The sequence below is a fragment of the Pituophis catenifer genome, unplaced genomic scaffold (genome assembly GCF_029215685.1).
Source record: "Pituophis catenifer annectens isolate HBS135680 unplaced genomic scaffold, rPitCat1.0.hap2 SCAF_3, whole genome shotgun sequence".
Taxonomy (NCBI): domain Eukaryota; kingdom Metazoa; phylum Chordata; class Lepidosauria; order Squamata; family Colubridae; genus Pituophis; species Pituophis catenifer.
This window is the reverse complement of record NW_027256883.1, coordinates 163,375,697-163,447,785: the sequence shown is the minus strand read 5'-3', so window position 1 is coordinate 163,447,785 and position 72,089 is coordinate 163,375,697. Positions and strand designations below refer to the sequence as shown.

At 38.8% G+C, this 72,089-nt stretch overlaps 3 protein-coding genes and 1 non-coding gene across 4 annotated transcripts; 2 read left to right on the top strand and 2 right to left on the bottom strand.

Annotated features, from left to right (window-relative positions):
• Positions 1-18,614: 18,614 nt before the first annotated feature.
• Positions 18,615-19,754, bottom strand: GPR25 (G protein-coupled receptor 25). The gene has a single exon (XM_070939684.1). It carries the CDS (start codon positions 19,752-19,754, stop codon positions 18,615-18,617), a length of 1,140 nt encoding a protein of 379 aa, XP_070795785.1.
• Positions 19,755-32,101: 12,347 nt separating this feature from the next.
• TMEM167B (transmembrane protein 167B) lies at positions 32,102-35,177 on the top strand. The gene is made up of 3 exons (XM_070939683.1): positions 32,102-32,190; positions 32,444-32,575; positions 33,949-35,177. Exons 1-3 carry the CDS (start codon positions 32,181-32,183, stop codon positions 34,029-34,031), a joined length of 225 nt encoding a protein of 74 aa, XP_070795784.1. The 5' UTR covers positions 32,102-32,180; the 3' UTR covers positions 34,032-35,177.
• Positions 35,178-40,437: 5,260 nt separating this feature from the next.
• Positions 40,438-40,785, top strand: LOC139316089 (small Cajal body-specific RNA 2). Its single transcript, XR_011600339.1, has one exon. It is a non-coding gene; the product is annotated as a small Cajal body-specific RNA 2 (non-coding RNA).
• A 4,674-nt stretch (positions 40,786-45,459) lies between these two features.
• Positions 45,460-50,175, bottom strand: CFAP276 (cilia and flagella associated protein 276). The gene is made up of 5 exons (XM_070939681.1): positions 50,098-50,175; positions 48,670-48,786; positions 46,865-46,980; positions 46,061-46,188; positions 45,460-45,579 (listed from the first exon to the last, which is right to left on the bottom strand). The coding sequence occupies exons 1-5, from the start codon at positions 50,173-50,175 to the stop codon at positions 45,509-45,511; spliced, it is 510 nt and encodes a 169-aa protein (XP_070795782.1). The 3' UTR covers positions 45,460-45,508.
• Between the last annotated feature and the right edge of the window lie 21,914 nt (positions 50,176-72,089).

Here is a 72,089-nt window from a genome sequence, read left to right as displayed (position 1 = left end):
AACCAAGCTTGGAGAACACCAAGAATTCAACCCTGTACATATATTCTCTTCTATTGAAATAGAGCTGTTTTAGGACTAACTTCTCACATCTCCTCCCCCCCCAACTCCCCTCTTCCCTTCCACTGCAGCAGTCCAGAGGCTCACCCAGCTAATTCTTCTTGCTCAGGTCTGCAAGGCATCCCCTCCCCTCCTCAGTTACCCAACATGTCCCTTGTCCCCAACCAGTAAATTCTGCCATCTAGCTAGCAACAAGTGACTCAAGCCAGCAGCTGTGTCAGCTCTTCCTTTACTCTCTCCCTCCTTCCTTTCTTGTTGCTCTTCATATTGGGGCCCTGTGCTTGGCCTACTATGCAAAGCTGCAAACTGAGGATGAGGATTCAGATTGTCCAGGAAGAGCTACATAAAAGACGTAATTCCTTGAAGGCATAGTGTCCTTCTGATCTTTATGCTCAGCTCTGTTAGCTCTTTTGCACACATTCATGACCATGGTAGGCATGAGGCAAGATGTGGGCACAGAAAAGGAAGCCCAGCAGTGTTCTCTACACCTCTGGGCCCCAAGGCAGCTGCCTCCTATTTTTACAAGGCACTGGTTTGTTTTTAAATCTCCCTGACAAAACTATTCAAAACAATCTTCTTGTAATTCTAATGTGAAATGAGACAGTACAGAAGTAGGCAATTGTAGAAACAGGTAAAAGAACCCACAGACACTTCTGGAAAGTTGTTGGCGAGGGAGTAGCTCCCATTTTTAGTTTGGTGTGCTTTTTGAAGCCTTATTTACAGAACAAGTAACTAGATCTCCCAATCTGGATTTATTTTTTGCACTTGGAATGAATGGATTAAGATATTGCATGAGACAGAATTCCAAATGCACCCACTGTTTCATGAATTGGCTTTCAAAAACTCCAATTCTTTCAATACTAAATATTGTTCCCGTGTGAAAAGCCAAAGCAATTGGATGATTCCACTAAAAGACAGATTCCACCTGACTACCAATCAAATAATGCTTTCCACAAAAATTCAGCAGCCCTCCCTACAAAGCCAGTTGGCTAAAGGTCACATTTTCCATTGTTTTGTTCAAATAGTTTATGTGTTGGGGGTGAGCTATTAAAATGTGTGTGTTCTCTTCTTTATAAATTGCAGTCTGGAATGGCAATAGGAAGAGCGAAACAGCTAGAGGGCAAACAGTTTTGTCACTATTGTTTTAAAGATGAACGCCACTTCTGCTGGGGGGGGGCAGGCTGAGAGATGCTGATTGCTATGAGATGAAATGATCTGTGAGCAAGTCCATGTATCTATTTTATTCCCCTTCCTTTCTAAAAACAGACTATTCTCATAGCAAATTTGCAAGCAGTGCTGTGTTATTTGCAACCCTATGAGTTGAGAGCTGTTTACTGTAAAAAAAAAGTCCTGAGACAGTTAGATTCCATTCTAATAAATTCATTACAATAGTGTAGATTCTGCAGAACTGCATTTTTTGCCTACTGACCTACTTAATCTTTAGTTTGGTAGATGTTGAACAATGACACTTATAAATTTAATTCAGAAGATTGGGTGGCTTGGAATAATAGAAGTTATAATCCAATATGTCTGTGAAGCAGATGTAAAACACCTGGTTACTTAACAAGAGATGAAATACTGTAATAGACTGATGGTTGTTAGCAATCCTAGCAAAAATACAGACAGGAGCCATATGGCCACACCAAGAGACTACAGAAAACCTTAACTCTTTTGCGCCATCTAGTGGTTGCTTGAATTTTTACAACATTTTTATGATACATCCATTTTAGCAAATCTAAAAAGTTTTTTCTAATTGCCCTAACCTATGGACATATCCCAGAAAGCAGAAACCCTTTCTAGCTGCTATGTCTTCATCACATATCTGCCCCACATTCTGAAGTTGGTCAAAAATTTTCGAATATTACTGCATAGCGGTCTAGTGGTGAAGATGCTGGCCTCCCACTCGGAAAGTTTAGAGTTCAGTCCTAGGAAGCAGATGTTTCTTCCCTAGGGCACAAAGAAAAAATATCTGCTGCAAACTCCCCATGGGGAGGGCATCCAACCAGTAAACACTCAGCTCCATCTAGTCACCTCGAGGCACTGCAGGATTGATAAAAAGGGAGTTTTTGTAGTATTTTCCCATTAGGCCAGCTTAGATCTGCATGTGGTTACAGATGGAAACAATTGGTCGTTTCACAGCCAATTTGAGCACTGAGACTTGGTCATGTGGCTTGAGTCAGCCCTTCTTCCACTTACAGGATGCTATGGACATGTCATGTTCCCTTTCCAAACCTTGAGGGCAGGGGTGAAATGCTCCCGGTTCGGACCAGATAGCCCGATCTGGAGCGATGGTGGCGGGTGGTTCGGAGAACCGGTAGCAAAAATCCCTGCCCACCCTCCCATGCCCAGCTGAGCCGCGCGATCATCAGAGGCTCTTTGGCCTGAAAAATACTTTTAAAAGTTAAAAAAAAAAGCCTCTGATGATCGTGCGGCTCAGCTGGGATCGTCAGAGGCTTTTAAAAACATTTTTTTTCTACAACCTCTTCAGCCGAAAAAATGCTTTTAAAAGCCTCTGACGATCCCAGCTGAGTTGCCTGGTCATTAGAGGCTTTTAAAAGCATTTTTAAACAACCTCTTCGGCCGAAGAGGTTGTAGAAAAAATGCTTTTAAAAGTAAAAAAAAAAAAAAAAAAAGTTGGCCACGCCCACCCAGTCACATTATCCACCCCACCAAGCCACGCCCACAGAACCGGTAGTAACAAATTTTACATTTCACCACTGCTTGAGGGTCCTCTGAAGTATCATTCTGGATTTGCTATGCAGTAGTACAGGACCATATTGTTATGGTATATTATAGACACTTTTCTAAACTGCATTTTCCATTTTTGCACCACAATATGAAAATGTCACCTTCAATTTATGTGTGTGCTATTCAGTCCAGTTTCCATCTAGGATGGAAACTTCTCAGACCATGAGATGGAGATGTGTAACTCTGTGGCTGCATTCCAGGACATTTAGGTGCCACAATGGACATTTGTGTGTATGGGGGTAGTATTCTTACACACCTACACAAGAATAGTAAGTTTCCTATTGTCTGTGCCATAGTTAGTCTAATTCTTGAAAACTATAAAGATATCTTCTCTGGCATGTTCTTCGGCTTGCCTTCCCAGTGAGCCCCCATGTAGTCTTCAATGTGGGCTCATGGGCACCTTCCAGCAGATAATTCATTTTGCATGTGAAAATTGAATCTAGGCTTGAGAAGGGGACCACTAGGTACTGAGAGGCTTCCCTTGTATACTATCTGAAGCAAACGAGCTCCTACTCATGCCCTTGTCACCTCCCGGCTGGACTATTGTAATGCTCTCTACATGGGGCTCCCCTTGAAGAGCACTCGGAGGCTCCAGCTGGTCCAGAATGCGGCCGCGCGGGTGGTTATGGGCGCACCTCGTTGTGCCCGCGTGACACCCCTCCTGCGCGAGCTGCACTGGCTCCCAGTGGTCTTCCGGGTGCGATTCAAGGTATTGGTTACCACCTTTAAAGCGCTCCATGGCACAGGACCCAGGTACCTTCGAGACCGTCTTCTGCCACCAATAGCCTCCCACCGACCAGTCCGTTCCCACAGAGAGGGTCTCCTCAGGGTGCCATCAGCCAAGTTATGTCGGCTGGCGACACCCAGGGGGAGGGCCTTCTCTGTGGGAGCCCCAACCCTGTGGAATGAACTGCCCCCGGAAATACGTAAGATCTCCGACCTCCGGGTGTTCCGCTGCGCACTGAAGACCCTGTTGTTCCGCCAGGCAGGGCTGTCAATATAATAATTTTAAATTGGGGTATTTTAATTTTTGGGGTTTTAAATCGGCCAAATCTATTTAATTATTTTAATTTTTAATTATTGTTGTGTCTTGTGTTTTTAAATTGGCTGTACACCGCCCTGAGTCCTTCGGGAGAAGGGCGGTATAGAAATAAAATAATAATAATAATAATAATTATTATTATTATTATTATTATTATTATTATTATTATTATTATTATTATTATAGGGTAATTATTAGCAGGAAAAAAATGGCACAGTGAACGATGCCTGTGTCCAGTGCATGCAAGAGTACAGATTTCCTGATTTCCAATTCTCTGATATTAAAAGTATAGGAAGCAGAGCGCAACACACACACGTTATATAAGAATGATTTCCTTGAAGAAGTAGATTGTTGGCTGCTGACGGAATGAAATGCAGGTAGGCTTTGCCTACACTCAGCCAACTGTCAAACTAAATTCTGTCACTTTGCATATCCTACTGTAATCTAATTTGTTGAACTCTTCAGCCTTATGTTTTATCTTCAAAGCACATGCACATACTTCAAAACACATGGAATGACTAGAGAAATTGAAAAGGACTGAAAAGACAGTTGAGAGTGTGCTTGCAAAAGATGGCTGAGAGTGTGCTTGCGGATTCATTTGTGTTTTTGATAATGAGTCAAGGAGTGTCCGCATAACAGCCAGGGCATATCACAATTCTGCATAATAGAGACACTGTCATGCAGTGTATGGTTGGGATAGTCTTGCATGTCCATAACACCACAAATTATTGGAAGGGTATCAACACAGAGATGGCACTCGTGGTAAGGGAGGCGAAAGATACACATTGCAGAATATTAAACCAGAAAAGGACATATGGCCTCTCATTCAGGGGTGAAATCCAGCAGGTTCTAATAGGTTCTGGAGAACCAGTAGCAGAAATTTTGAGTAGTTCGGAGAACCGGCAAATACCACCTTTGGCTGGCCCCAGAGTGGGGTGGGAATGGAGATTTTGCAATATCCTTCCCCCCGGAGTGGAAGGAATGGAGATTTTGAGGTATCCTTCCCCCAGGAGTGGGGTGGGAATGGAGATTTTGCACTATCCTTCCCCTGCCATGCCCACCAAGCCATGCCCACAGAACCGGTAGGGAAAAAAAATGGATTTTACCCCTGCTCTCATTACACAGTATATGAAAATCCCCTGTAGTACTTCTCAAACATAGAGAATCCATAACCACAAAGATTTCAAATGCCATAACCCCCATAATTGAGAGTATTGAGCCCAAGATAAGTCTATAGCGGTCATAACTGCAGAACCACGCCTCATTGCTTTGAAAAAGTAACCAGAGGACACCAACACGTGTACATCAATATGCAGCGCAACGTGCTGTGAAATCTGTACCATGCCCAGAAGTTCTGAAATTTCTCTGGGCTTCCCTTCCAACATCTTTTCATTTGAGAGCAGACTCCCAGTTCACATTGGACCCACATTCACATCTTTGTACTTTGTACATCACCTTCTATATGGGTAGAGTGTGCTTCCCTTCTTAAGTGAAACCGGATAGTGGTTTCACATAGTGATTTAACCTGTTCTGCACTGATTCATTTGATTTAAGTTCACGTGAAGCAATTTCAAACAATAGTTTATAATATAAACCACATTTTCCTGGTCCCAAAATCATGGATTGCCCATGAACAAATCACATTACATCTGAGATCCAGGGAGCTGTCTACTCTATTTGTTAATTCAAAAGTGTTGGGATCTTCATCTCTGGAGATTTGAAGAAGAGCCTGGGTAGCCATTTTGGGGGGATTGTTTAAATGGTCTTCCTGCACATTGCATAGGGTTGAATTAAATTATTTTATGTTCTCATCTAACTCCATGATTTTATGACTTTAAGAAGAAACGATCCCAAAGCTAATTCCGTGCAGAATACCCTTATTTCTCTTGAAGTTTTGTGAGTGACCCAAAGGAAGATTTTATAGCTGCCTGACCCAATATGCTTCCAGACTTGGGCAGTTTACCTATCAACTCTTCTTTTCTATGTAAGACATTTCATATATATGCTACCATTTTTCCAACTCTCATAAAGCAGCTAAGAAACCTAAGTTGACAGGGGAATTCCTCTATCTTCTTTCTCACTGCAGCTTTTGCATTTCATGCAAAGGTTAATCAGAGGATCAAGAGATCTTTTTAAAAGGCCTCTAATCTAGAGCACAAGGTTGAAATGAGGGGAATGGCAGGTGATAGTATCAGAAGAAAACAGCTTGCAGGATGAATCTACAGTAAAGTCAATTTGGAGGCATAATAGTTACAAGCCATAGTTTGAATCAAGAATGCCCATCTGTGTGCCAAAAAGAGAAGTGAGCAGAGGGACAGAAGGAAGCTGAAAAATTAAAACTGAATATGGAGATAAAAATCAGAGAAGGAAAGAGAGATACTGGAAATATTTGTAGCTAGATTAAGTCAGCAGAACCACTGTCTGCATGCAGGCAATATTTCCAGAGAAAGAACAGGAAACTTCTCAAATTTTTTCCTATCCTGCAGACTCAAGGACACAAGAAAAAATTGAATGCAATTGATTCCAACATCCATGGACCATTTTTTCAGATACTGTGTTACCTGCTGTTATTATTATTATTATTATTCTCTTTTATTCATTAAAAATGAAACTCAGTCAACTGGACATTTAAAAATGTGTCACAAATACCATTGACTGGTGCTAATGGTTGATACGGGTTGCTGCCAGCGTCCTAGGTATCAACCAAGTACCTTCTTAAAATATATGATGTTCCAAGTAGCACAGTTTTTTGCAGTTCCATTGGTGTTATTGCAGGAAGCTGCAATTTCTTGAAGTGTTTTGTGAAATTCTTGGACATGGTACCAAGTGCCCCGATGACAATGGGTATTACTGTGACATGTTTCATCCATAGCCGTGTAGTTTCTATGGCCAGGTCGAGATATTTCATGATTTTTTCCAGTTCTTTTTCTTCGACTCTGGCATCTCCTGGTACCGCAATGTCAATAAATTGTATGTTTTGGTTTTCGACAACTGTGGTATCTGACGTGTTGTGTTCCAAGTGACGATCTGTCTGTATTCGAAAGTCCCACAAGATCTTCACCTTCTCATTTTCTATAACTTTTTCCACTTTATGTTCCCATGACTTTTTGGATACTTTTTGGATAAGTTGTATTTTTTACATAATGACCAGTGGATTAATTTAGCAACTCGGTTGTGTCTAGCTTTGTAATCAGTTTGTGCGATTTTGCTGCATTCACATATTAAATGTGAAAGTTTCAACTTTATTGTTGCAAAGTTGGCAGTATTATTATTATTATTATTATTATTATTATTATTATTATTATTATTATTATTATTATTATTATTATTATTATAGCACAATGATGAGTAGAACTTATCTAACTGTAAAAAAAGACCTGGCAGAACTTTAGAAATTCCATACCATACAGTAGTAGCTATGTCTTAGTTTTACTGCTGAAATGTGTGAACTCTAGCAAGTATCTACTGTATGTTTCTGAACACTTTTTAGAGATTTGTACCAGCCACCTCCAGTAAGTCTTAAAGTCTGGTTCAGTTTCATCAGCAAACGTGTAAATTTGCAACTGAATTGCCCTCTGAGCGTCATTGGCCATGTTTCCTGTCATGCAGAAGGTCTTTTCCCTTACAGCAATAATTATAGTTAGTGATTAAGAATCAGGGTATATGTCTAGTTTGCCCTGTCTGTGTACCCCATGAGAAAATGCTCTGGTAGTGCCCACATTGTGCATGATATGAATCAGAGACTGAATGTTAACTTGTGCTAAGCTGACCACATCCTCTGTGAACGGTTGTCAGACGATGCAGTTGGCAGAGTGGCTCTTGGGTCATCCAAGTAATACTTGCATTAATGAATCTGCTCAAAAATTATAGGCTGAGAAGAATCTGTCTATTTATTCTCCAATATAACTCTCCAATCTGTCTGTTGATAACATTCTGTAACTTCTCCATGCTAACGATGGAGAACCAGAGAAAAAAGGATCACCTGTCTTAACTTGGAGATGGTGAGTTTCTTATTACTTTTTAAAAGATTCTCCTGGTTATATGTTCCAGTTAGAATTATTATATCATTTAAAACTTATTCTTAAGATTAGTACGATCCATCATCGTTCCAAGAAGTCAGTACGATTAAAGCCAATATGTTGAGCAGTGTATAATTGTTCACAAATAATGATTTTGGGAGAAGTCCATATTTAAAGAGAAAAAGTACATTTAAAGTCATGGATTAGACTTAAATTGTGTCCAGATATATAATTGTTTCTGCATCAACATAATGAAAACTCAACCCTCATATCTAAAAAAAGGTTAAATACCAAACCTATCTTTGGGGCACTATTTCCTTACCTGGTGTTTTCCTGGTCTGTGGGGGATTCAGTTCCCTATATATTTGGAATAGAATAGAATAGAATAGAATTTTTTATTGGTCAGGTGTGATTGGACACACAAGGAATTTGTCTTGGTGCATATGCTCTCAGTGTACATAAAAGAGGCAGCATATTGAGAGAAGCTATTTAAGGAGGAAGAAATGTCTTTATAATTTACAAAGCCTTTCCTATTATTATTTTTTTAATAATTGTTGCTATGTGATCTGAGATGCTATGGGTGTCTATGGAGGAGCAAGAGGGGACAAGTGATGGAACTTGGGTCACAACACAAGCTCCACTCTTGTGTACACCTATATGACATAGTATTGATGATGCTATCCATTTTGTCATGTTGGAGTCTTGGTGATTCTATGGGCCAGGTCTCTCCACATCTTCCGATCTTGTACTACTTCTTTTGAGTTTTTCAGTGCTCTGGCTCGTGTCAGCTTTTATGATGTCCAGCCACCGTGTTCTTTGATATGCTGGTTTCCTTTTACCGCTAACTCTTCCAAACATAATTTCTTTCTCCAATGAATTCTCTCATATGACATGGCCAAAATGAGTGAGGGACGGTTTCGTGATTTTGCCTTCTCTGTATGACATAATTCAAATACAACAGGGGTGCAGCTTGAAAAATAACATGTGAAGTCATAGTTAAGAACGGACACCTATGTAAGGAACTGCTTATGGGCAATTCCATCACCTGTAAGAGATACAATTCTTGAGATGTTTAATGTTCTCCAATCCCCATTATCTTGCCAAAAATTATATCTAATTTTCTTTATCTTGGCTCTGAACATATAATCTGTGCTCTTGGGAAATAGTAGCTTGAAAACTCACCTGTATTATTAAAAATATTTGATTAGTCTAGTAAAGCTCTCTCTGAAAATGTTTAGTCACAATGTATAGGTTTTTAGAACTGAAGCAGAAGCAAATGTTCAAAATGGGCACCATACAGTACTGCAACAAACTAAAAGAATCTTCTTGCTAGACATCGATTAACTGGTATTTATTCATGAATTTACTTTAAATTAGATGGTCTGAAATCTGATCTAGCTCAATATCTAGCTTTTTCCAACAATGCTAGACACAAGTTTCAAGAAAGCCATTACATTATTTTTTTCTTGATTTACAAGAATAATCAGTCCAGACCAACAAAATTATAAAAAATGTTACAATTAAGCATTAACAGAATATATTAAAATATAAATATATTATTCAAATTAACAAAGTTACTAGGCTACTAAGCCTCAATTAGTATGGCGATGGAGTAGAACCCAGTGGCTCTTCTAGAGATCTAAGAGGACATTTAGCTAAAAGAAGAAATTTTCTTCATCTGAACAACCTTAACTGTGAGTTAAGAGAATTTATTAGTCAACTCAGAAAGCCATACCATATTAAAGAAAGACAGATCAAAATCTCATGGAGAATTGATTCTACTTCCCATTTGGTATATACACCTGGCTGGGTGTCTGTAGGCAAAGCTACTACCTATCTGTGGGATTATCGCTGAACCTCTCCAAGACAGAATTCCCCTTAAACAGAATGATATCAAGGTGCTCACAAGAAGGCACAAGACATACCATGATATACATGATATGTCATGTATAACATGATATCATTGCACAAATTATATGTAAGTCATTTGTGTCATGATGCAACTGACACATTATCTAATGAATGCCATTTATGTCATATTTTTGTGACTTTGATTAGAGCCCTATGTCATCCAGTGATGGGTAGCGCAGTGCCTCTCTCAGTAATTGGGTTCCCTGCTCTTACATTAGGAAATTTTTCCATTTTCCATTCTATATTAGCTTCTACCTTGTATAATAGCTTCTACCTTCCTGAAACATAAAGTTCTTTTTCAGCATTTTGGGACAATAGAGAACATTTCTTGGCCTTCTATGTGGTAGTCTAGCTGTTTGGAGAGTTTTATCCTAAAGCAGGGGTGTCAAACTCAATGCCAGCAGGCCAAATCCAGCCCAGAGGGTGCTTAGATCTGGCTTGTGGGGCTGCCCTGGAAACAGCAAAGAACTGGCCCAGGATGCCTCTGCCAGGGAAAAACGGAGCTTGGGAGGGCCCAGCTGCAATGGCCTCCTGCAACCCTCTGCCAACAAAAACAGAGCTTGGGAGGGCTACACACGGCCCTCCCAAGCTCTGTTTTCCCTGGCACAGCACTTGAGCCTCCACAGGCACTCCCGACATGAGGGACGTCGAGCTGGCCACACCCAACCTAGCCACACCCCCGAGGTCAAACACCACTCTGATGCGGTCCTCAATGAAATCGAATTTGACAGCCCTGTCCTATTACATTCCCTCCTGTTACTCACAATTTGTAAGAGGGATCAGCATATGGTCTAATTTATACTGTCACTAGGTGGCACTCAATGCTAATACTCTGGGTGTTGTTGCATGTATTTTAACATGGCATTTATTTTTAAAAATTAACACACACATATTTAGCGAACCAGCTAGAATAATTGTCAACATTGGGTTTTACTAGATCTAAAACTAAAGGCCATTTCAGTTCTAAGAAATATATATTATACCGACCCACATTAAATGCAACATTTTATTTCACATACATTAAATCAAAGATAACAGTCTGGTGGCACCTTCAGGTCATCTGCAGTGGGAGGACGATCAAACAAGTCATGATATTATACAACTATACAACAAAAACCTTGGCAAAAAGAGTGAAGCTTTGTTTGTGTGATTGCAGCTGCCATATTAACTTTTTAAATTGTTCCTTGGAAGGCTATTTGTCTCTAATTTATAAATATTTGCATGTGGTTTGTGAAGTGACTCTATTAAGAAACAGTTTTAAATTATTAATACATCAGTCCAGCATTAAAATCTTACGATAATCTCTATGACTGTCCTCGGTTAAAATTTCTCTTTCTGAACACCCTCTGGGGTGGCATAGGCTGGTTGACCATCTTCAAAAGAGTAAAGGGTAGGGGGCTACTCTGATCTCAGGGCTCAAGCTATTCCAGAGTGAGGGGGGCTACCACAGAGAACTCATTCTCAAGGAGCCAGATTCTTGATCTGTCTAGGGTTAGATATCTGTGCATTCTTTCTCAATGTGCATAGACAGGAAGATATCATTGCTTCCTGGATTGCAGCAATTTTCAGAATATATACCGTGTTTCCCTAAAAATAAGACCCTGTCTTATATTTTTTTTGAACCCTGAAATAAGCGCTTGGCCTTATTGCCATGCGCTCAAAAGCCCAATTGGGCTTATTATCAGGGGATGTCTTATTTGGGGGGGAAACAGGGTAATGGGAACTGGAAGGAACTCTTAGAATTAGATATTACATTACTACAAGCAAGGGAATTTTTAATTAATAAAGACTGGTCCTTGCTGGCATTAGTTGAATACGGCCACTCTAGGGAAATCCATTATGAATTTGAAACAGCATGCAAAGCTAATATTTGCCTAATAACTGCAGTTAGTTTTTCAAGTGTTCAGGGTTATTCATTTCAGAAATTGTTGCTGCTAGTTCTCTGTTTCAAGTTCTCAGTCTTTTGGTTGTTCTCAGATTTAATACACTTCAGATCAGTTCAACCTTGGCATCTCTTGGACTGCCATCCACCCTGGCAGTCATTTAAGATAGAGAACTTTGTCTCTGATGGCAAATAACATTTTTTTCTTCCTAGCGTTTTACCTATAAATGCAATGTTCACTTTTTTCAGATTAACCAAGTGTTGGCTCTATTGATTATGACAGGAATTGATTGACCAGATTGTAGCACGACCCTGATATTGTGGGCTAAGACACAGTGACAGGCCCAAAGTCATCCAGCTGGCTTTCATGTCTAAGACCTTACATTCTCCTGATTTAACCACTAGACCAGATTGATGACAAATAACCCTCAAAGAGCCTGATAGTACAGCGGACTAAAGCACTGTTATTAACATCTGCTGCTTGCAATTACTGCAAGTTCAAATCTCACCAGGCTCAAGGCTGACTCAGCCTTCCATCCTTTCAAAGGTCGGTAAAATGAGGACCCAGATTGTGGGGGCAATAAACTGACTTTGTATAAATATACAAAAGTATGAAGGCTATTGCTTAACACATTGTAAGCCACCCTGAGTCTCCGGAGAAGGGCGGCATATAAATTAAAGCAAAAAAAAAAATGGGGGGAAGACCTTTCAGGAACATTCTGCAAAAGAATGCACAGCATAATTTTGACAGGTTTTTTTCTCATTATATTATATAATTTCTTAGCTATATTCCTTTTGGAATTCTGACATTTTATTACTTGGACAATCCTTAACAAATGGCACATCTTTTGAGCCAGATTTTGCACTTTAAATTTGGAAATTATTTGCAATAAAGCCACAAAGAATCTCCAAAATGAACAAATTTACACAGAAACTCAGCTGACTGTAGCCTGCTTATATGAGAAGTATCTCCAAACATATTTTCTATGTTAAACCCCTGGAATTTGCTGCAACAGATTAGTATGATTAGCTTAGTTAAAGTTCTGGAATACATAGATAAATAAATCTGAGTGATATATATCTATAACTATGGGATGAGTGAACGTGAGATTGTAGGGAATTTACTGTTTTAAGATTAATGTTTCAATTTATAGTGGGGAGGGGGGGAATAGCTATCATACAGATACCAGAATGGAGACTTTTTATTTCTTATTCCTCAAGAATATAGTTTTTCATTCATTCCTCTCTCTCTCTCTCTCTCTCTCTCTCCGAATATATGACTTAATGTCATATTTTCATTTTGGAGTTTTTCCTTTCTTTGTTCTTTACTGTTTTTACCCTTTTTTTTATTTTATTTTTATTTTAATTTGATTTATATGCCGCCCTTCTCCGAAGACTCAGGGCGGCTTACAATGTGCTCAGCACATTTTGAAACTTTACGGGCGGGAGAGCGGGGAAACCCACAAAGTTGCACTTCAAGCTTGCAAGTAAAGTAAATTAAAATCAGTGCTCCTTGCTTCGGAATAAACGTTGCTAGGGAATAAACGTTGTTAGCACTCTGAACTTTGAGGCAGGAGCAATTTTGGCGCCAATGCCTAGGGCGCCTCGATAGACGGGGGATACTGGACACCGTTTCCCTCTCTTCAGTCAGCTATCTTCCTTGTTGGATCCGCCGATATCCTCCCGCCCTAGAACTGCACGTGTCGCACTCACGGACGCGCTAGCTACTCCCTATTTTTGCGCAACTTTCGCAAAACTTTCCGGGATGAGATGCGGACCTGTCGGAGCCGGGGCCAATCTGGCGCCAGAGACTGGAGTGAGGGATGGTGGGGAGACGCCTCTGCTGGAGTAGAATTCAACCTTTATATCAAGCCCATATGAAAATACCTTGCAGACGACCGATGCTTTGATAGCTCTTTTTGGTTAAGCGAAGCAGCTATTGCACTGCCGTGATGAAAGGACTGCGGCTTCTTAGATTCAGAAGTGTTTTTCCCCCTTCGATTCATCTTTATAGCAAAACTGGTTTTCTTCGATTTGAATCCCCCCCTCCCCGCCTTTCCAAATCTCTAGGCTTTCCTTCCTGCTGGCTGGGAGTCCTGGGAATCGTTGTTTCAAGACGTCGGGAGGGTTTCCCGTTAGGAAAAATGAACGCTCGAATCTAAAGTGCATTTATGAAGTTAGGAATTTCGTCTCACCACGGTTTAATCTTCTGAAGAACAAATTAAAATATCGCGGATATTAAATGCGTGCTGCTTTGGAGGTGGTGGATTTTTTTTAAAGCAGCCTGTATATATTTTAAATAAATTAATACATCTTAAGCAAAGTTCAGGCTTTCTTCCTAAGAAACGGTTCTGTCAAGCAACTTCTACTGAGCTTCAGATTGATTTAGGTTCAGAGCAATTCTCTGAATTAATTAAATTATATAAATATTGACTACTGTATTGGTCATGATACAAGAATAATCTCTTATTGACTTTTTGACTGCTATAATTTCAGAGTATCTGGAAACCACAAATTAAATATTTTTAGTCACCCTGTCACCCAATTTCCTTTAAAATAACACTGAAAATTGATTCCAAGTATATACTTTTCCGAAACTTTCATCAAATAACCTGCAAATAATATTCAATAAATAGCAGAATTACTTTAAGAAAAAACTCCTGCTCCCTTGCATCATATTTTCTTTTTAATTTTATACTTGCAGAATTAATAGTTTCAAGTTCCCCTAATCATTTATCAGTAGTATTCTATTCTAATTAATTCTATTGAATATCTCGGAACGCGTTCTCTAAAACTTGTAATGTATTTCTTCCCTATATAAAGTCCTAGAATATTTAATATTATTAAGTAACAATTACAATATTTATGTCTTTGCATTGGTTATTGAAACTTCACAAGCTAAGGCAAGTAAAACAAATTTCCAGAATACTTGCCAAAATGTTGAATTACTCGTATAAGATATGACAATAAACTAGCATAGGCATCTAAATTTGTTAAAATATCACTAAGCTATAAAAATCGTTTATAATCAAAACCTACCAGAGTAGTAATGGGACTATCATTAGATTGCCTAATAAAATTGCTAAGGGTTCCAAGACTCAGGATTTAAAAAAAAAAATACCAAAAGGCAGTAGAGAAAATGAGAGCTAGTTTGGTCTAGCGGTTAAAGCATCAAACTAAAAACCAGGAGACTGTGAATTCATAGTCCTTGACTATGAAGACCAGCTGGATGACTTTGGGCCAATCTCTCTCAACCCAACTCACCTCACAGGTGTTGTGAAGTAAATAAGAGAAGGAAGATGTGTGGGATATATTCATCAGGTTGAGTTACTTGTAAAAATAATAAAGGCGGGATACAAATAAAATTAAAAAATGGAAGATACTATGCTTCCGAAATTAATCAGTTTGTCATAACTCATGCACAGGAATGTTAAGAGTAAATGCCCATGCATTTAATAACACTGAATGGAAACCCATATCTCTTCATAACTTGCCAAAGAAAATTAATTTGGATCAATTATGTCTTATTTCTGCATAATTATAGGACAAAAATAATAATCTGCATTGTTGTAATATCATCTTTCTGCAACCTAAGAATAATAAAGAGAATATGATAAAAGGTTTTTTAGTTGTTTGCAGTGTTCTGTGAAATCCAGAAAAATCAAACTAGAAATCAGAGTGTGTGTATGGGATTCATGATCTCTGTGAGAAAAAGAAAAGTTGATGACTCTCCTTTTATCTCAATAAAAAGTTGAAACTGCTACGTTTTCCCTATAAGTGTAAAGGGAACAGAGCTGTTATTAATTCTCCATTAATCTTTCACTGCTCTTTCCTGCTCACAAAATATCCCACATATTCCACTAATCAGCAAGCTGGCTGGGACCATAGAAAGGCAGATGCAAGGGCCACAGAGAGTCACATAGGATTTAACAAATAATCTTACTGTGTCCTCTCAAATTATGGTTTCTTTAGATCAGGGGTGTCAAACTCAAGATCTGGGTGCCAGATCCAGCCTGCAGGGTGCCTAGATCTGGCCCGCAGGGCCGCCCTGGAAACAGCAAAGGACTGGCTCGTGGTGCCTCTGCCAGAGAAAACAGAGTTCGAGAGGGCAGCATGCAGCTCCCCTGAGCTCCATTTTTGCTGGCAGCGGGTTGCAGGAGGCAGTCACAGCCGAAAACGGAGCTCGGGAACCTGTTTTCGCTGGCAGAGTGCTCAGGCCACCACAGGCGCCCCCGACACAAGTTATGTTGAACTGGCCACGGCCACCCAGGCCACACCCACCCCGGCTCCCCAAGGTCAAACACAACCCTGATGCAGCCCTCAATGAAATCAAGTTTGACATCCCTGCTTTAGATCATTACTAGTCAGTAATGAAAATGGGGGGGGGAACCCATTTTGATTAAATGTCAATAGATCTTCTCCTTTCCCAGAATAAAATGGGTCTTCTCCTTTCCCAATAGTAAGTCCAAAGGTTTCTTCATACGATATTGGTTTGGTAATTTGTTACCAAACAATTAGATGAGATACAATACTTTCTATATAGTCTGTACAGTATAGCCCTCACTCCAAATTTATTCACATCTCTCCCATGTTGGCATGTGATTTTCTTTACCTTACACTTTTACAGATACCTTTCTGTACCTTGATGTCAAGATAAATGTGCTGCTGCTGAAGTTTCTGCTGCTGCTGAAAATAATGTAGTAAATTCAGACATGCTTATGAAAGTCTTGACTCTGTATAATCTCTAGAATATCAACTAGAATTAGAACTAGAACTAAAATTAGGCATTCTCTATTTCACATTTAGGGCAACTGTGTCTGGGAGTAGCACATCTTAGCCAAGACCATCTACAGTACTAATTATTTAAATGTTATGTACACTGTTATCTATTGGAGGGGGGGGGGTTCAACTAAGATACAATTTCACCTGTTTCAGTGACAAAGCTTTCTTAATGATGGCATCACAATTACAATATATTTTTCCTGTTTTCTCAGAGTAATATGGATTGCAAAAATTAAGAGATGGTAAATCATTTCAGTTAGGATTGGATACTGATTAAGTCTGAGGATTCAAATGACTGGAACAAAACACCCCGTTCTCAACTCTGGCAATTTTTCAGATGTATGGACTTCAACTCACAGAATTCCCCAGACAGTTATGTCTACATCTGAAAGTTGTCAAGATTTAGAAACGTGCTAATGTCTAATAAATAATAAATAAATAAAGTCTAATAATCTGCTAATAATGCAGCATGTCTCTCAAATTCTGGGATAGACAAAGGGAAAAAAGAAAACAGGAAAAATCGTTCCAAAAGAATTGGAAAAGATTTCTATAACAATTTCTATTTATTTTTTTAAAGGGCTACTCCCCATTATTTCAGTTTTTCTTGTATCTTGAAATAAATCCAGTGTTATGATGCAAGTGACTGATATTCGATTAGGATTGGGGAGATTTCCACTGAGTCATGAGCCTCACTGAGTGACCTGAGGCAATCACATAATCTGTTTCATTCATACAGTTGTGAAAATATAAGGGTGTGTGTGTGCTGAGTTTCTTGGAGAAAGAATGTGATATAAATGTAGCAAATTAGTGTATTCCAGATGTTTTGGGTTATAAAATTCATAACTTCAAACCATTTGGCTATATTGGTAAAAACATGAAAATTCCAGTTAGGAATAAGTACAGAGCAACAGATTGCCTATTATTTCTTTGTAAATAATCAAAGTGTGACTGAAAAAAAGCATGATATAATGTTTCCTAAGGTCCAGGGGTGGATGAAAGCCAACTGATATCCTAGGTACAACTCAGCAATGATGCCACTTGGCCTTTCCATTACTTAACTGACAAGATATTTAGACACAATAAGTGCTGAAAACTAAAATTGAGTGTGACAGTGAAAGAGTTAAGGGCATGAGTGGGGAAATCTCTGTGGTGCCTCTTCCTTTGGTGCACTAAACCCAGGTAATTTGGCTATGGGTTCTTAGTAGAGTAAGATTTCAACTAGGTACATTTGGAACTCATGACTCACAATTCATGTTATTTCTCAATACCAAACAAACAATGCAAATAAAGAAAAAGAAACCAATAGTTTCAAAAGCTGATGTGAGATCTGAATATTGATAGCAATAATTAAAGTTGACACATTCATTGAAAGTTTTGCATTCAAATCTTTCCAAACAATTTCCATTGTTTTAATGAATAAAAATCAGACCAGAGTTTTGTAATTAAAAATTTAATCAAAATCAAGAAAATTTACAGTAATTTAAACATTGGAACCACTTTCCCCCACAGAAATATACATCTTCAACAGCTTGAGACAGGAAGACAACAGTTTCAATTATATATTCATCCTTAATTAAATATACAAAACTTGGTTTTATTATGGATTGTGGTAGTTTTGTTTACATGGCTTATTGTGTTAAAGAATACTTGTTATCAAAAGATACTCACCCATCATTTCTTTTTATAACCATTTAAGCACATTTTCAATCATCAATCAATAGTCAAGTTGCAAAAGCTACCAGAATATCTAAATAAAAAGCTAAGGCAGGCAGGTAAGTTTATGACTAAACATACAGTCAAATCATCTACTCTCTAGCAAAGGATATTATAAATACTATTACAAATCACTCCTATTCATATATGAAATATCTCTTGGTAGTTGAAGAAGCTCTTATAAATCTGTGCAAGTGTTAAATCTGCATTTTTATCCTACAGACCAAGGGAAAATTTATATAAACAGAATTTTATTTTATAAATGTATAGAGTATATGTAATGCATCATAAAAAATTCATTTGACATTGTATGAGAAACCACAAAGTTTAAAAAAATCAGAAATTTTAAAAACAACATTTTTTCTTATCAAGAAAACCAATCCTCTAAGTCATCTCCCTCCTCTCTCTTCCATAACTAACCTGGCTCAACAATTCTACTGTATGGTCTCAACAATAGCAACTATATCTGCCTTTTAGAGGCATATAAATCAGTCCCGCTGTTAACTGGAACAGTTGTAGCTGGTATGAATCTCTTTTTGCTGCCAAACAGAAGGCTTGATTCTGTAGATGAAAAGAACAATGCTGAGCTTTGGGCATTTTCCTTTGGGCGACAAAGACCTAGGAAATTCTTCAATACCTTCTGCCGGAATTGCTGGTCCATAAAGGCATAGATGATAGGATTAATGCAGCTGTTGGTGAAAGCCAGACAAGCACTGATAATAACTCCCCTCCTGAGAGCTTTCAATGCATCACAAGAGAACTCGATGTTCTGTATCACACCGTAATAGGTGATGACAGCTGTGAAGGTATTGAAGGGTAACCAACAGCAGATGAATGCCCCAATGATGACAAAGATGATTTTAAGGGCATGGTTTGTTTTCCTGCCTGGGTTGACATGACTCTTGAGCATGGAGAAGATAGAGCAGTAGCAGAATAAGATTACACCCAAGGGTAGCAAGAAAGTCAAACAAAGTACCGTGAAAATATAGATGACAGAAGGGTCTTCATCCTGGCATGCAAACCTGTCTCCCACAGGGATCAGCTTTCTGTAGAGCAAAGATGGTATTCCTAAGAGAAAGGAAAACACCCAGATGCAACTGCAGGTAATGTTGGTATTTCTCTTGGTCCCGAGAGATCTGGAATCCCAGTGCTTATTCATCACAAGGAAGCGTTCCACACTCATGCCCATCAGGAACAAGATGCTTGAGCAACGGTTCACAGAAATAGCATAGCTGCTAAATTTGCAAAGCTCTTCACCAAACCACCAAGAATCAGATGCTTCTGTCAAAGCCCAGAAAGGCAAAGTACATACAAAGACAAGGTCTGCAATGGCCAGGTTAAGGACGAACTTGTCCACAAGCCTCTGGTTGCCTCGTTTCTGCACCATCACCAGGATCACAAACAGGTTCCCAAAGAAGCCAATGAAGAAAATCATGAAGTAGATGACAGAGATAAAGATAGAGGCAAATGGCAACTTTTCCATAAAGCAGAAGTCGTCATTGGTAAATTCTAAACCAAAAACGTCTACAGTGGATGATTCCAAGTCTCTGCTCCAATTTTTGGTCATGGCCAAGTCAGTTACCAACTCAACAAACTTCATTTTCTATCAAAGATTCAGCAAAGAATTTTCCGCTTACAGTTGCAAGAGCTAGCCAAAGCACATATGCTCTATATTTGGCTGGGTGGTATTTAAATAAAGCAGTGGTTTGCTTGTTTTTAAGCACCTGTGGTAACTTCCTCTTGTTTTTATGAAAAAATTGATGCCAAGTACTAGATAGAAGTCCTGAAACTCTATAACAATAAAGAAAACACTTAGTAATACAATTTGGTATGGCTGAGTAGCTACATTCTTGGTACAGTATATTGTAAAAGTTAGAGCAGGTAGTTATTTGCAAGCTGCTTTTCTCGTTGGATAGTTCTCTTTCATAGAATGCTTTGCTCAAATTGGAATTACAAGTCTTAAAATTTCAGCCAACATGGGAATAGTCATAAAATTATTGGTCATGATAGATTATTAAGGAATGTTTTCTCTTTTTTCCAAAGTTGTTTTTTCTCAATGGGCAAAATTAAGTCGTTGCTTTCAGGGAGTGTAGAGAGACTGGTAGCATCCTCATCTTGCATGACAAAGTTGTGAGGTCCACAATGGCCAATTCCACATTCCTTAAGCTAATTTGTTGCATTCAAATGAGATAAAATATGCTATCCTTTCATCATGTCAATTTAAGTTAAAATTGCAGTCCCATCTACTTTTGTAAGAATAGGAGAAATGCCATCTTGTTCTTCATCTCAGCTACTGAGTGCCTTGAGACTTCCTTGTCTTTCACACTTAAGTCTTCAGACCATTAAACTGCAAATATTGTTACAATTACCAAGCAGTGGTTCCTTCCACACCAATCCAAAGTAGTTTATGTTTAAAAATTCTATTGAGGTATATGTGAATAAATATTTTTTAGCAAATTATGCTAGAAAACAACGACAGCAGAAGCCAAATTATACATTTTACGAATGAAAAAAGAAATGCACGTCAAGACAGTAGAGGACATTTAAATATATAATATAAAGTATGATACAGAAAGCACTTGATTCAGAAATTGAATAAAAACACTTAATAAAAGATGGCTATTTTCCTCCTTTCTCTCAGTTCCAGCCCAAATTGAATTCAAACTTCTAACCAGGCTAGCATCTATTTCTTTGCCTAACATCAAAAAACAAGTTGTCTTCTGCTGAGGTAATTCTCAGGGCATGCAAAGAATAAGATGTGGCCAAATCATCAGTTTTATAAATTGTGAACACTAGACAATCAGAAAGGCTGAACTAAGAAACACTGATCATGAATTTGCAGTTGTTATTTTAGGCACATTATGTCAAGGCAAGTGTCACTGGAGAATGCTGATGCTTGAAAAAAATAAAAGTAAAACAAAAAAGTGGTGGATAAAAGATAAGGTGGCAAGATATTATCACTAATGACTTATCAGTTTTGTAAATACTTTACTTTACCTTACTGATGGGGGGGAGCACAAAAATACAAAAAAATGACCACAGAAGCTAAGATAAGATGGCAAGGAGATATGCACAGGGCAAGAGTGACCCTGTGTTTCAGCTGGAAAAAGATAGCAAGTCATGAGGTAACCGGCATTGAAAAGTTCTAGCTTGCACATTGAGAATCAAATGACACAATTTTGTCTGGGACTGGGACACAATTTTCTTGTCAAAATGTGTCAAGTACCAAATCTGACAAGTTTCAAAGCAGTCGAGTACCAGGGTATGACTATATTGCCTATTTGTAGTTATGCTAATAATTGCTTTAATCTGGCATGAATCTGTCTATAGATGAAAAACAATAAAGGAAACTATTCTTAAGTAACTTCAGATTTCATTCTTGGTTCTTCTAACATTGATTAACTGAAAGCAACAACAAACTATCTTCTTAGAGCCTTGGTGGCGCAGCAGACTAAAGTGCTGTTAAGTAGCACCAGCTGCCTGCTATTACTGCAAGTTCAAATCTCACCAGGCTCAAGGTTGACTCAGCCTTCCATCCTTTCGAGGTAGGTAAAATGAGGACCCAGATTGTGGGGCCAATAAGCTGACTTTGTACAAAAAAGAACGCCGCTTAGGGGGGGCCGAAAGCCCTACTAAGCAGATATATACAAAAGTATGAAGGCTATTGCTTAACGCATTGTAAGCCACCCTGAGTCTCTGGAGAAGGACAACATATAAATCGAACCAATGAACAAACAAACAAACAAACAAACAGAGATACTGAAATGCAATCCCAGCTGTTGCCTGCTCCTTTGCCAGTTCCTTAAGATAGTTATTCTGATATAATGCTACACTCCAGAATCTTCAGTGCTCCAGAATGATGGAATAGGAGAATTTGAAGATCATACAGCTCTATCCTTGCTGGCAGCAGAAATGGTAGATGTTGCCTGTTTTTAGAACAGCTAAGGAAACTTTTGCAGTTTTCTAAAATCTATTCACATTTGGATAAATAATTAAAACTTAAAATTCATTCATACGAACAGGAAAGGTGAATAATTATAACATACATTTATAGGAAATATAAAACAAGTTTAAAAAGTAAAGATACAATAGTTTATAAATACTAAAAAGTTGTAAGTCTCTGTAAAATATATAGGGAAATATAGAAAAATATGGAGATAAGATAGACAGCTATACCTCTAATAAGATATATATAGAGATGTAGATTCTAACAGAGGCAGTCATTATTATTATTATTATTATTATTATTATTATTATTATTATTATTTATTAGTTTGATTTATATGCCGCCCTTCTCCGAAGACTCAGGGTGGCTTACAATGCTTTTAAGCAATAGCCTTCATACTTTTGAATATACCTGCTTAGTAGGGCTTTTGGCCCCCCCCAAGCGGTGTTCTATTTTATACAAAGACAGCTTATTGCCCCCACAAACCGGGTCCTCATTTTACCTACCTCGGAAGGATGGAAAGCTGAGTCAACCTTGAGCCTGGTGAGAATTGAACTCGCAGTAATTGCAGGCAGCTGGCAGCTAAATACTACTTTAACAGTAGTTTAGTCTACTGCACCACCAGGCTCCTTATTCTGTTTTTTATTCACAGATTAGAAAGTCTCATGTTTAAATTTTCATCTACTAATTATAGTTTGCATTAACATCTAATCTAGACTCAGATCTGGTAAGTTGACGAAAACCAAATCCTTATTGTTTTATTCCACAAATAGGAAGAAAGGAAATGAGAGCATAAGAATCTCTTAAAATTAGGGCAATCTTCCATGCAATCTACCACATGTTTGGGGACACCTACCAGAATTCCCAACCAGCATGGACATTGAAGCTGAAGTTCACACATAAGGAGAATGTCATGGTTAGGAAGAGCTGCCTTAGGACAGTGTTTCTCAATTTCAACAACTAAGATGTAGGTACTTCAGCTCCCAAAATTCCCCAGCCAGCCATGATAGCTAGAGATTTGGGAGTTGAAGTCCATACATTTTAATGTCACTGAGATCGAGAAACACTGTCTTAGGATATGGTCCATTGGCATATTAGGATAAGTCTACCTTTGCTCTATCAAGGGACTATATTCTCATTTCCTTTCTGAGAAATTGCAGGAACTGCAATAGCTGTAAATGTTCTTACTGGGCATTTTGTTTGCTGTTCAAATGCTATTGAGATGACAAAACATTATTGTAAATGTTTTCAAAGGGACTTCTGTAGCATTTTAATTTAACATTACTGTGCACAAAATGAAATCCTTAAGAAATGGGCAGTCTGATCCAACAGATTCATTTTGGCTGCTGAGACATACAAAGTAAGTATGTTATTAAATTAATTACATTTAATTAATTACAGCCCACAGGACCTAAACGTCCATTTGGTGGAGATAGTTCTGCTCAAATTGCACGTGAGTAGTAGTTGTGAGTCAAATGAAACCCACTTTGCCATCTCTCCTTTCATGAAACATGTCCAGTCTACTTTGTCCACTTCCCTGTTTATGCTGTGATCATTCCCTTTTTGGCCATCCCTGCAAGATTGACAGGGTTCCTTGGTAGCACAGTAGACTATGAACCCCAATGGGCTCCCCAGCGGTGTGCTCTTCCTCTATTCCATTTCTTTATATTTCTGTTTTCTCCCAAGGAACTACCACTCCTCCTGGCTCCTTGGTTGTCTGTCTCTTCTGAAGACACAGGACTGAACTCACCCTGCCAGTTGTTGTGTGTTCAGTGACTGAGGCAGCAGGCCAATCCAAGCGCAAAGAGATGGTATCCTGCAATCCCAGATGAGTTCCCAAATTGTTGCCCATAAAACCCAGATGCCTGGAGTTGGAAAGAACCTAGTTCTTAAATTTGAGAAACACCCAATACTATTGCAAGTGGGTTTGTTTGCTCCCTCCCAAACAAACCACAATTAATTCATGCAAAGCAAAAGGCATTTTATTTAAAGCCCTATATGGCTCAGGCCCAGGCTATCTTCGAGACCGCCTTCTACCACATAGCTCCCAGCGACTGGTAAGATCCCACAGAGTCAGTCTCCTCCGGGTCCTGTCAGCTAAACAATGTCGGCTAGCGGGCCCTCAGGGGAGGGCCTTCTCTGTGGCTGCCCCGGCTCTCTGGAACCAATTATCTCCTGAGGTCCAGACCGCCCCCACCCTATTGGCCTTCCGCAAAGCGGTGAAGACCTGGCTCTTCCGGCAGGCCTGGGGCCGTTGATCTCGTTATAATGATCTTGCGAGACCCGGCCACAAATTGGAGTGCATGTGTTTTAACGTTTTTAAAGTTTTTAATGTTTTTAATGTTTTAATGTTTTTCTTTTTAACATTTTTTATGGGATTGTTCGCAATGTTTTATTCTTTGTTGTAAGCCGCCCAAAGTCCCTTGGGAGATGGGCGGCATAGAAATATATGACAAAAATAATAATAAATAATAAAAATAAATAAGGGGAGAAATCAAGTCTTTATATAGGGTGCAGAAATAAATGATGCATAGATTTGATATATGTAATGCAGCAGCAACAAATCAAACAATAAAGGCATTAGATTTGAAGAAAGAAAGGCACCCTTAAAATTTCTTGCATCTCCTCTTTTTCAAACTGCCCTTGCTTGTTTACACTTGTAACACTCAAGGCCTTCAAAACACATTGTTGATTGATGGCCCCTGAAAGGGCTATTTTTTGCAGAACAAAGGAAATGGTTTTGGCTCAAAGGAAAACCTAAAACTCAAGGTAACATTACTTGTTATGTGGTTCTTTTTTAGGGCATTGAAACAGTACACTAAGTGGAGACTAAACTCTGAGAAGAATAGTTACAAAGATGTACTTCTGATAAGTATTTTTTTAAAAACCCACTGAAGCTGTAAACAGCCTCGTACCCCAAAAGATTGCAGTAAGCCTAGGAAATAAGGAAACTGGTGCAAACTGGTCATCATGAAAAGCAAAGAAATAACCTAGGCACTAGAAATATGGGTATCCAGTATTTGCAATTACCTTGTCCTGGAAAGTAGAAATGACCTTGAGAGACAGGAGGAAGAGCCACTATCAAGATAGCAAACAGGTGAGTCCAGGGCAGAACTGGACACATCTGAACAGGGCAGAGAAAGTGTCTCAGACAAGACTTTTCCTAGTTCTCACAAAAATGAACGGAGGCAGGGGAGAAGCATATTCAGACTTTCAAGATTCTGTTGCTATAGCCATATAATAAAAGTAATATTGGCCTGCAAGACTTTGGTTTCTTAATCTGATCTATTTCAAAGGGTGGACATAGCCAGAGGAGGAAAAATATAAGGGAAAAAGTTTGGGGAAATAAAATAAGTGGATCACAGGCTGACATAAGTGGCTTATTTAAGTGACTTCTTGGTAGATTCTGCAAGTAAAACTGAATTGGGATTTAAATGTAACCATTAACTTTGAATATGCTAACTCTAAAGATAACATCACGGCAAGACAATTTTTGTCCTAACTTAATCCTAACTTCAGCGCACTCAAAATACCCCATATGATAAATTGAAGGCTATAACTAAGCATAAAAACACTACAATTAAGCATCAGTTTCAAGGAAGATTAAACATGACTCTTCATACTGTCTAATAAATAAATATAGAAATACTTATTTAACCTGAAACTCAGTTCTCCATCTCCATATGATAAATCAAGCACCACTTGTTATGCAGAAAAGTAACTTCCACTTCTGGCCATTACATAACTATAGCTATTAATATCAAGGAATTCCAACCCAAAACGTACTTTGTCCAAAACCAGCATTGTATACAGTGTATCTAATTCTCACCACAGCACTCACAACTGTGGGGGCTAGAACCACGTTATTTTTTTATCAATAGTTTATCATAGGGTGTAGAGAGAGTGATAGTTTATAATAGGGTGTAGAGAGAGTGCTGGATAAGAATTTGAATAAATATTTTTATTGTCCTTAAGGAAAAGGTAACTACAATGAGATAATTCATTATTTCACAATAAAGCTTCCAAATGTTAAAGACATTACTGTATTAAACAATGCTATAGAATAATACAATGCTTGTTAGTTCTTTTAAACTAACAAATACTTTACCTGGCTAATTGTGAGTTAAAGGACCAAAAAATTGGTTCCACCTTGTGCATACATAATAAAGTCATATCAAAAATTTATCAGAAATTATTCTGTCTAAACTGTGTTTGGGATAATTATGAATTGTCTTGCAGCAACTAACAAAAATTATCAATTCTTTACAGTTTTTTTGTTTCCTCGAATGCTAATAATAAAGCTAAAAAAACATCTAGTGCAATACCTTGATTGGTATTTCCTTCTTTGAATGAAAACTATGAATTATTTTTTTTTTTAAAAATCATCATATATCTAAATAAGTTCCAATTTGATTAAATTCTCAGTATCACTTGAGGCTAGTCCCTGGCATTATTAAACTGTTTTCTAGGTGTTATTAAATACCCTTAAGTAATTGCCTTTGTGAACTTTCTCTAATTTGGGGGAGAAGTTTAGTTCTTTATTTTTTTAATAATATTTATTCTTAGTCTTTTAATAGCTATATTTAGGTAAAGCTATTAAAAACTTTGCTTACAGTATGCCTAAGGATATACTGTATTAAATATATGCTTTGATTACACCCATCCTGTGAAGCTAGATTAGCTCCTGTTAACCTCAAGGGCATAGACCACTCCCTAAACCATAATACCATTTATTGCCGGTTGAGCAGAGAGAATGTATGAGCAGCCTGCTCTAATAAGGAAGTCCCAAATTACTCAAACATGTGATGTCATCAATTTATAATTTGCACTAAATCAAATAATACGTTATTTGAACTCACATTAATCATAACCTTCTGAACCCTTGTCTAAATGTTGGTGTTTTCCTGGGAGATTTTTTTTTTTAAAAAAATCTCTTTCTTCTCCAGTGTAGAATTCCAAGAACCACTGTGTAAATCAGTATTTAAATCAGTTTGTTTTTCTTACATTCAATCATGTTCAACTCTTGGAGTCTGCCTAAACAAGTCCATGCAGTTTTCTTGGCAAGATTTTCAAAAGCGGTTTGCCATTGCATTTCCCTGGGCAGAGAGAGAAATGGCTATCCCAAGGTCAGAGCTCCTACCAAAGCAATTGTCAGATAAGGAGGGCTTCACCCTGGGCCAAGAAAATAATATGATAAAACATCCCAAACAAGCACCTCCTTAGTTCACACTAAGATAAAGTGAGGGAGAAGGACGCACACCCAGACCTGCAAGATTCTGTTACTATAGCTGTTACAATAAAAGTAATCCTAACCTATTTGGCATTGGTTCTCTTAGTCTGGTCTACCTTACTGGGCTGACTATATAAAGGGATAAAGGAAGCAAAGCTCTAATAGTGTACAGAGTAAGGAAGATAACCTTGATGGAGATACGCAGGAACTGTTTCCTAGGCAAAAGGGGCTGAAACATTTTTTAAGTCCGAAACAACAGGATAACATTTGGAAGTAACACAGGTACATGCCTTCTTATTTCATTGGAATATAAGGAGAAGGAGGGATAGCACAGAGTTGCAAGATTTTTTATAGTAGCCAGCCTCAGTAAAAGTAATTTTAGTCTTTCTGCGGAGTTGATTTCCTGATCTGTTTTACCGAGTGAGACTGACAAATGCTGAAGGCAAAGGCTGGGAGAGAAATATCTGAGTGGAAAATGCCTAGTGATCAAAGGAGAAAGGGGTATGCCTATATCTGAAACATATATCTGACTTGGTTTTTAAAATAATAACACTAAATATCCTGAGATAGGTCTTGGGTAGTGTTGGGATATGGGGGGCGGGGGAAGTGTCACATTTTTACGGTATTATTAATGACCAACTTGAGCCTGACTCTCTCATGGATGGGAGGATGAGTAAAGATAAAGTTGTAGGAACAAAGTAGGAAATTGGTGTAATTGGGTTATTACTGGGCCATGTTAAGAGGTAACTCAAGATTGATTCAGCCTTCCATCCTTCTGAGGTAGGTAAAATGAGGACCTGGTTTGTGGGGGGCAATAAGCTGACTTTGTATAAAATAGAAAACCGCTTGGGGGTGGGGGCAAAAGCCCTACTAAGCAGGTATATACAAAAGTATGAAGGCTATTGCTTAAAAGCATTGGAAGCCGCCCTGAGTCTCCAGAGAAGGGCGGCATATAAATCAAACTAATAAATAAATAAATAAATAAATAAATAAATAAATAAATAAATAAATAAATAAATAAATAAATAAATAAATAAATAAATAAAAACAAGTCCTAGGACATAAAGCAGCAAATAGTGCATGGTATCTCTCATTTATATCATGAAAATTCCAAGAAGTAATCTAGTTTGCTCTTTCTGTCATTAAAACACCATATTCTTTCATTCTTTAATCTTTCCTCAATAGGGCATCCTCCAGATGTTTGTTGCAACTACAACTTTCTTCTTTCTCTACAAATTGTTGCCTTGTATTTTAATATTTTCTAAGTCAGAAATGGAGGCTCAAGACTGCCATCTGATGGTACAATTGTTTTTACTGTACATATTATACTCAACCAGATGAAATATTTTTTTATTATTGATTTGTCATTTATCTTGCTGTAGGGTTACTCTGGGCAGCTTACAATAATAAAAAGGAAGAAAACGAAAGGAGCCTAAACAGAAGTAAAATAATAGAGCCTATAAAATAAACAATGAAAAGGGAACTTTAAAACTTGCGGACTTCAACAAGCATGGCTGGCTGAGGAATTCTGGGAGCTGAATTCGGACCACAGGTCTTAAAAAGTTGCCCAATTTGGAGACCCCTGCCACAGAACATTTCATTTGTAAGAATTTGAAGACTTATAGAGTTCAGTTAATGGTTTTTAAATTTTGTTTTATGTACTTTTTTGTGACATGTAGGAGTCGTTTTGAAATTTGTGTGTGTGTGTGTTTGCATGTGTGTACATGCATGCACATTTTGATGTAAATAAAAATAAATAAATACATATTTTATTACCCAGCAACACATTTATAGATGCATTAAAATTCTAAACTTCATCAAAATACTTAGAAGAACATAAATAAGGATAACTTAGGTTAGTCAGGGAGGTCAATGAGGGCCTGGATCAATTTTACTTATAGCACTGTAAAAATGTACTGTTCAATTTAGCATTAGAGCATAATACTTCGTTATTTTTAAAAATAAAAATAAAAAAGAACAGCAAAGTTCAGTTCTGTAAATGTTTTGCTGTTGTTTTTCTTTGATTATTGGAATTTTTGTATACTCTTCTCTTCTTATTCTTTTTCCTTGGTTACTTTCAGCCATATTCTTTGACAATGATGGACTGCATCACCACTCTACAATAAGGTGATGTCTTCTCATCCATCTCAGAGGCACAAGATAGTGCTGGAGTAAAGCATCACAGTATCATAGCTAAATACAATGCAATTTGTATATACCTATATAGATCACAGAAAAATGTTTAAAGGCTTTTTGATATGAATGCAAAATAGCTACATGCCTCTCTAAGCAGCAATTCTGTACAGGTAATAGCCACCCTTTTCTGAAGAATACATTAAGTTTACTGCCAATGACAATAGGCAAATTCTTAAGAAAACAGAACTCAGAAAATTAGTCAAAACTCTATTTTTACCTCTGTGCCCATCAAATTTGACTACTGGTTGCCAGAGATATGGAAGAAACTCATGTAACACCCAGGGTCTGCCTCGCAAAGCAGAGGACAGGCTTGAGATGGTCATGTTCCTTTCCTTGAAGGCAGTTTTCCTGAAAATGCCCATGAATGATCTCGTAACTAGGGGGGAAGAGGTATGCTGGCAGTTTCATACAGCAACCACTTTGCCACAGCAGAGAACCCCACAAGTCGGGCTCTTGCCAGCATAAGTTAGGTTTTTTTAAAGGCACTGTTAAAGCACAACAGGAAAGCACGATTGCAATCTGCCTCTGCTCCATGATAAAAGTCAGCCAGGTGTAATGTTGTCAGTTCAAACCTTCTCAATTTGACTGTGTAGATTGCCTGTGGTTAGTAGCTCATCCAGAAAAACCCCTGGTATAAGGCTTGGTTCTCAGACTAATTTAAGATTCAGATCAATTTATTATTTGCCATCAAGTTGTTTTCAGCTCCTACCAACCACGTAGATTTTCTCCATAGCAATTTAGCCATAACCTGTTCTCTCAAGTGCTTTAAGTGATTGTGAGGTACTATCTATTCTCTTTCATCTTTCAAAACACTTGCTATTTTTGGCTCAGGTATCCTCAGTTTTGGATCCTTCTCTAGGAATCTGCCACGCTCCAGGATTCTCTGTAGGGCTCAAAACCCAGCTTGGCTTTGTTAGTAAGTCTATTTTTGTAGCATTTTCAACTTCAGCTTTTTCTCACCTTTAGTGTGAATTGTTTCACAGTTGCTTGAGCATATCATCTTATCTAAACCTAGCACTTCCCTTGTCTTAAGGAAGAGTATTCATTTTGTTTTGATTACTGCAGTGTCTTAGAAGACACTGGGAGCCTCCAATTTGCTCATGAGTGCTGAGCAACCTTATATTCACAGGTTTTTAACACTATGGATGTTCCCACTATGGATTGAACTCCTTGTTCAATCTGGCCACCTTAGATGTCTTGGTTGCCATTCACAGCAGTTATTACAAGGCATATCAAATCATTTCTAACATGAAGCAATCCCAATACATACGGTTGTAATTCCTAATCCAATGTAGAAACGATTGCATAGAGAAGTGATGAGCTCCTCTTTATTGGATGTGTTCCAAGAAAATATGGAGAGACGGCTGTTATGGAAGTTTGAATTTGTGCATGCAGGAAGACATTGAATTCTATAGTATATAGCCCAACTAGCACCTCCGAATTCATATTCTTTTTAAAGTCTCCACAGCTTCAATTATTTGAAAACAATGGTTTATCTTTTTTTAAAAAAAAATTTTTTATTTTAAAACAAAAACAAAACATAAAACCATCATCATTCCAAACAATTACAGACAGTGAGTCTAATGATTAATATTCTCTTGTGCATAAATCCATTTCTAAAATACCAAATTATAACAGAAACTTATATCCTTTATAGAAAAAAAACTTCAGATATTTTATCTTTACATCAACCCCATATTTCTTAACAATGGTTTATCTTTTGTTCATCTTGCTTTATAGGATCACGCAGTGCAAATCCATATCTAGGGGGCTCACTATGCAATTCTAGGCTAGTCAGTAGACTGCAAGCAGGCAGAAGAGAAAAATCTGGATATTAATAAATAATAAATAGATAAGTAAACAAACTTTAGTTCCTATGAGTTGCTTCAAGGAAACGAGGACGCTGTTTCAACTTTCAATTTTGATGTGAAAATTGAGCCTCGGTGGTGCAGCGGACTAAAGTGCTGTTAAGTGTTAACTTAGCTGCCAGCTACCTGCATTAGTGCAAGTTCGAATCTCACCAGGCTCAAGGCTGACTCAGCCTTCCATCCTTTCGAGGTAGGTAAATTGAGGACCCGGATTGTGGAGGCAATAAGCCAACTTTGTATAGAACAACACCGCTTAGGAGGGGGCCGAAGGCCCTAATAAGCAGGTATATACAAAAAAGTATGCAGGCTATTGCTATAATGCATTGTAAGCCGCCCTGAGTCTACGGCGAAGGGCGGCATATAAATTGGACTAATAAATGAAGTAATAAATAAATTTGGCAGTGGATACGCCGCTCCCAAATCATTACAACCATTGACTGAGAATAGTCATATGTATCCCCGGCCTACGAGCCGAAGTTACCACTTTTATTTTAATAAAAGACAAAACATTACTTCCAAAACGAACAAGAAACCCGATCCACAGATTTAAAACAAAAAACCAAAAAACTTGCGATGGGTCGCCCGACCGACCGATCAGTTCTATCGGCCTTCGTTTGTTGCTGCCTGAAACGACGAGCCGTTCTAGGACTCTTCGGCGATCAAGAACGCTTGGCCTATCTATCTGAGCTCGATTAGCCTCAGTTGGCGGTTCCGGTGCCGCGCTGGCCGTTCGTTCCTCCTGGAGATGCAGTGACGAGTTCGCCTTTGGCTGGTGGGGCGGCCGTCATGGCTAATGGTGGGCAGCCGGTTCTCTCCCCTCGAAACCTTCTCCTGGCTGTTCTCTCGGGTCAATGTTGGGCATTCCCCGCTCGCCGGCCCACCCGAGTACTTATGCTCCCGGGAGTGGGGCGGTTCTCCCGTGTCAGGGTCCCCAGACCTCCGTGGGTCAGTCCCCCTTTTCATGCTTCCTACCACCCCCCCCCCCAGTCCCCGAAAGCAAGAACGATCCACGCCACCGGCACCGACTTTCTTTTCCCTGTTCTTCGCAGTGTATTCCCTGGACGGGCTCTTGGTCTTCGGCTTGCTCTTCGTTTGCACCTGCGCCTATTTCCGGAAGGTGCCTCGCCTGAAAACCTGGCTTCTGTCGGAGAAGAGGGGCGTCTGGGGGGTATTTTACAAAGGTAGGAATCTCGCACCGAGCGCTAAGGACCGACACGGTAAAAGCAGAGGGGAAAACTTCAGACAAGCAGGAGTAAGACCTGTCGGAGAAGCTTTGAGTAATAGCAGAAGTCAAGCTGATTGCACCTTCGGCAGGAAAGACAATTTAAGGGTTTCTAAACTTTTTTTTTTTTTTTGCCATCGCACTTCCCTTTAGTATATAAACTTAGCATATAAATCTCCGTTTTAAAAAAAACTCGAATACAAATGAGCAATGAAAACAGTACAATAAAACTTTGGAATAGGTCAGGGGTGGGCAACTGTGGCCCTTTTACAACCTGTGGACTTTTTACAACCTGTGGAGTTCAACTCCCAGAATTCCTGAGACAGCCAAGCTGGAGTTGAAGTCCACAGGTAAAAGGGCCACAGTTGCCCACCCCTGGAATAGCGTATAAAACCTCCGTTAAAAAAAAATCCAAATACAAATGAGCAATGAAAACAATACAATAAAACTTTGGAATAGGTCAGGGGTGGGCAACTGTGGCTCTTTTACAACCTGTGGACTTCAACTCCCAGAATTCCTGAGACAGGTTGGCTGTCTCAGGAATTCTGGGAGTTGAAGTCCACAGGTTGTAAAAGGGCCACAGTTGCCCACCCCTGGAATAGGTGGATTTTATTGTGACAATGAACACAACTCAAAGGTTCTTCCCCGCCCCCACTTTCCCTGAGACACTTTCTGAACTTCCCCAAGGAAGTTTGGGAAACCTTGGGTTAGATGGAAGGTAGCTTGGTGTGTAAATCGGACTTGGGTGGATAGAAGTTAATTAAGCATCTGCTATATGTTCCCCTTGTGATTTAGCTTTAAATCTCTTTACATTTATTTGATAAAGTAAGGGTGTTGACACTTTGAGAGGATTGGAAATCATCTCAAAGTTGCTTATATAAAGCAAACGGTTCATTCAGCTTTAGCCTTGGTATAGCATATATATATTGAGACCAGTGGGTTTAATCATGTTTAACCTTATGTTACTCACAAAGGTGGTAGGACAATGTGCTGGTGAATATCACTTTTCACTGGTTGACAAGATCAGCAAGTTGGGTAGAGGTAGACTTCTATTGTAGTGGTCTCTGCTGTGGCTCAAAAGTGCTGGCAGTGTTATAGAAGGATTCTATGCCAGTGATAACAAATTGAGAAACCTTAAAGGGATTCTGTGAGCAGTATGCAGAAAACTGGCTTGAAATGTTGGGTCAAAAGATTTGAAGTTAGCGAGGCTGGCAGTGCACTCTGTGTGCATTGCAAGAAAGCATTTTTATTTTTCTTCATTGTCGAAGAATTATATGAAATAACATGTACTTATTATTGTTTGAATAATAAATGGTCTTTGATGTTTTTCAGCGGCAGTCATTGGTACCAGACTTCATTCAGCAGTGGCAATATCCTGTATTGTCATGGCTTTTTATGTCCTCTTTGTAAAATGAATCCCAGTGCTTCAGATGGACAACTGTTTAAATGAAGACACTATGCTCTTTTGCTTCAGAGGACTGTACCTCCTAGCAGAATTCACAAGAACCTATACAGATGGCAAGAAGAAATTCTTCTGTGGCCACGTCTTGCTTGAGACCAAGGGAATGTTGTTTAGATAGAACGTCTAAGAGAGTTTCAACAAAAATCAAAAGAATGTTTTATGTGCAGATTATTAAAATTAATATTAGTCTATACAAGAGAAATATCACAGGTTTGTGACAAGTAGAAATGAGTGATGCTTTTTCCAGAGTTTGATATAACATGGAAGTGGAAAGGTTACTCTAGTGTTTCTTTTGTCCCCAAAATGTAGTAGCATTGAAAGGCTGTAATTTTTTTTCTTTGATTACTATACTTAACCCAAACTCATTATAACAGGAATAACTGAAGATGAGAAACTAGCCAATGATAGAACAAAACATTTATGGATTGTGGAATTCTTGAAGAATTGAAACATAAAGGAAACAAAATACAATTTGGTGATGTTCACTTATCTTTTGCTATAATTAAAATTGCTGAGTATGGTTAAAATGTCATGTTATTTTGTAGAACCTAGTTTGCAAGTAAGAATTAAAAGAACTTAAAATATGATATGGTATTGGAGAAAACGGGGGGCATATGCTGTTACATAAGACGTGAGTTGCTAACATGTTTAAATTACATATAAAGATAACATGTATATTTTGAGACGTGTACATACTTAAGAGATTTGTTCTAGTCTTTATTTTTATTATACTTTTAAATTTTCCTCATTCCACTCCTCCTTTTGATAGTAATCTCCTATCACCATGTGCTTGAAGTGTAGGAGATTCTCTTCTAAAATAGGAGTATTACTGTAAAAGAGCATGTTTGACTTGTCTGTTTAACGTTTATAATGTTGTAAGCATCTGGCTGATTCACAAATAGTTTCAACATTGGCCCTAAACAATTTTAATCCATTGTTTTATATATCAGTTCAACCTGAGAAAGCCAAGTTTCTTTTTCAACATTGTAATTTTGTCACAGTACTAATTACATATTTATAAATCAGCAAGAACACTAAAGCCATAATTTGGCCTTTGGTATTCCAGCAATATGTGTTTGAATAAATCTGCCTTTTTTTATCTTCCCTGTACTTCCTATCTGATATATTATTTGAACCCTTCTCTTTTTTTTTCCTGTGTGATTTCTTGCTGTTAGAAACTATAGAAATAAAAAATTTGACAGTTTGATGTAGAAATGGGAAGACAAAAATAAGGTGCTACTTAGTAGCGGGTTATTACTTTCAGCATTTCAGCATTTAGAGGATTTTACTTCAAGGCATGTCTCCAATGGAAATGTTAGATTTCTTTTAACAAATTGCATAAATGGTTGACCACATTAATGATACAAGTTAGCAATCAGTAAAGCAACTTTTTAAAAAGCTTCTTGTCTATTTGAAGATATTTTTATGTTTGCTATGAAAGCTAATTATCTAGACAGTGATTGGAAGGAAGTATTATAATCTTAATGGTTTTCTGGAAAAAAAATCTATTAGAGATATTCCGTTTTTGATTATTTGTAATTTAGGGAACCTTTCTACAGGTACTTTACCAATACATAATTCTGGGAAACCATAATGCTGTCAAAGATCAATGCTAGGATTATTCCATTAATGAAGATAAATATCAGACTCTAAAAGATACAATTTATTCTTCACTGCTTTTGTCAAATTTTTAAGAGGACATGAAGGAATGCTGACAAGCATTTCGATACAATGTAATGATATATATCCATTTTCCCTGATGGGATTATATGAAAATCTGTGCCATGCATAAGAAATGGCTTTGTTTTAGCTCTATAATTCAAAATGCTCTTATTTAAAAAATTTTTAACCATTGGAAGTGAACTTGCTTGATCCACTAAATCTTCTCTTCATTTCCTTTCTTCACCTAAAGCTGATGACCAAGTTTTGTAGTGAAGTATTTAGGTTTTTTCATCTTTATATTAAACATTTTAAAAGAATATGAACAATTAATAAAAGACATATGAAAAGAATATAAAGATATTTAATAAACTATCTGAAATATCATGAATACTATTTTTAAATATATTAGTTGCCCATAAAGCGATGAAATATATCATTTTTAAAGGAAAAACTAAAATTGCTATTATTGGTTAACAAAATAAAACACTCCTTGGAAAAATAGTATATAATTAGATCAACATTAGAGATCAAATTTCTCAGAAAATTGAAATGTAGACTTTAGTGTAGAAAAAATTGAGGTGTAGTACAGATCTATGAAAAATGGTTTCCAGTTAGAAATTGAATTCTGCATCAAGATGTACTCTTTAAAAATGAAATTACTTTGGACATCAAGGTATATTCCTATAACTTGACAGCCATTCTTCCAAGGAAGGACTCAAACATCCTTTTCAGTAAAAAACATATACTTTTTCTGCAGGTAACATATATACAACTAGTTCTGTATCTTTAGATGGAATATGCAACTTGGTAAAATTCAATAAAAATATTGCAGGTTACAAAAGGGATTAAACTTTAAACATATGTTTCATTCTAATATAAATTATTTTCCAAAAAGGTTGATCATATAAGAAAAATGATCAAACTCATTACATTTCAAAAACATTTCAGAAAATATATACGAGTTGCAAAGCATCCAAATTTTGATCACTTGACACGGGATGCTGCAATAGCTATATGAAAAAGCCATAAGCCACTTTTTTCAGTGCTGTTGTAACTTCAAACTGCCACTAAGCAAGTTGAATACCTGTATTCCCTCTTGTTCCTGAAGTTATTTTTGTGTTATTTATCTGAAAGGACTAATCAGGTAAACTAGATCCTTGTAAGAATCTGAAAAGATTTTAAGTCTTGCAACCTGAGCAAATTGTTACTTTTCCACTGGACAAATATTTTGGCTTCCTTTGTATTAAAAAAACAAAGCAAAGAGGGAAAAACCTGGACTTTTTCTCTGTATTTATCCCAAATATTAAATGCCTGTACTTATTATTGTAGGGTCTCTTTTAAATTGGATAGTGAGATGGGCAGCCTAGAAATTTAATAAATAGTTTAGTTATATTTGTATCAATTCATACACATATGGAAGCCATCTGGAAATGCAGTGAAGCAATGAAGCATTAGAACACCTAATACTGATAACACCCAATTCCAATGGAGTTTAATTAATTAGTCATTTAGTGAGAATTGCTCTGTAATTGGTTTATTTAGTTGCAAATGAACTTTCTGCTTATAATTCTTCAATTCTTTCTTCACTTACTGTATCTGCAACTTCTTTCCATACCTGTTGTGAATATGAGACTGCACAAAAGGAATAAAAATGTAGCTGGTATAATATTGTCAAGAAAAATGTGAAGCTTTAATTGCAATTCTAACATTTTACTAAGCAGTCAGGATTACTTTCTGCTTGCTTCTGTTGAATTCTTCCACATAATTCATTAATAAATTAAAATGACTGTTTATAGTAATTTCAACACTCCCAAAACAAAAACAAAGATGGAGTTGTATGTTCTTTATAACCAATATATTCACACTTGAAAACTTAAATTTGTTTCCATTTTAAAGTAGTTGCCCTTCCTATGTATGGTTAATCTATAATTTTCATCAAATTGCAGATGATGAGACTAAGTTTTTAAAAATCTTATAACATTTTCACTCTCATTGAAGGAGCCAACATCAATATTGGCTATTCACTAGCAGTAATATAATCTGGCAATTTTATCCTTTTATCTGGAGGTAAGGGGAAAAATCCATTTGTAAAAGAATGTAAATATATTCTTAGAAACATGTATAATACTGTACCTATAACAAAGGTAGTTAATGTTTTTTATTTTTTTTAAATAATCTTTATTCATCTTTTTTATTTTAAAATCACATTTCCATTTTTACAGCGTTCAGTTATCAGTATCAATTCTAATTACATATTTTTCATTTACGCCTTCCTACCTTTAAAAAACCTGCACTTGAATAGTTAGTTATCTTGGTATTGAAGCTAAATACTTTGTAGAGTTCTAATTGTTTGGATGACTACATCTAAGATATAGGAACTCTGGTATTCTAAGAAAGATAGAGAAATACTCAGTTTTTATGACAGATAGAAAGTCCACATTCATAGGATTGCATTATCATCAACCAGGCTCCTTATTTTTCCAGATTTTTCAGGGTCTATGAAAATCAGTACGAATGCTTGTGTTCTCATAGGATTAACAGTATATGCTTTTTTTTCGAGAGGCAAATGGACTTTCTTGTTTTTCTTTGAAGACATTTCGCTTCTCATCCAAGAAGCTTCTTCAGCTCTGACTGGATGGTGGGGAATGGAAGGATTTATACTCCTTGCAGACAGCTGGTCATTTGCATCCTTTTAGAGTGTCCTTGACGCCACTTGGAGGTTTATCTGTGTCCTCAGGGTCACCTGAGTAGTGCAAATGGGTGTAGAGCCTTCTTGGAACTGTTGAAAGGACTGTGTTGTAGATTGGAGATGATGTTGTATCCCTCCCCCTCTGTTGAGAGGGTTGTTCAATTTTGACATCTGCAGAATATTTTCTGCCCTGTGTCCCTTCACCGTTGAACACAGGTGAAGGCTGTTAAGGATGAGTCTGTGTTGTCTGGAATGAGCTCCCCCCGGAGATACGGAGGATCCCGGATCTTCCGCCGCGCTCTAAAGACCTTTTTATTTCACCAGGCAGGCCTGGCCTAACTTTCTCCCTCTTTTTAAACAATTTTTAAACAATTTTAATATTTTAATATTTTCAATATCTTTTAATTTTCAAAGTTTAAATCCGTTTTAAATTGATTGGGGTTTTAATCTGTCTGGGCCAAATTATTTAATTCGATTTTAGTTCTGTTTTTTAAATTTTGTATGTATGTATTTTATTGTTGGCTGTTCACCGCCCTGAGTCCTTCTGGAGAAGGGTGGTATACAAATTAAATAAAAGTAAAGTCTACATCTCAAACTGAAGTGCAAATAGTTCCTGTAGTCTGCAATTTTTCTGGAAATCTGTTCATGCTCCCGCACCATTCGAAGGGTGTTCATCCCAAAGTGCATAGCTAAATATCTAGGAAGTCCAGTTGTCTCTTGAAAAAAAGCACCTTTGGGACAACCATTACCTGGATGATTGAGAATCTCCGTAGACAATTAACAGTACAGTTTTATTTTTACTCCTTAGACCAGCATCTCTCAGCCGTAGCAACTTTTAAGATGTGTGGACTTCAGCTCCCAGAATTACCCAGGGTTGAGGTTCGTAGGTAAAATTTCTTGAGGTTGAGAAAAGTTGCTTTATAGATACTTGCCTTGCCACATAGTAACCCCAAAGTTTCAAATTATAGCGATGTCACTTTCAAGGAAATTTTAACTGCGATTGTTCTCATTAGTCTAATGCAGATTGTATTTATTATGAAATACTGTGCACATATAATTAATGAATGCATTTTTATATGCATTTTTAAGGAGCCTTGGTGGCGCAGCAGACTAAAACACGGTTAAGTAATACCAGCTGCCTGCAATTACTGCAAGTTCAAATCTCACCAGGCTCAAGGTTGACTCAGCCTCAGTAGGTAAAATGAGGACCCGGTTTGTGGGACCAATAAGCTGACTTTGTATAAAAAAGAACACCGCTGGGGGGGCGGGGCAAAGCCCTACTAAGCAGGTATATACAAAAGTATGAAGGCTATTGCTTAATGCATTGTAAGCCGCCCTGAGTCTCCGGAAAAGGGCGGCATATAAATCGAACCAAATAAATAAAACAAATAAATAAATAAATATCAGTTTTCATTGTTGATGACTTTTTGATGAACACCATAGTTAAAACGTTTAGGCACACTATAAAATACCAGTAAGAAAGCCATACGTTTATTGTACATCGAGAAAGGAAACGAACAGAACATACTGTTAGGCTTACTGTGCCGATTGACGGATCTGTTTGGTTCCGGTGAACCTTTGGAAAGTAACGTGGAAATGCAGCACACAAATAATCACGGATGCGTGGCGGAAGAAGAGTAAATTCAAATGAAAAGGCAATTTAAGCGAAAAGGCAACCACTTCAAGTACTTCAACTACTCTCCCCCCCCCCCCCACCTTCATATATTATTCTGAAACTACTTCTTACCCAGCAGCCTTAAAACTCTTTTCGAAATTCCGGCCATTCGAACACCGAGTAACTAATACGCCCAATCAGGCGCCGGCTTTCTTGGCAGCTCTGATGCGCAGTCCTCCCTCCTCCCTCCTCGGATCTCACGGAAAGTCGCAGCTCGCGCGAACCCCGCCCAGAGATCTGTGCGATGCCCAGAATGCAATGCGGAGTAGATAAACCGCGGAGGCCCCGCCGGCCATCTTTGTGTCGGCAATCAGGGGGGAGTGATCGCGGTGTGCCTGTGAGTGGGAGCGAGCGTGGGTTGGAGGATATGCTTGAACCGCGTGTGTCTTATGTGAGGCTTCGTGAGGTGTGTGTGTGTGTGTGTGTGTGTGGCCCTGTTCGGCAACAATTACATTCCTTTTTACACGTTGATCTTATTTGATCGGGCCGAGATGTCGCCGCTTTCTCGGCCTGAAATGAAAAGACCCGCTTCTGTGAAGCCCTTGGCGCTGTACAGAGAAGCTTCGGTTTAATGAGCGTGCGGCAGTATTGTCGGAGATGATGAATTGATCAGATAGATGAGGCTGGAGGTTGGAAAGTTCCTCTTCCTAGCCAATGCGTATCGAAGCGATTCTGATCCGGCTTCAGCCGAGGAACTTCTTTTGTTCTGGTGGGCCTTTTATTCTTCGGGCTAGAAGCACCGACGTCCAGCAAAGTCAGGATTCGATTTTCCTTAATCAGCAGCCCTGTGCTGGCGGTTGAGTCTGTTTTCTTTAAAATTTAACAAAAGTTAATGCGCCCAAGAGGCTGGCGATGCTCTAAAGATCGATCTGAGTACGGTATGCGCCTTTGAAAAAAACGATAAAATGGATTTTATCAAAGCACACGGGCGCATGGTGGGTAAGGTGCTGCCTCTTACAGCTCCAAACTAGCTTCCTCTTCAGGAACTAATGTGTGCATACAAGTTTCAGAAGTCGCTTTAAAAATAAATGCTATTTCTAGTATCCAAATTAAAATTCCAACATTAAACAGAATGAGAAATTCCCAGCTATCATGGTCAATAGTGAGGAATCAAGGGAGTTTAAAAAGTTCCAGCAATACCTCTGAAATATCAAAATGTGACCTCACTTGAAACCTTTGTTAAGTTACTGAAATGGGACAAACCCTATCACTAATAACCTTAGTGATATTTCTTATTTTTATTTGTTGGGACAAGAAGGCATTTGTAAATGAGATTAGACCAAGATGAAGACTTGGTATGCATTCCTGGAAAATAATTATGTGTGTATGGAATGCATTTTTGGACATGATAGCGGTTAAAAGACTGAGCTTGTTTAGCCAGCAGCCTGGGTTCAGAACTTGAGTGCTGCATGACAAGGTGATCCCATTACTTGCCCCAGATCCTGCTTACTTAGCATGCAAGTACATAAATAGGTACCAATTCAGTGGGAAGGTAACAACAGCATTCTGTGTACCTCAGCGTATAGTCATGCTAGCCACATGGCCACAGAAGCATCTTCGAACAATACAGGCTCCCTCAGCTAAGAAATAGAGATGAACACCACCCCCTAGAATTGATCATGACTGGACAGAAAACAAATGGAAAGCCTATATTCTGGCTTGTTAAAAAAATTCAAATTTAAAGTGTGGGATCTGGCAATATACTTTTAAAATGTAGCACAATGTATTATCTAGCTTATTGAACTTAAAAATATTTAATTTTTTTAATGTTATTTAAGGTGCATGAGATACTCATATATTTTGCTAAAATTATGCTAGAAATAAATATTTGGGTTCAATGTTTTGGGGGATGTAGTCTTTCCATAATAATAAATGCAGGGGAATATACAGCAAAATTTTGTTTGCTGTGATGGAGAGAAGAAGAAGATTATAAGTAAATTCAAAGCCCCCTGGAAAGTCTGTTTTCTATGTTGGAAGGCTTAAACTAGCAGGAGAAATAATATACACAGAAGTCTTGGCCTTGTGCTTTTTTGAGAATATAAGGAGATAATGTTCAAGGAGTAACCAGTTTGAATCCAACTTTTACATGAATGTAGTACTGTGTTTTCCCCAAAATAAGTCAGGGTCTTATTTTCTTTTGATCCCCCCAAATAAGGGCTTGGCCTTATTATTGGGGGGTCTTATTATTTTGGGGATGCAGGAGGCGTCGAGCATAGGAATGGATGTCCTGTCGCTGCCGTTGCCTCCCCTCCTTGTTCTTCGCGCCAGTCGAGCAGCTCAACACATCAGACCCCACCCCAATGGCAACAGCTGCTTCCCTTCCTCGCCGTCTCTTTATCAAGAGGGGTGGCAGGTGGGGCAGGGAGAAAGCGAGACACCTAGAGCGAGACGTGGCTCCCCTTGCCATCTCTTCTCCCCCCCTCAGTTCAATCAAACTTCTCGAACTCACGAGAAGGCTTTCTTTTACAGCGTGTTTCCCTGGACACAATGGCGAGGAAAGTGATGGAGCTTGAAAGATAAAACGCATGTCCCGCTTCTCACCCGCCCTGCCTGCCACCCACAAATTGCATCCCTAAAAGGGGTGGGTGGCTAAGTGAGGGGCAGGAGCCCTGTCATGCCCGGCGGAGGGGGGTAGAAGAGACAGCCAGGGGAGCCACGTCTCGCTCCATGTGTCTCGCTTCTCTCCGCCCCACCTGCCACCCCTCTTTAGAGACGGCAGGGAAGGGAAGCAGCCAGGCTGCTGTTGCCATTGGGATGGGGATGGGACGTGTTGGACCGCGAGACTTGTTTCTTACCTTTCAAGTTCCGTCGCTTTCCTTGATGTGTCCAGGAAAACACGCTGTAAAAGAAAACCGTATCATGAGTTCGAGAAGTTTGATTGAACTCGCGAGGCTTTCTTTTACACCGTGTTTCCCTGGACACAACGGCGAGGAAAGTGATGGAGCTTGAAAGGTAAGACCTGCATCCCGCTTCTCACCCGCCCCACCTGCCACCCCCAAATTGCATCCCTAAAGGGAGCAGGTGGCTAACCAAGGGGCAGGAGCCCTGCCATGCCCGGTGAGGAGGGGGAAAAGAGATGGCAAAGGGAGCCACGTCTTGCTCCACGCGACTTGCCTCTCCCCTGCCCCATCTACCACCTCTCGATAAAGAGATGGTGGGGAAGGGAAGCAGCCAGGCTGCTGTTGCCATTGGGGTGGGGTGGGATGTGTTGGGCCGCTCAGCTGGCACGAAGAACAGAGGGGAGGGCATGTCCCCCCCGTTCCACCCTCACTTCATTTTGGTTGCGCAGCAAGCAACCAGAGGAAATAGTGGCACCGGCTGCGCATGAATGTAAGAAGTGGGGGGGGGCTTATTTTGCAGGGGTGGTTTATCGCATGCACTGAAAAGCTTGATTGGGCTTATTATCCAGACATGTCTTATTTTCAGGGAAACATGGTAAAAAAAATCTTATTGTAAACTTTATCATTTAGCACAAGGGTTTCCAACCTTTTCTATACCCCGCACCCCTAGAATACTTCCAATATATTCACGCACCCCTTACAAAAGTAAATAATTATATGCATATAATTATGCATATACACTATAATTTTGAAACTTCTAAACCCAAGTTTTCTCACTCCCTGGAATATCCCACACCCCATTGGGAACTCCTAATCTATCAGGACAAGCAAGCTAATTTTAGATAGTGCTTAATTGTAGATTTTTGCAGTTGGTTGGAAAAAATGACTAAAATACGTTTAGCAATATACATTCTTTCTGTCTTGACTGAAATTCTCCCCAAGCAATTTAGAGTGGAAATTTCACATTTGTTTATCTGAAATTTAAGTTTAAAAAAATTAAAAACATATTAGGGTTTTTTTACTCTGCTAGTCATAGGAAACTTTAGAGGCAGTGCCTATCTCCATTTCTGTGAGCCATTAAGCAAGCACTGTGATATGTTAAAACGAGAAGAAATTGACTTCAGATGAATTTTCAATTCAAATCAGCCAGAACTGGCTTGGGAAGTGATTATGTTCCAGATAAGATACAAGATACAAATATATAATAAAACCTTTAATGCTAATTACTGTAACTGAGATGATATAATGCTTAGAATGTTTATTCATGAAATTGCATGATTTAATATTCATATACAAGAAAGAATATAGTTGGTTTGAAACCAAAATGTGAAACAATTATCTGGAATCTACCAAAAAAATCTTTTTGTAGAAAAACAGAAAAATTGCAGCACAGAAACCAGAAGGCAATAATGTGAAAGAAGATAGATGAAAAGATGAATTAAAATGCATATTGAGAGTGGCAAAAAAAAGATCAGCAGAAGAGAATGAGTTGATTCTAAGTGAGTGTTACTGCAGCATGGATTAGTTTAAAAAACTGCAATAGGAGGGAGTTAATACTAAATAATGAAAAAAATGGACAAAAGATAAAATCTTTAAAAATATGGCTTTATATGTGAAGATAAAGGATCAAAAATTAAGTCAATGCAGGAGACAGGAACTGAATAAGTCTGAAAGGTATAGAAACTTGTCTTTTTGGGGTTTCTTATCCTTTTTTTTTAGAGCCAAATTCTCACAACCCATACTTAGCATAGTTAATAATCTAACATGTTTCAAAAGTACCAGACTTAAAACTCCAAGGGAAAATATCAGTTCAATAATGGGTTGGATTTGAGATTCGGTTGTATTGGCAAACTTTGGCTTCAGCTTGCTTTTGTTAAACTTGTCTGCACCCAGCCGTGGCGTTTATAAATGACATCAAGGTGCTTAGTCCCCTTGATCCGTGGCAGTTTTTGTACTTGCAGAACTTTTTAAAAAGGTTATAGAATTGTGTATTTTGGCATTCAGCCTTTGTTCCTGGTTGGCATTCTTTTTGCTCTTGATATAATAGTTTTAATCTTCAGAAGTTGGATCACTCTGTTCTTCTGGGGACTTGTGTTCTGAAGTACTCTATAAGTGTATTAGGAATAATTTAGGAATGAAGTTATATTTGCACTTTGTGTTTGAAAAACATTTTTTTTTTAATTTAATCAATGTTCATATTTTGCTTTGGAGATGTTAACTAAGATACTTTTAGCTAAGATTGTGTAAATTAATACTGTTTATGGTTATGAAGAAGTAGTAGCTTCTTTGGAGGTGAGCCCGAAGTAGATTAGATTCTATTAGTTGAGTCCTCCTAACCAAATATCTGAATTTATTAGGGCTGATATGTTTGGGGCTCAGTCCATTGGCAAAAACAAGCTGTTTTTTTCAAATACAGCACAGTTGAGCTTTTACTAAAATTCAGTGAAGCTGGCTGGTTTAATGGATGATCTGAAAACTAAGCATACAGTAAGCAAAGAGTTAGCATATGGGAAGCAATTACAGGCCGAAGGGAATAAAGCTGCAACATGACCCTGCAAAAATCATTAATGATAGAAGATCCCACCATTCTCTTTACGGGAATATCCACTGTTTGTGGCAGCAGTATGTGGAGATTCTGCAAACAAAGACAAATCATTTTGTCAGCTGTCATTCACTGTTCTGAGAATTGACACTCCCCCTCCCCAACACCTACACACACACACACAAATGTAAATAACTGGTATCTTGCAATGGAATAAAGCTACAGAACTCTCTTGACTTTTTAATGATTCTATCTTTAAAATACTGTAAGTTATATAGCCGGGAACATTTTTTAAAGAACTACCAATTTTTATTGTATTTTAGTTTCTACTTCACTATTGGAATTTAAATATTTATAATATAAAGTTTACAACACTGTTATTATCTACTTTGAATGAAGAAGCTTTTAACACAGACCTGTGATTAAGGATATAATATATTGTCTTAAAAGAAAGCTGGATAAAACTATCTAAACTAACTTGAAGGGAAGGTAGAAAATCGATCTACTGAAAAGGTTTCTGTTCTTATCCTTAGCTCCTCTTCAACCAAAAGAGGCATTTAATGGTCATGCTTACCAATGGCTCCCTCAATGTGGTGGATAGATTCTTTTACAGGATTAACCCAGTGTCTCACAGTAATACCCTTGGAGGTAGGATGCTGAACTGAAGTGTATTTCTTCACAGGCTCTAAACCCTTCAGTGTTCTGCCGTGCTCAAAAACAAAGGACATGCATTAGCAAGAAAGTGTTGCCTTTTGGGCAGAGATAATTGTTGAATGATAAACATTAAGGTGAATTAACATATTTTGTTAATTAACATATTTTGTTAAGTAAAAGTCATAGGATAGGGCTATTTAGCTAAGGAAATTATAGCGCGCTGTTCAAATGTCTGAGAACACTTAGAATTCTAACAGGAATTATTGATCATAGAGTTAAAAAGGGCCATTTAGGCTATGGAGTCTAATCATCTGCTCAGTATGGAAAATAAATTAAACTATCCCTGGTATTGTCGAGTATATGTCTATATACAGTAGTCAAGAGACTGCATTCTAGAGCTTGGAAACATCTGTTATGTTTTCACACATGCATTTGTCTTTGTTCCAAATTGAAAATATTAAATATGTATTTTACATGCCTGATACCAGTTGAAATTTACTCTGAAGAAAAGGAAATGTGGCTTATGTGGACATCATGTGTTTAATGTAAAAATATAATTAATAAATATGATTGGTAGGATTATGACTATGGGCTTATTGATTACACAATGTATATCCTACTGTTGGTTTCATGGCTACAAGAATTGCAGCACTATTAAGAGTATGCATCCACTGGAGTCTGATGCTCGTTTTTTAAATTTAGAAGAATAAAAATTTATGTTTACCCATGGTCATCCAGGAGGGTCTCTTTATGGAGGACTACTTGACTTTTGTTTTTAAGCAGGTCTTCATGGTGATTGTATAGAGAACTGAGGTTAAAATCCAAACTGTCTTTAGAAATCTGCAAATGAGATTGGTAAATGGGGAGCATGTTAATTTACAAGCATAAATTAGGAATAGCATAGTAGAAATGTTTTAAAAGTGAAATAGTTTATGCAAGCTTTTCAAGAATTGCCTGTGTAACAGCAAAACTGAGAAAGCAAAAATTAAGATATGTATTAGGGTAAGAACCTAGTAATAAATGTTCTCAGAATTAAGGTTGTGTAAAGTGGCACTATTTTATATATCTATCCAGATTAGTAGAATGTATCTATACCACAACATAGAAAAGCAAGATGCCCTATCCAGACAGCTGTAATTTATATATCAATATAAGTTGCTTCATTCTACTGTGATTTCTTTTATAGTGAAATTAATGGAAATAATAGAATTAAAAGTATATCAATAATAATGGATTTTTAAAAAATTATATAGTAGTAATAGCTATCTACCTTGGTCATATAGATCTAGATCATATAGAAGCATACTAAAATAGTATAAATACATTTCAGAAATCAAAACATCTCTAGAATTCACTCTTGACACATGGAGTGTTGTTTTTCCCTGTATCAGCTGATTCTCTTAACTGATCCCCATGTTTGTGCCAATTAGTAAAATGTGAGCAAACCCTACTCCCTACTAACACTGATGATGTTGTCTAGTTTGGTAATGAAACATCTTCAAGAAAACCAATCTCAGAAAGTAAATAACTCTTCAGAAGAGTTCTTAATACAATGTAAAATTCTGTAATCTTGGAATGCATTTATATATATATATATATATACGATAACTATATTCTCTAAAATGAAACTATGATAGAATACAACCAAATTATATAAAAGAACCCAGAAATATCTTACAATTTCATTATGAGAAACGCCATGACAAAAAATGTTTAAGAATGAAAGTTTATTTGGAAAGTTCAGTAAACATGAACCAAGAATTTCTAATCAAGTAACTTCATCCATATGTCACAAGTGTATTTAGCATTTTTAAAAATTTGGGCCCATTGATTTTCCAAGAATTCCTTATTCCACAAATAACATATTACTGTCCTAACTTTAATTTGTATAGAATTGAATTGTTAGATTGTATTTCAAATTCAAACAGCTGCTATTGAACATTCTTGAACATTAAAGAATTTCTGTTTCTCTGAAGCTGCTAAACACATCTAGGCCATGTTCTAATCATACATATTTAAACTGAATATACTGACAAGTAATTATATTCAAAATGTAACTGCAAATCCTTAAAGTAGTACTATTAATAATTAACCTATTTAAGGCATTGATTCCTTACTCAGCTTAGAATTTCTAATGAAACATTTCGCCCATTTTCATATTAAGATTACTCCATATCATCTGTTTCTCATGTAAATCGAGTTCAATTTTTTTACAGCTTCCCTGTTAATGCATCTAGAAGCTTTCAAAGCTAGAAAGGTGTACATCTGTTTGATAAAAATTGACCCAAGGACTTGCCAAAATTTCCAAAGACTCACTGACTCTTTAAATAAATCCCAAGCAGATAGTAAATTTTTATTCCAAACAAACATTTTATCAAAATGAAGTGTCCTTTGAAGTTCCCAAGGTCGGTCTAATACACATAACATTTCTAAGGCATTTTAAAGAAGGGATAATAAGGGGCTAAATAATAAAGAAAAGAGAAGACACCTTGAAAAACAACAAAGACAGCAATATCATTTCTTTTTTACCTCGGGTTCTGAGTACCAGACTTCTCTCCTAATGCTTGCCAAAGTTGCTGTTCCATGTAGCCGATTCCAGGTGTCTTGTTGCTGAGAAAGATGGGAGGGCATGCCATAGGAGGTTTTCTGGATCAATAAGAATGATACTAAACTTATACTGACTCCATAAAAAGATAAAACTTAACTGAACTGCTTACTATTTATAATAACTTCCAATATTGTCTATTGAAGTTGGGATCCAAGGACCCCAGGACATTAGAATCATCAAATACATGCCAGTTGCCAAATATCTAAATTTTCATTACATGGCCATGGGGACACGGCAACAGTCATAAATCAGTTTTTTTAGTGCTGTTGTAACTTTGGTCACTAAATGAATGGTTGTAAGTTGAGACTACCTATACACAGGTTTTTCTAATCAGTAAAAAAGTCAACATAGCAACAAATTTCAGCAGATGGATAATATCAAACCATTCTTGCTTTAAAAGGAAATCTAAAATGTTATATAGAACTGCCCTTGTGTTTTTAAGATTGCATGTTACAAAGGATTCTTAACGTATTTTAGGCAGTCTTCTTCAACCTGTTACCTCCAGAGAAGCTGGAATAAAATGCAAAAACATCTTGCGAAACTATTAGCATAGAAGTCTGAGTCTTGCAGTCTTAACACCTCTGAAGGGCATCACGTTGGAGAAGACTGAAGTTAATTTACCTACTTGGTAACATCCCAAAACTGATTGCTTGACTTGGAGAAAACTGATTGGTTGGTTTGACTCAGATTTGACCAATTAAATCTTTGGTACACATTCTGACAGAGGTTCTATTGTTATGTTTTACAGTAGTTCAGTGTTTTCTTGTCTTTCCATTTTTCCTAATCCCCTTGTTTAAGGAAGTTCTCATTACCTCAGTGAAATATAAACATACTTATAATAATCGCTTTGTGCTCTTTTCATGTTTTGTATTTTTATAAACAACATTATAGCAAGTGAAGTCATGTAATTTTGACAATTTGGATCTCTTTTATCCTTTGCCTCCGAATCTATTTTTCTTGTTCATTTTGATTTAATAGTCTGGGTGGAACGCCTATTTCTCTATATATAATTAATATGAGTCATTAAGGGGCAGTAATTGTCTGAAAAGCAAGAAAAATAGGATATATCTTCCAGATGTGCATTTTGCACATACTAGATATATTTAGGGCTATTTTTAAAGCCAGACCTCCACATTTTATCCTGTATTAATAAACATCATAAAATGTGTATCTCAAGTTCAAAAGTAGTTTCCAGCATCATCTGTAAAACATTAAGAAGCTAAAGGGAGGCTGCCCTATCATTGAGTTCACAGCATCTGGCTTCTAAATTTCATTAGGATAAACTAACTGCATCACAATGCAAATGCTTTATATATTTTAAAGAAAAAAAATAAAGGGATCGCTCTTACCTGTGCATTCCCATTACCACTGTATGTATTTTCATTTTCGTAATGAGGGAATGAAAAAGAGTTCCTAGCGGGTGACATACTCCAGTCTTTCTCAGCAGTAGGGTTGCCAGCTGTCAATTGCGGATGCCGATTTCTCTCCCCGCGTGTCAAGTTTTGTTTAGGATATGATGGCGGTTGCTAGGCGACGGGGTCTTTTAGAGTCTTCCGGTCACTACGTATCAAAGCGCCCTCTAATGGCTGGAAAGAAAAGCGGAGCTCTTGCGAGGCGGAAAGAAACCACAAAAACGGCGCGGGGCAGGAAAGGACAGAATCCAGCACGCGCTTTATGCTCCAAATGAAATAAAGAAAAATCCGCCTTTATAAGGATACTTATAAAGTCCAACCCCCCTTTCCTTCATGTTTACGGCCCATCAGGTTTAAGCGTATTGGAATAGCTCTGAAAGACTTTTTAACAATTCTCTCCTCTCCTACACCCCCCAGCGGGATTACTCCGAAGAGTTAGTCCCAAGTGAACCGAAACATTAAGGCAGCGCCAGGCAAACACCAAAATGAGAAGCGAGGCACCCCGTTTAATAGTCTCAGAACCCGAGAATAACTTGGGGTAAAAGGAGCGCGCTCCCAGGAACCGGCAAAGCGAGGGGCGAAGAGAGTCGGGTTGCTGGCCGCTCCTGAGTCGAGAACGGCTGCCCCCAAAGCGCCACCCGCTACCCGGCTCAGGATTGGATCGTTAGTGCAGCGCGCGTGGCTTGAGCGACTCCGGCGAGGCCTTGCTGGGGGCCGCTGAAGGAGCGCTTCGAAAGCAAACGGCTTTTCCTTCGTCGCGCGCCTCTCGAGCCTCAGGTGCTCCTCGGCCTCGGGAGGGCCGCGCGGCGGAGGCAGCTGCCGTTGCTAGGCAGCGAGGTGTGGGCGGTCCGAGGGGGCGGGGCGGGCTCCTGCATCCCTTTCTGCCCCAGAGCGCGGCTACCGTCGCACCTGAGTCGGTGACTGCCTGCCCGAGGCGCAGCGCGACTACCGGCTCTTCGCTGTTTCTGCTGCGCCACGATGGCTGGGGCTGGCAGGCTCCATCCCGCTGAGGGGATAACCAGATGCTGCTGCTGCTGCGTCCACCCTGTTGGGATCGGCTGGAGGCGCCTGCCGCTCCTTCTGCTCTGCCTGTTGTTGCTGCTTTGGGCGGGCGACGCTACCCAGGGGGAGAATCTCCACGCCTGCAAAGAGGTACCCGCGGAGGGACAGGGTGACATCTTACTCTCTCTGCGTGGGGAGCGGGGAAGCGCGTGGGGGGGGGGGCGCATCTGTGATCAGGTCGCAAGAGTGGAATCGGGAGATCCTACCTACCTTAAAACCATTGGCGAAATATCCTTGTGTACGTCCTGCGCCCCCCCCTCCAAAAAAAACAAAAAACCACTCTCCCATCAAAGTAGAGGAAAAGCCACTCTAGCTGCGCCCCGCTTCTTTCACTTAGGTCTGAATGAGGAAAACCAAAAGCTTTGGCAGATTTTGATTGAGATGGGCATTGGGCAAACATTATAAACATCTGGCTCCCCTCCCCAAATATTTTGGACAACTAACACCATTTAGGATCAATTTCTATTTAATGGGCTAACTGTGTGTGTGTGTGTGTGTGTGTGTGTGTGTGTGTGTGTGTGTTAAGTGTGTTAAGTGTGGAAGTAAACTAACTTCATACCATTGCCTCCCTTAAAGGTGGAGACTTCAAAATGAGCAAAATTTTGGACAGCAATGAATCAGCAGTGGGGCTGAGTTTCCTTAAATCATTGCCCTCTGAATTTTGTACATGCTGCCTGTGAGACCTCTTTGTAATCCCCATAGAAATGGTCAGGCATTGATGCTCTCTAAAGACCCACCCATTCTACCTCAAATGTAGCCATTTATTGCATATTTATGGGCTTTTGCTTAAAGATGTGTTAGCCTTTAAGATGTAGCTGTGTTCCCTGTCATTTAACAATCTCGTTGGCCTAAGCAAATGTTCTAAAAGCAACAGCGATACCTGCCTTGGCTTAAAGCAAAGGAAATTGCTAGAATACAACTTGCAAAGCAGAAGAGAAAGTCTGTCTTTCAACTGCTGCTTAACTTTCTAGCGCATGAATATTTGTTTGGCTGGATCCCACACCCACTACGTGCTATCTGCAATTTACCTTGGGAAATTGACCAAATGTTTGCCTATTTTTTCCTTTCAGGTTACGTGGCAGGTTGTCATTGAGTCAGACAGTACTAACTTCCTTGTAGGTTAATACAGCAATACCTTAATGTCTTCTGAGCTTGTTTTTGTTTCTTTTTGAAGGATATGAAGTATGGGAATGAAACTAAATACAGTGAAATAAAATGGGGTAAAATAATTATAGTAAAAGAGCAGCCAGGCGCATGAGAGTTAATACCCTTGTATTTGCTTCTGTTATACAGACTGTTGTGTATGTAGATTTTGGGCAGGCAGTTTGAATTAACTGACCATCAGCTGATTGGCTGACCACCACAGCTGCAAGGTATATAAAGGGAGCTGTTTCCCCTAGTCAGTTGCTGGGTTCTCACCCTACAACTTAACATTGGCGATGAAGGTGGGATTTTGAGGCCAGAAGCCACGGAAAGAGCTGAAGCCACGAGCCGATGAGAGAGCTGCAAACCCAAATCCAGCCAGGCGAGCGAGCGGAGTACTTGGAGAATCTACCAACGATGTCTGCCTACGTACCGCCAGCGCCTTTCAACCCTGCGGAAGAGAAGTGGGGATACTACATGTCCCACTTCGAATGCTTCCTGATGGCCAGCGACCTACAGGGGCTACCCGACGTACAGAAGAAGGCCCTGTTCCTGAGCCATTGTGGACCCAAGGTGTTATGAGGCCCTGTCGGAACCGAACTCGGTCCACACCATCTCGTGGCAAACGCTTCAGACACTGCTGAAGGACTACTATTCCCCAATGCCATCAAAGAACGTGCAGCGTTTCGACTTCCGGCAATGGCTGCAACACGAGGGAGAATCGATCAGCGAGTACGTCGCTGCCCTGCGCAAGGCCGCAAACCAGTGTGAGTACCGAGACCTCGATGAGATGCTGCTAGAGCAACTAATCTGCGGAGTGAGAGATATTCGCTTGCAGAAAAGGTTGCTCACGAAGACAAATCTCACGCTACACATCGCACTGGACGAGGCGAGGGCTCATGAATCTTCCTCCAAGGCAGCCGAGAGACTACAAGGGTCGGCACAGAGCAGAACAGCACAGAAGTCGGCCCCAGTTCACCAGGAAACCGTAGGCACAGGAAGCGAGGAAGAGTTGGACGAGGAGATCTGCCGGACCGAACAGGACCAGCAGGACCGGTGAGGCCATCGAGATGCCTGTGCCAGTTGTGGGGGATCCTATCCGCACCAGACCCGCAATTTGCCAGCAATGCAAGCGGAAGGGACACATCGCTAGAGCCTGCAGAGCCAAGCAGAACCCCCAGTACAAGCCGCAGAGCAACGCTAGCCAATCAGAGACGGTGCAGCGGATAAGAACCAATCCAAAGGGCAGCTACAGGAAGAGCGCAAAATCCGAGGATCTCGAGGCCTGCATCATTCGAATTGGCCGGACCTGCACATCCCCCGGGGAGAAGACCTACACGACGGTCGACATCGAGGGGCATGAGTGCATAATGGAGATCGACACTGGATCCCCAATTACCCTCATGTCCTGGGACAAACTGAAGAAGGCCATCCCCATAATCCAGAGATGGCAACTACAGCACCAGCGGCTGGGACTGCGCGATTACCAGGGGAACCGCATCCCCGTGGAAGGAATTGGTGAGTTCCAGGTGGAGTACGGGGAATTCCGGGACAAGCTTCCCCTCACCATGGTCAGCGGAAAGCTCCCAAGCCTCCTGGGCATGGACTGGTTCAGAGCCCTGGGCATGGGATTCACCGGAGTCCGCAACGTGCGAAGCACCCTGAAGGATGACCTGATGAAGGAGTTCCAGGATGTGTTCGACGAGCGGCTCGGCAAGTATGCGGGGACCCCTATTTCATTCAACCTCGACCCCAATATTGCCCCCATCCGGCTGAAACCCAGGAGGGTCCCTTTCACCCTAAAGCCCAAGATGGAACTGGACAAATTAATCAAGCAGGGGGTGTTAGTGCCAGTCGATCATGCCCGATGGGAGACCCCAATTGTGACCCCCATTAAGCCGGACGGGTCTGTGTGCATCTGTGCAGACTATAAGTGTACGATCAATAAGGCCCTGCAACAGAGCGCTTACCCAGTTCCGATCGTACACCATCTGCTGCATTCCCTAGGGCCAGGCAAGATTTTTGCTAAACTCGATCTTGCGCAGGCGTATCAGCAGTTGCGCTGATGGCGCTACCGCAGAGGCACAGACTATAGTAACACATAGAGGTGCCTTCAAGTGTACCAGACTCCAATTCGGAGTCAGCATAGCCCCAGGACTGTTCCAGAGCACCATGGAACGACTGTTACAGGGGATACCCAGGGTGGTCCCGAATTTGATGATGTGCTCATCACCGCAGAAGACGAACAGCAACTAGGGGAGAGACTGAGACACATACTAGAGAAATTCAGAAGTGCAGGACTCAGGGTCAAACAACAAGTGCATGATCGCAGTCCCTTCTGTGGAGTTCTTGGAGTATCGGGTAGACCGGACTGGCATACACCCTACCGAGAGCAAGATTAAGGCGATCCAAGAGGCCCCCACCCCCAAAGACAAGGCGGAACTACAAGCGTTCCTGGGACTATTGAACCTTTACACAATTTTTCTAAGGGACAAGGCAACAGTAGCGGAGTCCCTACACAGACTGTTGGCCAAAAAGTCCAAATGGGTTTGGGGGAAGGCTGAGGCTACTGCGTTTGCTGCCGTAAAGAAATTCCTGTCGGCTGAGAGTTTTCTAATTCAGTACAACTCTACACTTCCCCTAGTGCTAGTCTGTGACGCGTCCCCCTTCGGCGTGGGGGCCGTCCTGAGCCATAGACTACCAAACGATCTAGAGGTGCCCATCGCCTACTACTCCCAGACTCTTTCGAGCGCCAAACGGAATTACAGTCAACTTGACAAGGAGGCCCTGGCAGCGGTCTCAGGAGTCAAGAAGTTCCACAAATACCTGTTCAACAGAGACTTCGAACTCATCACAGACCATCGCCCCCTCCTGGGTCTCATCGCAGGGGACCGACCACACCGGCAGCCCTGTCTCCCAGGATGACACGCTGGGCCATCTTCCTGGCAGCCGACTCCTATCGCCTGGTACATCGACCAGGGCTGAGCATGGGCAATGCTGACGCCCTCAGCTGTTGCCTGTTACCAGACAGGATAGAGGACCCCACACCCGGAGTTCCAGTCCTGCTGATTGACGTCTTGGACTCAGGGCCCATCACTTCAGCAGAGGTGGCGAGGGCTTCAACCAGAGGCTATGTGATAAGGAAAGTCACGAGTTGGGTCACGAGGCGGTGGCTGGAAAAGACTGAGCGCGGGGAATTCAAATATTTCGCTAACAAAAAGGGTGAACTGACTATGCAAGGGGGTTGTCTATTGTGGGGCGATCGGGTCATTGTTCCCTTGTGCCTAAGGGAAAAGGTTTTGAATCTGTTGCATGAGGGGCACCCCGGGATTGTAAGGATGAAGGGGTTAGCTAGGAGTTACGTCTGGTGGCTCCTAATGGATAAAGACATCACTGAGTGGGTAGGGAAGTGCCAGCCCTGCCAGGAGTCTAGGCCAGACCCCCCCACAGCACCGGTCAGGGAATGGGAACGGCCCCAGGGTCCCTGGTCCAGGATCCATATAGATTTCGCTGGCCCATTCCATGGGCAGGTATTCATGGTTGTCGTGGACACTTTCTCAAAGTGGTTGGAGATCAGACTCATGAAAACCACTACCACTGACACCGTCATTAGAGAGCTAAGGCAATTGTTCGCCACCCATGGCTTACCGGACACCTTAGTCTCAGACAATGGGCCCCAGTTCATGGCCACGCAGTTTGAGGGGTACCTAGCAGAGTTGGGGATCAAGACACATACTATCAGCCCCGTTTCATCTGACTAGCAATGGATTGGTAGAGAGATTTGTGAGAACAGCTAAGGAAACTATCTCATGCCTAGGCCCAGGGGACTGGCAGGAACGGATAGACAAATTCTTAACGGCCCAACATGCCACACCATGCACCGCCCCATCGCGGAAGATCGGTCAGCCAAAGAAGTTGCCGCCCACAACGAATTCTCGGAGGTTCCATTGGCGGAGCAGGGAGAAACAGGGAGTTCCTCCGACCTGCTCGACGCCACACCTCCAACTGAACTGCGGACACACCCTGGTCATCTGGGGGACTACGTATGCTAATATCCAACCCAAGTGACTTCTGGGAGGGGAGGAGTGTTGTGTATGTAGATTTTGGGCGGGCAGTTTGAATTAACTGACCGTCAGCTGATTGGCTGACCACCACAGCTGCAAGGTATATAAAGGGAGCTGTTTCCCCTGGTCAGTTGCTGGGTTCGCACCCTACAATAAAGAGCTGTTGTCACTCACTGCTTGGCTTGCTGAGTCCTCATTCACTCAACTTAACACCGACGATTGTTGCATTCCAGAGGCTGAAATGGGTGAGGCTAGTGACACCTCTTGCCATATGGTTCGCTTTTTAAAGTTGCGTTGGAAATGCCACTTTTCTGAATTTATTGAAAAGAGTATTTTTTTCCTATTGCAGCTTTATGAGTAGCTTCTTAGATTTTTTTCAACTCATTACACTGAAAATTGTACCACGTCAAAAGTTATTGCAATTGCCAGAAAGGACTTTCTGAAGCTGAATTTGCTAACCTTTGTCAACCTAGTGCCCTGCTGTTTTGGAACTTCAATTGCCATAATTCCCAGCCAACTTACTAACAGCTATGCCAGTTGAGAAATGCGGTTTTATCAGAGCTAAAGGGTAGCTAGTTGAGGAAAGCTTACAGTGAAATCTTATATATACATTATGCATATATGTATCTATAAAATATACAGATTGCTTTTTATTTTATTACTGCTTATGCAGTAATCATTTCTTTGTTTTCTTTATTTATTGGCAATACAATAGTTCAAAATAAACAAACTTTCAATCTTTAACAATACTGTAAGCTGAAAGTAAAGGAGTATCCATGGGCAGAAGGTCAGGGGTAAGAAGGTCAGAGGACCTGTTTCTCGTTTATGTGTGTTACATGGTGAATATATATAAAAGGAACAGGTCTTTTGTTGTGTTATGGTCACCATTTTAACTTTCTAACCACGAAAGACTCTTCTGGTTGAAGATGTTCATTTGTTAGTTGATAGTGGTGAGCACAGCAAAAAGATTACTTTGACGTGGGTCGATACCCATGATGACGAACCTATGGCACGCGTGCCACAGGTGGCACTCAGCGCCCTCTCTGTGGGCATGCGAGCCATCACCTCAGTTTAGCTCTGCCACACATGCGCGCATGCCTCCCACCAGCCAACTGGTCATCGGGTCACCGCCGCACATGCGTGGGGGATGTGGCATGTGAAAGGGGCCGCACATGCATGCACGGGGGCAGGGTGCATGCGCAGGGGTGCATGCGCATTGCAGTTTGGAGGTTCAGGCATGCATGTGCGCTTTGGGCACTCGGTCACAATTACATAAAAATAAATATTCAGTTTAACTATGGCATCAAAAATTCTTACCATTTCAATTGTCCAAAAGTTTATTTTATTAAAAGCGCTGCTTACTGAAGAAATTTAATTTCCTCAGAAACAAGTTCCAATTAAATGTTAGAGATTTATTCCAAATCATTTCAGGTTCACATACAAAAATATAATGTGACTCCTGTTGAAGGTGAGTCCCTTGGAAGATTAGTGGAACTTTTCCCAAAGAGAATGTGCTTTGGCTAATGGCCAGATGGCTCAATGATTAACTTGGCAATTACATTATGTACTTAGGTTTTCATTTGATAAAAAGACTTTTATTAATTACTTCCTTTTTAACTGGTCAAATAAGATGATTAAAATTAAATAGCAAGCAGTGCACTGCGGGCTTTTTTTTTTACTTGCAAGATCTGCACAGCTTTTGACCCATCCAGGTAATGCTACCCTTATGGTAGGTACTAGGAGTTGCCAAGTTTTAATAACTTTCACAGTTTTGGAGTTTAGGGTAGAAAAAAAGGTTTCTTAAAGCCTAGATGGGAGCACTACTCTGCAAGTCTGCCTTCTGCAGCAAACCTAGATGGAGAGAATTGGTTCTCATTACTTACCTGTGCTTAGCTTTTATTATTAATGATATCATATGAATGGTATATAAATATCTCATCAACTTCATGCCTGAAATGGAAATGATATACAGTAGTTGTTTTTAGTGTACTGAGAAAAGTAAAGTAATAATAAATGCATTTAAGGACAACACATGTCATTTAAGGGTTTCAAGTTATGGCAAGATTAGTTCTGCCTGCAGATGTTCTGGAGCCATGGGAGCAGCTAGATGCATTTTGCAAAGGCCCTTATTTCCAGCCAGTGGAGGATTGCCACCAAGTTTCAGCAGATAGACTTATGTGGGCCACCCCAGCCATGCTGAGCATGGTGGGCCAAGAGTAAAAGAAGATTTTGTCTGACAGGTTCAGTTTAGAATAGCAGGACTTGAAAGAGCACTTCTTGAAAGCATCACTTAAGGGGGTAGAAAGAAAGCGACGAGGAAAATGAAGGGCAACATGGATTTTTTTCAGCTAATTCCCTATTTAGGATTGTAGCCATGGGAGAGTAAAGCATTGTTCCAAATCCTATCATAACTGTTCAATTATCTTTAGATAAGAGAGAAAAATAAGAGGTGGGAATAGAGAAAGTAAGCTTCTAATCCTGTGGTTGCTGTTTTAAAAAAATAAGGATTTGGGCAATATTCGCTGGGAGTGTTGACAATGACATTTGGAATATATCAGATTAGAAAGTTTTAAGAACGAAACAGACAAAAACAATGGTCTGTTCCTGTGCCTCCAACATCTGTATATATGGAATTTCATGCTGGCCTAGAAACCAAGAGACTCTGAGCTCCAGTCTTCCTTTAGGCATGAAACTAAGTTGGGGGACTTAGAGCCAGTCATTCTCTCTCAGCCTAAATTGTTTCTCAGAGTTATTGTTGTGGGGAAAATAGAAAGCAGAAGTACTAAGTATGTTCCCCATCTTTTATTTACTACAATATATAAAAGGCAGGATAAAAATATAAGAAAAATCAAGAAAAAAGAGCCAAAATCATAAGAGCAAATTGTTCAAACTACTGCAATCAAGGCCAGAATTGAAAAATCATTAAATGATTCAAAGTGCAGATTGTGCAAAGAGGCAGAAGAAATAGCAGCTCATATATGGAGCTCATGCAAGAAAATAGCACAAACTGATAATAAACAACAACATAACACAGTCGCCGGAATGATTCACTGGAACATCTATAAAAGTTATCATGTGCTAGTAATAAAAAAATTGATGGGAACATAGAGTTGAAAAACTATCAAAGATGAGCAGGTTAAAATATTGTGGAATTTCCAAACACAAATTGATAAAGGTCTTGGCTGATAACATACCAGATTTAACTGTGGTTGAAAGGAAGAAAGTGTGGATAATTGATGTGATAATACCAGGGGATATACAGTAGAATAGAAGATAACGCATTGGAGAAGATCATAAAGTGCAGATCATCCTCAACATATGACAAAATTCCATCAATCGATTACAAAAGGCAACATTGCTTGGATCCGCACATGTACTACACTGATAGATTATGACGTCCTAGGTTCTTGGGAAGAACTTGATGTGGATGAAGGCCAAAACTAGCTAAAGAAGTGACAGCTGTGATTTCACATTTGTGTAAATAATAATAGGTTTGCAAAATAGGCAAAGTAATAGAAAATGAGGAAGCTAAAGTGCTTTTGCTTTAGTATTCCAACAGCAAAAACTGGAAAAAACTAACAAAAAATAAACCTGCAAATAGAAATAGAACAACTACATCAAAAGAAAACAAAAATAGTACCAGTAGTAATAGGTGCCTTGGATTCAATCCCAAAACATCTGGAGCACTACTTGAAGACTATCCTCATTGACAAAATCACTATCAATCAATTGCAAAAGGCAGCTTCACTTGGAATAGCTTACAGCCTATGATAGTATCTTTAACATCATCAAACATCAATATCTGCCTATTCAAGGTCCTTGGGAAAGATCTGATAGGATAAAAATGCCAAATCCAGTCTAAATATCTGGCTGATTGTGCAACCAATCTATCATAATAGATTATTTGGATTTGTGGGTTATAGTATAATCAGTAGATGGCATAGGGACTGGAAGGTATGTGATATGCCACAACCAAATATAAATAAAAATTAGAAAGGATTATGTTAGTATTTTAAATAAATAAATAAATTACTTATATTAACACCTTTGTATTTATAGCCTAGACAAGTGAAAGTTAAGGCAGTTTATCAAACATTTAGAGAATCTTGGTCGCATTAATTTCTATCCTGCTCTTTACTGTTAAAGGTTCCCAGAGTAAGGCAATCCCTGTAGTTAGATTTACAACCTACAAAGATAAGACACAGAAAGAAAAGTTGATGGGCTGTACCAAGGAAAATAAGGATCTCAGTCAACAGTTATTAATGTTTACTGGCTCTTCTAATAATTGTGAAGGAACTGAGGCCCTCAGGCAAGGTTCAGAATAGATGATGCTGTTGTTCTTGCTGACAAGTCAGAGAGAGGGGATGCCCCAGTGGAGCTGGTAGCAATCTCAGCAAGTGGAGATGTCACTTCTTTGCTGTTTTCTGTCCCCTTCAGCTTTTCTAGGAAAAAATTAGAAGTCGTGAGAAATAATAGTAAATTAACGAATAGAAATGGACATGTTTGGGTTCTTCAAAATGTCCATAGATAAAGCAGAGCAACTACAAAGCTTACTTTCCAAAACGTTCATGGACTAATTTCCCTTTTTCTGAATTAAAAATATTTTTAAAAAATATTGTTGTTTGTTTCAGTAGGTTGTAGCCGTCTACTTAAGCATCCTTCCCTCTGGAAATGATTTTGCAATCCCTAACAGATACATTTAAGATAAATGTATAGTAATAATAAGGCATTAGGATATATTTAGTATCCTAATAAGTCTCATGATCATTGTTTTTATTATTGATATATGTTGATATGTTTTTCCTTTTATTTTTATGGAATATATTATAATCTTGATTAAATAAACTAAGTGTGTTATTTGGCATTAATAGTTGCAATATACATCCATTCCCAATAAATGAATGATTTGAGGGGGTTAATTTTCTCTCACTTTTAAGAAGAACTTAATGTTTTAGGACTGTGGACATCTTTGGAATGTTGAAACAATGCCTGTCAGGTTCCAATTAATATACCCATTACAAATCAAACTCCGAGGCCTTTTTGCAAAATGGCTGCCACACATACACACACACCTTGTTTGCTAGATAGTGGTATGAAATTGTTCCCACAACTTTCTCTAGTCAATAAACTCTGTCTTTTTCCATTTTTTAAAGCAAAGTATTGAATGACAGCACCTCTATTTTTTTTACTAAGAATATCTCCATGGTTTACGAAGGGCTAAAAAGTATCTTTTGAAAAAAAATATATATGATGGTTGCATGATGTATGATGGGGGTGTGATGGCTCAGTGGTTAAAGACACTGAGCTTGTCAGCTCAAAAGCTGATAGCTCCGGTTCGAGACCTGAGCACTGCATGATGGGGTGTGCTCCCGTTACTTGTCCCAGCTCCTGCTCACCTAGCAGTTCGAAAGCATGGAAATGGGAATCAATAACCTTCCCACTTTGGGTGGGAAGGTTACAGCATTCTGTGCACCTTGGCATATAGTCATATGGCCACATGACCATGGAAATATCTTTGGACCACGCTGGCTCCCTCGGCTAAGAAACAGAGATGAGCATCACCTCAAGAGCCAAACATGAATGAACAGGGGAAACATTTAACTTTATGATGGTTCTACTTTGCTTTATGGTATTCTAGCCTTCCTTTTTATAAATAATTAAATTATACACAAACACCTCTTTTTAAATTGGTCATAAACATGTAATGCTAAATCTTAACATGTTTTGTTGAGCTTTGGCTTAGAGTGTTGAGTGAAGCATAGAATATAATTCTATGACTTAGAATTATATTCAAACCAGGCCATTATGATTTGTTCAAAGCATCATGATTAGAAAAAATAACGCTTTGTCATTATGTGTGGATGCTTTTATTGAATGAACTAATTCTGATTTTATCATTATTACTTCAAATTCTTGATTCATAAATCACCATTTGCAAGATTGTAGTACATTCAGGGATCTGCAGCCATAATTGGGTTTATTAATCCTATTCCATTCATTCTGTATCCACCTACTTCCTCTTGCTTCATTAATATGTTTCTTTTTTAGAAACATATTTTCTCTGACTATTTTTTATTGACTGCTTATCCTATGACTTCTTGGCTCTTTCTCTTTCAGCAGCCTTCTGCCTTCTATAAGGTGTTTTCTGAGTAAATTGTCATTTTACTTCCCTTGTATAATTTGTTATTGAATTAGAAGCACTGGAAGATAAATGAGGGCAATTTATCTTCAAGGTCATTTGTTTCCTCTTCAAGTCTAGTCTAGCATAAGTTTGAAAGTGAGTATATTTTTCTGCCTTTATATAATTTCACTATTGTCATTTTTTTGTGATAACGGATGCTTATCTGAATCATTTAATGTTGATAAACACATTATCTAGGAATATTTCTATGTCTCAGTTTTGATATGTAACTTCCCAGCACAACTGGTTTGCTTTACCAAGATTAAAATACATAGATTTAAAATCAGGGAAGGCAAACTTCCTTAATGTATCACTTGTAACAACGAAACTGAATGATGTAATTTGCAGAACACTAAAAAGCCATGCTTTTGTATTGAATTTGCCCTATGCTTCTCTGGCATTTTCATAAAGAAGAGATCAGAAGTATTTTTCTCCTCAACAACTGCAATTTCTAATTCTCAGTTTGGGAAAGATAGTAGTCCTGATTGTGAAAGAAAGAATTATTAACCACAATCTTTTATAAATTATCATTGGGCAACTAGCTTCTTCTACATGCCAGGAAGAGAGAAAAGTTCTTATATCACATCTGCAGTTGATCCAACATATGGCTTTTCAAAATACTTCACATTGACATTAATAGTAGCTGGGGGTTAATATTTTCAAAGAATGGTATTACTGTTACAAAATAAATCATAGCTAAATTAACCATAACTTGATCTGAATTTTGCATAGCCACTGTTAAATTTAAAATGGCTGATATACAAATTCGTTTTATTATACTTTATTTTGGCCTTGTTCAAATCCAGCCCTTGAATCAAACTATAATTAAGAGGAATGTTTTGGTACCTGTGATTTAATATACGCTGTACATGTCATGCAAGCCTTGACAAATGGCTTAGTTAGGTTTAAGTGATTATTAGTCTTCCAACAATTGAGGTGTATTATAGTGCAAAAGGAACTAAAAGTAGATCCATTCCTGTCTCTGAGTCTTTAATATTATTACTTTCTTTCTGGCATTTATTTTTGACATTTCCTATGAAGACGTAGTGGTATGGTGGTGCTGATCCATTGCCCGAATATTTTTGCTAAATTCTATAAAAAATAAATCCAATCTAAAAATAAAAGTTGTTAGCATACTGATGGAAAAAGAGGGGTTTGATAGGTCATGTCTGGTTGGTGCTGTCAGTCGGTGTTCCTCTCCTCCTCCTCCTCCTCCTCCTCCTCCTCCTCCTCCTCCTCCTCCTCCTCCTCCTCTTCCACCTCCTCCTCCTTCCATATCTGTCATCAGACATTGGCGATTATGTTGGTGATCCTATTTTTATCAACAAAAAGTGTTACTGAGTCCCTTAGATTGAAGCCATGATGTTCTTCTTCCGCCTGGACCTCGTTTGCCTTCAATCTTTCCCTGGTTAAGGCTGTTGCCCTTAACCAGGCTAAATGCTAAGCAAATGTTGTCACATTGTTAAGTACAGTGTGACGCGTTTCTTTCTGGAGTTCTAAAATATAACAAGCATGGTCTATAAACTAGTTATATTCACATAATATAATAAAACATAATAAATTCTTGATCGGGATTCCTTGTGCACAGTCACTCACGCTCTCGTCACCTCTCGCCTTGACTACTGCAACGCTCTCTACATGGGGCTCCCCTTGAAGAGCACCCGGAGGCTCCAGCTGGTCCAGAATGCAGCAGCGCGGGTAGTGATGGGAGCAACATGGCGCTCCCATGTAACACCACTCCTGCGCGAGCTGCACTGGCTCCCGGTGGTCTTCCGGGTGCGCTTCAAGGTGTTGGTTATCACCTTTAAAGCGCTCCATGGCATAGGGCCTAGCTATCTTCGAGACCGCCTGCTGCTACCGACGACCTCCCATCGTCCCGTGCGCTCCCACAGAGAGGGCCTCCTCAGGGTGCCATCAGCCAATCAATGTAGGCTGGTGACCCCCAGGGGGAGGGCCTTCTCTGTGGGGGCTCCCACCCTCTGGAATCAGTTGGCCCCGGAGATAAGAAGAATCCATGATCTCAATGCCTTCCGTCGTTCCCTGAAAACCCATCTTTTTCAGCAAGGCGGGTTGGCTTAAGAAGAAATTTTTAAATTCTTTTAATTAGTTTGTGATTCTTAACTTTCGGGCCAAAATTTATATATATTTTTAAATGTTTTAATATTTGTATTCTATGTTTTTTATCTTGGCTGTACACCGCCCTGAGTCCTCAGGGAGAAGGGCGGTATATAAATTGGAAATTAAATTAAATTAAATTAAATTAAATTAAATTAAATTAAATTAAATTAAATAATTAAATTAAATTAAATTAAATTAAATTAAATTAAATTAAATTAAATTAAATTAATTAAATACATTTTAAAAATGTGTGAATCAGGCCTTTCTCGTAACAGAGTACAGAATATGAAACTAGCCATCATGAGTTAGACATATGTAGAAACCAACCCATTATAATTTATTCAAACCATGATTAGAAATAATTCTGGTTTACATGGAATACCCTTGATGTTTCTAATCTTGTCACAGCACTGCTGGAAAAGAAGCAGCAGCAGGCAAGACACCTACCTGCAGTGGTGAAATCCAAATTTTTTTACTACCGGTTCTGTGGGCGTGGCTTGGTGGGTGTGGCAGGGGAAGGATACTGCAAAATCCCCATTCCCTCCCCACTCCTGGGGGAAGGACATTGCAAAATCTCCATTCCCACCCCACTCTGGGGCCAGCCAGAGGTGGTATTCGGTTCTCCGAACTCAAAATTTCTGCTCCTGGTTCTCCAGTACCTGTCGGAACCTGCTGGATTTCACCCCTGCATACCTGATTGATTGCAGCAAATCTCTCCCTCCTTACCTGTTGGCCCAGCTAGCCTGCTAGCCTGTAATTCAATGCTTCTGTAAATAAGAAAAAGATACTTGCTTTGCTTTACTAATTCTGGATTACAATGCAAGACAAATGTCTAATGGTTACTTATATAAGTATGTTCTTTCATTGCATACTTCACCAGATATACTGAATGTAGTCAAATTGACATATTGGTAATAATGTTGCAAGAGTTTGTAAACTGTAGAGTTATAGTATTACTAGCTGGATACCCGTGCTTTGCTACAAAACAATGTGATCGGGCTTGATAAATCGACACTTACTGCTTGAAATACATGAGTAGATCAGTGCCTGCAAAAATACATGAGTAGATCAGTGCCTGCAAAAATACATGCGTAGATCAGTGCCTGCAAAAATAAATGGGTAGACCAATGCCTGCAAAAAATAAATGGGTAGATCGGTACAGCTTTGCAAGCAGTTAAAAGCCTGGTAGACCAGTACCTCTGCTAAATCCTAAATAATTGTCACATGACCATCAAGCCATGCTCACAAAATAAGCCACGCCCACAGAACCAGTAGTAAAAACTTTTAGAACCCACCTGTGTCCCAGTTGTGGGTTTACCTTGAGGACTACCTGTTTTAGATTTATTTTTTTGAAATTTCAAACCCTTCAAAACTCTCCTTTAAAAGAAATCAAACAAATAGTGCTAAAACTATTCTTGTTGAAATCATGCTTCTTTTCCGTGTTCATGAAAATATAAAATAACTTTTATTTATGAAAGTTCCTGTGGAAGATGAAATGATGATAGCACCATGTGAATTCTCTCTAAAAAATTAGTGAACAAAGCATGCCATATCCATAATGATACCCATGAAAAAGCAATATGGCAAGAAGTGACAAAGGAGATATAGCTAATGACAGGGAAGGTTCCATTTTTAAAAATTCTTTAAATGTTTGACTGGTTGAAAAAAAGCTTGATGCAATTTCGAAGCAAAACTGGAAAAACCAGAAGCATCAGTCTGTGATTTACAAAGAGACCTACTTGTTTCCAAACTATCACTAAGCTTAGTAAAGATACAAAAACCCTTCGTAATCCATAAATATTCCCTAGGAGATTTAAAAATTGGGTACTGGAGTCTGAAGTTACTTTTATATAAAGAACTTTACCAGATATTCTTGATAAATGATAAATGTTACCTCAATAGGACTTGTCATTTCATCAGGATATTGTCCAATGATAAAGTTCAGAAGGGAGAGGTGAACCTTTAGCAGGTATTTAGTTCATCAATAAAATATAATGTTTTGGGTGCACTTGGTTTCATACTCTGCCTTTGGCATTTGAATCATTAAAAATGAAAGGCATATAGACTGAGCAAGAGTTTAGTACCTCAAGTTGTTTATGGGAGTTGGAATACCAATTCTGAGAATTTGGGCAAGTAGAGCCAGTTCAGATTATAAACTTGCTATCATGCTAGTTGAGATTGACGTTTGTTGCAGAAATCTGATTTTCAGCGATAATGAAAGTTGCCAGGACTATGGTATGTGGTGAACCCGAATACTGCCAAGCTGAATGAATGAATGGATAGTATCAATGCTTTTAACAAAACATTCCAATTTGGTTTCAAAAGTGCCTATTGTGCTGTATAAGAGAAGTGTTTCCAGTCTTTTTTTTAATAAAGAGGTTGTCTACCTTATTAGGTTGAATAATTAAGGTATGATAGACTATTAAGTACTAGTTTGAAATAATTTGGAAAACTGAAATCATATGCATTGTCATTAATGACAAACTCACTTTTGTATTAGTATTAATTTTTGTATTAAAGGTTTCCCTGTCCAGTTGTGTCCAACTCTAGGGTGTGGTGCTCATCTTTGTTTCTTGGCCAAGTCATTGTTGTCTGAAGACTTTTTTGGAGTCATGTAGCCAGCATGGCTATACAACAAAGGCATACAAGATGCTGTTTACCTTCCCATTGAAGTGGTATCTATTAATCTACTTGGATTTGCATGCTTTTGAACTGCTAGGTGGACAGGAGCTGGGGCAGGAATTAGTACTCACCCCATTGCACACCCCCAAGTCTCGAACCCGGACTGTCAGCTTTCCAGCTGCCAAGTTTAGCTTCTTTAGCTGCTGAACAATTGCACCTCCTTTGATATTAGTATCGGATATGAAATCTGCTAAAAATAGCAGAGGCAGAAGTAAGACTCTGGGCTGGCCCCAGTACTTGATTCCAAACCTTGGCAGGATAGCAGATTCAAGGTGCCTACAGAAGTATGTGATTGGTACAGATAAGAACTACTTGTTCCTACTCTGATGTTTTTTTACAATCTGTTCCTCACAGATAAATATCATGGACTATGAGATGAGTGAATTATTATCTATCAGTTTGGACAAGTTAGCAGTACCATTAACAAAGCTTAGTCCAGTTTAGAGGAGAATGAATTATTTCAGAAGGGTATTCTAGATTTTCACTTCCATGTGCATGTTTGTGGTAGGTAAATCATTTGCAGTATATAGAATAGTATATACTACAGATGCATCTACTCAGAAGTTAGCCCCATGGATTTTAAGGGATTTTACTGCCAAGATGTATAGGTTAAGTGTACTGCTGATATGAAAATTGTGCTACCTTGACAAATGATTGATTAAGGTAGATAGAAGCCAAGTATTAACATAAGAAGCCGTATTTACAGTATGCTGTATGACTGAGCTACAGATGATCTAAAACCACACGCTGAATCAAATTCAGGGGTCTTTTAAAAAAAATGCCTACTATCTATTTTCTATAGATGATGGTCTGTTTTTGTTGCTTGACCATTTGTCTCCAGCAATAAGTTCCTAAAAGATTTTTAAAAATCATATTTGTGTTTGAAAAGACATCTCATAAATACAAAATGTATTCTTCTTTGTTTTTTCTGCCTTGCATTAATACTCTAGAAGAATATATTGGTGATATTACTCGCCACGATGTAAAAAAGATGTTGAGACTCTAGAAAGAGTGCAGAGAAGAGCAACAAAGATGATTAGGGGATTGGAGGCTAAAACATATGAAGAATGGTTGCAGGAACTGGGTACGTCTAGTTTAATGAAAAGAAGGACTAGGGGAGACATGATAGCAGTGTTCCAATATCTTAGGGGCTGCCACAAAGAAGGGAGAGTCAAGCTATTCTCCAAAGCACCTGAGGGTAGGACAAGAAGCAATGGGTGGAAACTAATCAAGGAGAGAAGCAATTTAGAACAAAGGAGAAATTTTCTGACAATTAGAACAATTACTCAGTGGAACAACTTGCCTCCAGAAGTTGTGAATGCTCCAATACTGGAAGTTTTTAAGATGTTGGATAACCATTTGTCTGAAGTGGTGAAGGGTTTCCTGCCTAAGTAGGGGGTTGGACTAGAAGACCTCCAAGGTCCCTTCCAACTCTGTTATTCTATTCTAATATAGCTACCTTACATTTAGCGACTACCTCAGTTAGTGAGTATTTGTGTATGCAACAATAATTGTAGTAAACAGCAGTTTTAAAAAATCATTTTCTGACCAATGCACATACTTATGCCCAAATTTCTGCACTTGAGAACAATTAACACTGGAGTGACTCAAGTAAAGCTGGCATTGCTACAGGAGATAAGTTTATCTAAACAAGACAGCAGCAACCAGCAATGTTCCCTGTCTCTCTCATTGTCTCTGTAATATGGTTTGCTTTAGTGATCATTTTGCTGGTGTATGTATATAAGTGCCAGATAAAGATCAGTTCTGACAAGTGCCAGTAACAAATACTGTATGAATCTCTTGTTAAGAATAGCAATTTATATACAGGATTCCCTTGATTATCACAGGTCTTGCTTCTTAAAAGAGGCACAGATTTCCGTGATTGCTTGAATTGAAGTAAAAATGTCTGAGATGATTTATAATGTATTCATTTTATTAAATTTATATCCTAAGGTATTAAACATGTTAAAATGTCTTATAATAATTGAAAATACAAATGAAAAGCATAAGAATGAAATTTTGTTTTTCTTTTTATGGTTTTTTAATTATACCTTGGTTTTTTTGTTATGAGTGTTTGTTTATTTTGTTTGTTTGTATGTATTTTCTGTTATACAACTCACCATCATTCTAAAACTTTTCTAGTTGTTTAGACTTCCCTATCTGAAAGTCCAATGAGAAAATTCCCTTGGGATTGAAAGGAGGCAAGGCAGGGGAGCTGCCAACTGCTGGGCGAATGATGAGGGAATGAAATGGAGGAGTTTTCATGCAGAAACCCTGATCAGCCTGCAGTTATATAAATACAAGTTATCACAGTTCATCAATACTCTCTTCTCACTTGAAATAAATTTCAAAAACTTTCTCATTAAATTGAAGGAAACTGGCAGGAAAATTTAAATGATTTTTTTTTTTTGCATGGAATTGTACATTTTAAATATTCCCTATTCATAAGAGATATGAATAAAACTGGACCGTTGTCCTGATTTAGAACGTTGGATTGTGTGATGCCAATCCCGTTTTTTTTTTACCACCAACAAATTACGGCTCAACATATCATATACAAACTACCCTGCATCTGATAGAAAATTGTCGCAATATTTTCAGGATCAGACTCAATAAAGATAATAAGAATTAGAGATTTAAATATATTTCTCTTTAATAATAATAGGCATTCTATATTCGCTGAATATTCAAGATAGAAGCAAAGAAAATGGTGAGGGTGGCTCCTTATATATACAAGGGGTGGAGCCAGGAATGGGAGTGGTAAATTATGAATACATTAAAATCCAAAGAATAAGTTAACCCCTGATGTCCCATATATACATTATTTACACAATAGAGAATAAGGCATTTACATCTGACAAATCCCCCTCTAAATGCCGGTTCGCTATACAACACCAATTACATTCAGATTCAGGACAATATAATACATACAATTTAGAAGTTAAATATTTGTGCTGTTTAGAAGGTAAAGGCTTCGTTAATATGTCAGCTAATTGTTCAGAAGTATCACAATGTATTGCTTTGATGAACCCATCTTGAGATAATTGTCTCACGTGTTTAAATTTTATATCAATATGCCTGGACCTTTGTCCAATGGCATCGGATCTGGATATTTCAATGGCTGCTTTATTATCTTCATGCACAACAAAAGGTAATGCAGGTTTTTTCCAAACATCTGAGATCAAGTCATTGAACCATACAAGGTTATTTGCAGCTTTGGATAAACAAACATATTCCGCTTCTGTGGTTGAAGTGGCTACCAGTTCTTGTTTACCAGTGTACCAGTAAACTGGACAATCATTCAATAGAAAAATATAACCAGAAGTACTCTTTCTGCATGATGTATCACCAGCCCAATCTGCATCCGCATAACAGGTAATTTTTGGTTCTTTGTCATTATTAGGTTCTAATACTAAACAAAAATCTAATGTACTTTTCAAATATCTTAGAATTCTTTTGACAGCTTCCCAATGATACATGGTTGGTTTGCTAACATATCTTGACAATAAATTGAGAGGTAATGCAATATCTGGTCTGGTCCAATTAGATATATAAAGTAGTGAGCCTATAACTGATCTGTAAAATGTATTATCTTTAAATTCAGGGGAAGACTCATCAGTGTTTCTAAGGAAATCAGTTTGCATAGGAGTGTCACAGGTTTTGGCATTGTTTAAATTACATTTGTTTAGAAGTTCAATGATCTTATCTTTCTGAGTAAGTTTGAATCCCCTTCTAGTTTTGTTAATTTGTACACCAAGGTATTTATTCACTTTACCTAGAGATTTCAACGAGAAATGTTCGTTTAACTTATTTACAAAGATTTCTCTGCTCTCTTTGTGTTTTCCTATATATAAAATATCATCCACATAAATTAATACAAATTCAATGTGATCATCACTCTTTTTTACAAAGAAACAGTTATCAGCAGTGGTAGCATTGAAATCCATGGTCTTTAGTACTTTTACCAAGCAATCGTACCATCTCTTGCCAGATTGCTTTAATCCGTATAGACTCTTATTTAATAACCAAATTTCATTCTTATTAGTGTATTGACTATGTGGTGCTCTTACATATATTTCCTTATCTAGTTTTGCGTGTAAATACGCAGTCTGTATGTCATATTGAAATACGTCCAGATTGAGTGCAGATGCTACTACTAGAGCTGTTTTAACACTCTCTGTCCTCACCGTGGGGGAGTATGTATCAGTATAGTCTTCTGGATATTTTTGTGCATAACCTTGTGCAACTAGTCTAGCCTTGTATAAAGTATTGCCTCCTTCTAGGTTCTTAATTTTATAAATCCACCTGGTACCTATAATTGTTTTATCCTTAGGTGCGATCGCAGGAGTGAATACATTTAATCCTTGCAAACTTTCCATCTCTTTTTTCATAGCTAGTTCCCATTTTTCTCTTTCTTCACGAGGGAGTTTTAATACTTCCTCATATGTATTAGGTGTTATTTGTTCTTCATTCATATGCATTATGTAATCTTTGTATTTACTTGGTATTTGATTTCTATTGTTTCTAATAGCTCTTTCAGGTTTGCTATGGTTGTCGTGCAAATATCTAGCTTCCTTTTTTGTTAATGTGTCTGTCTTTATTTTATGTTGACTATTTGTCCAAGTTTTGGTTTTGTTCTTATTTTTGTTAATGTTTTGATTTTTTATTGTCCCTTCCTC

Excerpts from the sequence above, each read along its gene's own strand:
- GPR25 (XM_070939684.1), bottom strand. The coding sequence starts at position 19,754 with ATGAAGTTTGTTGAGTTGGTAACTGACTTGGCCATGACCAAAAATTGG.
- TMEM167B (XM_070939683.1), top strand. Across the intron at positions 32,576-33,948 it reads CTGGGGGGTATTTTACAAAG|CGGCAGTCATTGGTACCAGA; the intron begins GTAGGAATCTCG and ends GATGTTTTTCAG.
- CFAP276 (XM_070939681.1), bottom strand. The coding sequence starts at position 50,175 with ATGTCACCCGCTAGGAACTCTTTTTCATTCCCTCATTACGAAAATGAA. Across the intron at positions 48,787-50,097 it reads GTGGTAATGGGAATGCACAG|AAAACCTCCTATGGCATGCC; the intron begins GTAAGAGCGATC and ends TTATTGATCCAG. Across the intron at positions 46,189-46,864 it reads ACCCTCCTGGATGACCATGG|AACACTGAAGGGTTTAGAGC; the intron begins GTAAACATAAAT and ends TGAGCACGGCAG.